The sequence below is a fragment of the Balaenoptera ricei genome, chromosome 1, assembly GCF_028023285.1.
Source record: "Balaenoptera ricei isolate mBalRic1 chromosome 1, mBalRic1.hap2, whole genome shotgun sequence".
NCBI classification, from domain to species: domain Eukaryota; kingdom Metazoa; phylum Chordata; class Mammalia; order Artiodactyla; family Balaenopteridae; genus Balaenoptera; species Balaenoptera ricei.
In genome coordinates, this window is record NC_082639.1 from 115,988,591 (window position 1) to 116,060,679 (window position 72,089).

Sequence of the window (72,089 nt, forward strand, 5' to 3'; positions counted from 1 at the left end):
ATCAGACAGGGCTAGAATTACTTCCAACATACACTAGTGACTTCATGCAAATCATCAGAAGCTGCCTTATTTGGTACACAAATTACCCAATTATGGCCCCTCCAGGAGATCAATTCTGAAAGGATATCATTGTTTTGGACTAAAGCAACTCCACCCTAGGATAGGGGTTGGCAATTGAAGCACAGACTGGATTTCAGCTGCTCTGCCTTCTTCTTGGGTTTCTTTGAGCAGGGCACAGCTTGTTCAACCTGTTCATTCTTGACCAGAGTTATAGTCTGTAAAGATCACAACCAAAGTATAAATCCAAATATTGCTTGGGTCTTAAGTGTCCCTATCTGATTTGCAGCCCACAGACGATTTGCTTTCAAGCAATGAACTAGACTCCTACGAAGGCATGTCTTTAGGAAAAATCATGTTTATTATGTTTTCCAAATTATAAAAGTTATAGATGCAAAATTAGGCATTGAGATGGTACAGAAAAGTATTAAAAAAATGAAAAACACCCCATTCCTAAGAATTAATGGCTACTATATATATTGTGGTATTTCAACCATATGTATACATATATACTTTTTTTTCTGTACTTAGATCTTAGCTCCATAAACATCAATATTAATGATATCCAGGTTTTTAGAAGAACAGCTCTAATCAGGTTTCCAAATATGATTCAGGATTGAATGGTTGTTCCTTGCTTTTCCTGGCCTTGGTGACCTTGAAGAAGAAAGAGATAAGATAAACAATGAGATGACCCTGATTATACATTTCTCCCTTCACTCACACTGTGTCACATTGCTATGGGCTGCATCCTTTTTTCTCTTCCCGTCTGAGGGGCTCTTCTCCCACTCTCACCTATATTCTTTAGTGAATTCTTGTCTTTTGAGTCACCACCCCCAATTCTTTGTTGGGACCCTGAAATGAGATATGCATTCACACCCAGCGTGAGTGCATGTGGACAGGCAGGAGTTGTTGGAGAACAAGAGAGAGGAAGGAGCAGGTGTACTCAATGCCAAGAGTTGAAGGGAAAGTTCTTACTGGAAAGAAAGGTGGAAGGAAGGGGCAAAAGTTATTCCTGGCTCCATGTTGTGAATGAAGGATTGGGATATCTCATTGAGAGACTGAATAATGGCAAGATCAAAGAGCATGTGCATGTTGGTGGGAATGTAAATTGGTACACTATGGAGAACAGTATGGAGGTTCCTTAAAAAACTAAAAATAGAACTACCATACGGCCCAGCAATCCCACTACTGGGCATATACCCTGAGAAAACCATAATTCAAAAAGAGACATGTACCACAATGTTCATTGCAGCTCTGTTTACAATAGCCAGGACATGGAAGCAACCTAAGTGTCCATCAACAGATGAATGGATAAAGAAGATGTGGCACATATATACAATGGAATATTACTCAGCCATTAAAAGAAATGAAACTGAGTCATTTGTAGTGAGATGGATGGACCTGGAGACTGTCATACAGAGTGAAGTAAGTCAGAAAGAGAAAAACAAATACCGTATGCTAACACATATATATGGAATCTTAAAAAAAAAAAAAAAAAAAGGTTCTGAAGAACCTAGGGGCAGGACAGGAATAAAGACGCAGACATAGAGAATGGACTTGAGGACATGGGGAGGGGGAAGAGTAAGCTGGGAAGAAGTGAGAGAATGGCATGGACTTATATATACTACCAAATGTAAAATAGATAGCTAGTGGGAAGAAGCCGCATAGCACAGGGAGATCAGCTCGGTGCTTTGTGACCACCTAGAAGGGTGGGATAGGGATGGTGGGAGGGAGACACAAGAGGGAGGAGATATGGGGTCATATGTATATGTATAGCTGATTCACTTTGTTATAAAGCAGAAACTAACACACCGTTGTAAAGCAATTATACTCCAATAAAGATGTTTTAAAAAAAGGGGGGATCATCAGAGTAGCTACTTCATAGGGTTATTCTGAAAATTAAATGAGAAGATCTATGTAAGATATTTAGCACATGTCCAAAATTATCCATATCATCCACTCAAGCAAGCTCTGTTCCACATTGACTATCTTCAGTAATAAGCAAATTTGACATTAGCTGATTCCACATGTTTTGTGCAATGATTGGGTCCTATGGGATTAACTGCAATTAATTACTCCAAGTTTGATGTCCTTTTTCCTACATAGGCATCTATACACAGACTAGAAATCCAGAGAGCGCTAAAAGCACCATCATGATGAACGGCAGGGAGTAAAATTATAGTTTGAGAGTTTTTTACAACCTCAGTCACAAAAGAGATTTTGGGGAGAACACTCAATCGTAAAGACATTTTTTATATCTACTATTTCACTTAAATGTCAGATTAGAGAATAGGCTTTAATTAAAGTTTGTAATAAGTAAAAAAAAAAAAAAAAGAGCATGTGCATTTCTGAGTGCCTGATATGTCAGCCTTTGTATTTGATCTGTTTGCATTCCAGTGCAGGCATACCTTGAAGATATTGTGGGTTCAGTTCCAGACCACTGTGATAAAGCGAATATTGCAATAAAATGGCACACAATTTATTTGTTTCCTCAGTGCATAGAAAACTTATGTTTATACTATATTATAGTCTATTACTGCAATAGCATTAATTAATGTATTAATTAATGTATTAATGTACATACCTGAATCAAAAATACTTTATTGCTAAAAAGACATTAACCATCATCTGAATCTTCAGTGAGTCTTAATCTTTTTTTTATGGAGGAGGATCTTGCCTGGATATGGATGGCTGCCGACTGATGAAGGTGATGGTTGCTGAAGGTTGGCATGGTGGTAGCAATTTCTTAAATAAGACAATGATGAAGTCTGCTGGATTGATTGACTCTTCCTTTCATGGAAAATCTCTCTATAGCATGCATTGCTGTTTGATAGTGTAGGGGAACAAAGTTTGCCACCCCAAAATATGTCTTTCTGGCATGAGGATTAGTTTATGTTGATTATTTTTAAGAAACAGAAGAGTCTGTAAGTCTTTCTTTTCACCTCCCTTTTAGCTGCATAAAGAATTTAGATAAAGGGGCTGTTCCCAGAATAAAGGCCTCATCAGAGGTATCTGCAAAGAATATGAGCTAGGTGTAGTGGAGGAAAACTTGGCAGGGCCCAGAGATCAGAGTCCATTCTGTGTCCCATCCTCTCTGCATGCCCAGAAAACATTTGTTTACCAAAATATTTGTTTTTCCATCTTCATGTGAATTGTCTTTCTCCCCAGTGGAAGTCCCAAACAACTACCCCCAACATCCTCTTTTGTCATTAACTGAAGATGGTATTTAAGGTAAGGGTTTCAGCCATCTTGGTGAGTTACTCACTTTTTCTGGGTCTCTCCCATGTATACATGCTATTAAACTTTTGTTTGCTTTACTTCTGTTAATCTGTCTCCTGTCAATTTAATTCTTAGACCAGCTGAAGAATCCAGGAGGGTAGAAGAATTTTTTTTCCTCACCGACAATAGCATTTTACACACAGTAGAACTTCTTTCAGTATTGGAACCAAACTTCTCAAACCCTGCCACAGCTATATCAACTAAGTTTGTGTAATATTCTAAATCCTTTGTTGTCATTTCAACAGTATTCACAGCAGCATCATCAGGAGCAGATTCCATCTTAAGAAGCCATTTTTTTTTGCTCACCCATAAGAAGCAACACATTATACGTTGAAGTTTCATCATGAGATTGCAGCAATTCAGTAACATCTTCAGGCTCCACTTCTAATTCTAGTTCATTTGCTATATCTACCATATCTACAGTTACTTCCTCCACTGAAGTCATGAACCTTTCAAAATCATCCATGAGGGTTGGAATCAAACTTCCTTCAAATTTCCTTCAAACTCTCATTCATGTTGGTATGTTGACCTCTTCCCATGAAATAGGAATGTTCTTAATGACATCTAGAATGGTGAATCCTTTCCAGAAGGTTTTTATTTGACTTTGCCCTGATCCATCAGAAGAATCATATCTATTGCAGCTATAGCCTTGTGAAATGTATTTCTTAAATAATAATCCCTGGGCTGCAGAATGGATCTTGTGTTAGCATGATAACAACATTAATCTCGTTGTACGTCTCCATCAGTGCTCTTAGGTGATCAGGTGCATTGTCAATGAGCAGTAATATTTTAAAAGGAATCTTTTTTTTTTTTTTTTTTTTTCTGAGCAGTAGGTCTCAACAGTGGGCTTAAAATATTCAGTAAACCATGTTGTAAACAGATGCACTGTCATCCAGGCTTTATTGTGCCATTTACAAGAGCAGAGGCAGAGTAGATTTAGCAATCTTAAAGGCCCTCAGATTTTCAGAGTGGTCAGTGAACACTGATTTCAACTTAGTCACCAGCTGCATTAGCCTATAACAGGAGATTCAGTCCATCCTTTAAAGCTTTAAAGCCGTGCACTGACTTCTCCTCTCTAGCTATGGAAGTCCTAGATGGCATCTTCTTCCAATATAAGGCTGTTTCATCTTCAGTGAAAATCTGTTGTTGAGTGTAGCAACATTTATCAGTCGTCTCTGCTAGATCTTCTGTATAACTTAGCTGCAGCTTCTACATCAGCAGCACTCGCTGCTTCACCTTGTATTTTATGTTATAGAGATGGCTTCTTAAACCTCATGAACCAACTTCTGCTAACTTCAAACTTTTCTTCCGCAGATTTCTCATGTCTCTCAGCCTTCACAGAATTGAAAAGTGTTAGGGCCTTACTCTGGGACTATTGTAGCTGGTTTGACCTTCTATCCAGACCACTAAAACTTTTTCCATATCAAAAATAAGGCTGTTTTGCTTTGTTATTCATAGGTTCACTGGTGTAACATTTTAAAATTCCTTTAAAATGCTTTTCTGTGCATTCACAACTTGATCAAAGAAATTCGCCATTTTATATGGGTGTGCGGTTCATGGCACTCCAAATGATTTCAATAGTAACATCACTTATCACAGATCACCATGACAAATATAAGAATAATGAAAAAGCCTGAAATATCATGAGACTTGCCAAACATGACACAGAGACTCAAAGTGACAAATGTTTTGGAAAAATGGCACCAGGAGACTTGCTCTACACAGGATTGCTACAAACCCTCAATTTCTCATTTTGTAAAAAAAAAAAAAAGCAATATCTGGAAAGCACAAGAAAGTGAAAGTGAAGTGTGCAATAAAACAAGGTATGGCTGTATTAACTTTTGTTAGTGTTCCAGGAATCCATCCCACATGAATGTGTATATGTGAGTTTGACAAAGACCATGGAATTTGCCCTGTAGGACCAAACACCTCTGTTGTAGACAAGTATGTGTATCTCATTAAAGGCAGGTAACTTTGTGTTCTGAAATGCTCAGGGGCATCCTTGATCATTTAGATCAAAATGAGTTCTGTTAACTATCCTCTGGGATAAAAGGTATTTCTTCCATTCTATAGATGATGAATCAGAGGTTCCTAGTATTTAAGTTATTAGTCACCTAGCAAATGACAGAGCCAGTATTTGAAACAAATCTGCCTTAAGGAAGTCCAAATTTACTAAATAATCTACCTGGTCTGAAAATTCAAACAATTCTACAATATTTAGCTTAGATATCATATCCTTTGATAGCCTCTCTGAAGTTTCTCTCTTCAATATGATTAAAAATACCCTTAAATGAAAACTATAAGATGCTGATGAAAGAAATTGAAGATGACACAAACAGATGGAAAGGTATATCATGTTCTTGGATTGGAAGAATCAATATTGTTAAAATGACCATACTACCTAAGGCAATCAACAGATTCAATGCAATCCCTATCAAATTACCAATAGCATTTTTCAAAGAACTGGAAAAATTTTTTTTTAATTTGTATAGAAACACAAAAGACTCCAAATAGCCAAAACAATCTTGAGAAAGAAGAATGGAGCTGGAGGAATCACGCTCCCTGACTTCAGACTACTACAAAGCTACAATAATCAAAACAGTATGGTGCTGCCATAGAAACAGACATATAGATCAATGGAACAGGATAGAAAGCCCAGAAATAAACCCACACACTTATGGTCAATTAATCGATGACAAAGGAGGCAAGAATATACAATGGAGAAAAGACAGTCTGTTCAATAAGTGGTGCTGGGAAAACTGGACAGCTACATCTAAAAGAATCAAATTAGAACATTCTCTAACACCATATACAAAAATAAACTCAGAATGGATTAAGGACCTAAATGTAAAACTGGATACTATAAAACACCTATCACAAACATAGGCAGAACACTCTTTGAAATAAATTGCAGCAATATTTTTTTTGGATCAGTCTCCTAGAGTAATGGAAATGAAAACAAAAATAACCAAATGGGACCTAAATAAACTTAAAGTTTTGCATAGCAAAGGAAACCATAAACAAAACGAAAAGACAACCTATGGCCTCAGAGAAAATATTTGCAAATGATGCTACCAGCAAGGGATTAATTTCCAAAATACACAAACAGCTCATACAGCTTAATATCAAAATAACAAACCCAATCAAAAAATGGGCAGAGAATCTAAATATACATTTCTCTAAAGAAGACATATAGATGGCCAACAAACTCATAAAAAGATGCTCAATATTGCTAAGTATTAGAGAAATGCAAATCAAAACTACAATGAAGTGTAACCTCACACCAGTCAGAATGGCAATCATTAAAAAGACTACAAGGGGGCGGAGTCAAGATGGCAGTATGGGAAGACACCAAGTTACCATCTCCCCACAACTAGGGAGCCTGCCTGCTGCTGGTGGAGGACCCTGATGCCCAAAGAGACGGAGGAACCCTGAAATGAATGGGTAGGATGTGGGGGGACTGAAGGGGGTGGCCAGACAGGATCGGCACCCCTGAGGCTAGGGAGATCAGGAGAGGCAGGTGGGAGGGGTCCTCTGGGAGGAGGAGCTGGAGAGGAATGGAGGGCGATTGCCCCACCCACTCAGGCCCAGGGAGCCTGCTGAGCTCCCAGGCCAATGCCCTGCCCTCCAAAGGCCCCTCCAGGCCACGTGGGTCCTTGGGGGCATAGGAGGGAGGTCAGGGAGATCAGGAGAGGCAGGCAGGAGGGGCCCTCTGGGAGGGAGGAGCAGGAGAGGAGAGGAGGGCGTTTGCCCCGCCCACTCGAGCCCAGGAAGCCCGCTGGGCTCCCAGGTGAGGTCCCCTGTGCTCTGAGACCTCTGTTCCATTGAGCCTAGTCCCCACCCCCCACTGCCCCCAGAGCCTTTTCCAGCACTGTGGGTCCTAAGCATAGGCCCTGCCCACTGCCCAAACCTTGCCCTTGCTTAGGCCCCACCCTCCACAGTCAAGACCTTTTCCACCTTTTTTTTTTTCTTTTTTTTCCTTTTTTTTTTTTCCCTCTTCCTCTTTTTTACTATTGTGGTACTGTTGTACCTTCCAGTTGATAATTCATTTATATTTTTATTTTTATGTTCTTTCTAACATATCTGTTAGTTTCCTAGTCCAATTTTATTTTTTACCTTGTTATTGTTCTCTCTCTCTTTTTTTTTTTTTTTGCCACCCCACACGGCTTGCAGGACCTTGGTTTATGAGCCAGGGGTCGGGCAGAAGCTCCTGCAGTGGGACTTCCAAGTCCAAACCACTGGACTAACAGAGAATCTCAGACCCCAGGGGATATTCATCAAACTGAGGTCTCACAGAGGTCCTCAACTCAGCACCAAGACCCAGTTCTACCCAATAGCCTACAAACTCCAGCTTTGGAAGCCTCAGGCCAAATAGCAAGTAAGACAGGAACACCACCCAACTAATTAATAAAAAAAAAAAAAAAAGTGAGATGGCAAAAAAATATGTCACAGATGAAGAAGCAAGGTAAAAAACCTACAACACCAAATAAATGAAGAGAAAACATGCAATTTACCTGAAAAAGAATTCAGAGTAATGATAGCAAAGATGATGCAGAATCTTGGAAATAGAATGGAGGCACGGATTGGGAAAATACAAGAAATGTTTAACAAAGATCTAGAAGAAATAAAGAACAAACAAAGAGAGATGAACAACACAATAACTGAAATGAAAAATTCACTAGAAGGAATCAATAACAGAATAACTGAGGCAGAAGAACGAATAAGTGAGCTGGAAGACAAAATGGTGGAAATAACTGCTGAGGAGCATAATAAAGAAAAAAAAAATGAAAAGAATTGAAGACTATCTCAGAGACCTCTGGGACAACACTAAATGGACCAACATTTGCATTATAGGGGTCCCAGAAGAAGAAGAGAAAAAGAAAGGGTCTGAGAAAATATTTGGAGAGATTATAGTCAAAAACTTCCCTAACATGTGAAAGGAAATAGTCATCCAAGTCCAGGAAGCACAGAGAGTCCCATACAGGATAAACCCAAGGAGAAACATGGCAAGACTCATATTAATCAAACTAACAAAAATTAAATTCAAAGAAAAAATATTAAAAGCAGAAAGGGAAAAGCAAAGATAATATACAAAGGAATACCCATAAGCAGATTTTTCAGCAGAAACTCTGCTGGCCAGAAGGGAGTGGCAGGATATACTTAAAGTGATGAAAGAGAAAAACCTACAACCAGTATTACTCTACCCAGCAAGGATCTCATTCAGATTTAATGAGAAATCAAAAGTTTTTCAGACAAGCAAAAGCTAAGAGAATTCAGCACCACCAAACCAGCTTTACAACAAATGCTAAAGAAACTTCTCTAGGTGGGAAAAACAAGAGAAGAAAAAGACCCACGAAAACAAAGCCAAAACAATTTTTAAAAATGGTAATAGGAGCATATATATCAATAATAACTTTCAATGTAAATGTATTAAATGTCCCAACCAAAAGACACACACTGGCTGAATGGATACAAAAATAAGACCCATATATATGCTGTCTACAAGAGACCCACTTAAGACCTAGGGACACATACATACTGAAAGTGAAGGGATGGAAAAAGATATTCCATGAAAATGGAAATCAAAAGAAAGCTGGAGTAGCAATACTCTATCAAATAAAATAGACTTTAAAATAAAGACTGTTACATGAGATAAGGAAGGACACTACATAATGATCAAAGGGTCAATCCAAGAAGAACATATAACAATTATAAATGTTTATGAACCCAACATAGGAGCACCTCAATATATAAGGCAAATGCTAACAACCATGAAAGGAGAAATCGACCGTAACACAATAATAGTAGGGGACTTTAACACCACACTTACACCAATGTACATATCATCCAAACAAAAAATAAATAAGGAAACACAAGCTTTAAATGACACAATAGACCAGATAGATTTAATTGATATTTACAGACCATTCCACCCAAAAGTGGCAGAATACACTTTCTTCTCAAGTGCACACGAAACATTCTCCAGGATACATCACATCTTTGGACACAAATCAAACCTCGGAAAATTTAAGAAAATTGAAATTGTATCAAGCATCTTTTCTGACTACAACACTATGAGATTGGAAATCAATTACAGGAAAAAAAAACTGAAAAAACACAAATACATGGAGGCTAAACAGTGCACTACTAAATAACCAAGAGACCACTGAAGAAATCAAAGAAGAAATTTAAAAATACATAGAAACAAATGACAATGAAAACACATCAACCCAAAACCTATGGGACGCAGCAAAAGCAGTTCTAAGAGGGAAGTTTATAGCAATTCAATATCACCTCAATAAACAAGAAAAATCTCAAATACACAATCTAACCATACACTTAAAACAACTACAGAAAGAACAAAGAAAACCCAAAGTCAGTAGAAGGAAAGAAATCATAAAGATCAGAGCAGAAATAATGAAATAGAAATGAAGAAAACAATAGCAAGGATCAATAAAACTAAAAGTTGGTTCTTTGAGAAGACAGACAAAATTGATAAACCCTTAGCCAGACTCATCAAGAAAAAAACGGGAGAGTATGCAAATCAATAAAATTAGAAATGAAAAAGGAGAAATCACAACTGACACTGCAGAAATACAAAGGAATATAAGAGACTACTACAAACAACTTTATGCCAATAAAATGGACAACCACAAAGAAATGGACAAATTCTTGGAAAGGTACAATTTTCCAAGACTGAACCAGGAAGAATTAGAAAATATACCTATCACAAGTAATGAAATTGAAACCGTAATTAAAAATCTTCCAACAAACAAAAGTCCAGGACCAGATGGTTTCACAGGTGAATTCTATCACACATTTAGAGAAGAGCTAACACTGATCCTTCTCAAACTCTTCTAAAAATTGTAGAGGGAGAAACACTCCCAAATTCATTCTAGAAAGCCACCATCACCCTGATACCAAAACCAGAAAAAGATATCCCCAGAAAAGAAAATTACAGGCCAATATCACTGATGAACATAGATGCAAAAATCCTGAACAAAATACTAGCAAACAGAATATAGCAACACATTAAAAGGATCATACACCACAGTCAAGTGGGATTCATCCCAGGGATGCAAGGATTCTTTAATATACACAAATCAATCAATGTGATACACTACATTAACAAATTAAGGAATAAAAACCATATGAACATCTCAATAGATGCAGAAAAAGCTTTTGACAAAACTCAACACCTATTTATGACAAAAACCCTCCAGAAAATGGGTATAGAGGGAACCTACCTCAATATAATAAAGGCCGTATGTGACAAACCCACAGCAAGCACCATACTCAATGGTGAAAAACTGAAAGCATTTCCACTAAGATCAGGAACAAGACAAGGATGTCCACTCTTGCCACTCTTATTCAACATATTTTTGGAAGTCCTAGCCATGGCAATCAGAGAAGAAAAAGAAAGAAAAAGAATACAAATTGGAAAAGAAGAAGTAAAACTGTCACTGTTTGCAGATAACATGATGCTATACATAGAAAATCCTAAAGATGTCACCAGAAAACTAATAGAACTAATCAATGAATTTGGTAAGGTTGCAGGATACGAAATTACTGCACAGAAATCTCTGGCATTCCTATACACCAACAATGAAAAATCAGAAAGAGAAATTAAGGAAACACTATCATTTACAATTGCAACAGAAAGAATAAAGTACCTAGGAATAAACCTGCATAAGGAGGTGAAAGGCTTGTACTCAGGAAACTATAAAACACTGATGAGGGCTTCCCTGGTGGCGCAGTGGTTGAGAGTCCGCCTGCCAATGCAGGGGACACGGGTTCGAGCCCTGGTCTGGGAGGATCCCACATGCCGCGGAGCAACTGGGCCCGTGAGCCACAACTACTGAGCCTGCGCGTCTGGAGCCTGTGCTCCGCAGCAAGAGAGGCCGCGACAGTGAGGGGCCCGCGCACCGCGATGAAGAGTGGCCCCCGCTCGCCGCAACTGGAGAGAGCCCTCGCACAGAAACGAGGACCCAACACAGCCAAAAATAAATAAATAAATAGAATACCATGGCCAAAAATCAGTAAAAATAAAAATTAAAAAAAAAAAAAAAAAAAAAACACTGATGAAAGAAATCAAAGATGACATAAACAGATGGAGAAATATACCATGTCCTTGGATTGGAAGAATCAAAAGCAATCCACAGATTCAATGCAATCCCTATCAAACTACAATGGCATTCTTCACAGAATTAGAACAAAAAGTTTTACAAGTTGTAAGGAAACACAAAAGACCCTGAATTGCCAAAGCAATCTTGAGAAAGAAAAATGGGGTTGGAGGAATCAGACTCCCTGACTTCAAACTATACCACAAAGCTACAGTAATCAAGACAGTATGGTACTGGCACAAAAACAGAAATATAGATCAATCGTACAGGATAGAATGCCCAGAGATAAACTCACGCACATATGGTCACCTAAGTTACAACAAAGGAAACAAGAACATACAATGGAGAAAAGACAGCCTCTTCAATAAGTGGTGCTGGGAAAACTGGACAACTACATGTAAAAGAATGAAATTAGAGCACTACCTAACACCATACACAAAAATAAACTCCAAATGGATTAAAGACATAAATGTAAGACCAGACACTATAAATCTCTTAGAGGAAAACATAGGAAAAACACTCTTTGACAAAAACCACAGCAAGATCTTTTTTGTCCCACCTCCTAGAGTAATAGAAAAAAACCAAAAATAAACAAATGGGACTTAATTAAACTTAAAAGCTTATGCACAGCAAAGGAAACCATAAACAAGACAAAAAGACAACCCTCAGAATGGGAGAAAATATTTGCAAATGAAACAACAGACAAAGGGTTAATCTCCAAAATATGCAAACAGCTCATGGAGATCAATATAAAAAAAAACAAACAATCCAATTAAAAAATGGGCAGAAGACCTAAATTGACATTTCACCAAGGAAGACATACAGATGGCCAAGAGGCACATGAAAAGATGCTCAACATCACTAATTATTAGAGAAATGCAAATCAAAACTACAATGAGGTATCACCTCACACCGGTCAGAATGGCCATTATCAAAAAATCTAGAAACAATAAATGCTGGAAAGGGTGTGGGGAAAAGGAAATCCTGCTGCACTGTTGGTGAGAATGTAAATTGATACAACCACTATGGAAAAGAGGATGATGACCTAGAGGGGTGGGATAGGGTGGATGGGAGGGAGGCTCAAGAGGGAAGGACATATATGCATATGGCTGATTCACTATGGTGTACAATAGAAACTAACACAGTATTGTAAAGCAATTATACTCCAATAAAAATATATTTAAAAAAAAGATACTATGTGGATTAAATGAGATAATGTAAAGAAAAAAAAGTTACAAGTAACAAATGTTGGAGAGGGTGTGGAGAAAAAGAAACCTTCCTTACACTCTTGTTGGGAATGTAAATTGGTGCAGCCACTATGCAGAACAGCATGGAGGTTCCTTAAAAAGCTAAAAATAGAGTTACCATATGACCCAGCAATCCCACTACTGGGTGTATGCCCTGAGAAAACCATAATTCAAAAAGAGACATGGGGGGTCTGGGCAAGATGGCAGAAGAGTAAGACACGGAGATCACCTTTCTTCCCACAGATACATTAGAAATACATCTACACGTGGAACTGCTCCTACAGAACACCCACTGAATGCTGGCAGAAGATGTCAGACCTCCCAAAAGGCAAGAAACTCCCCACGTACTTGGGTAGGGGAAAAGAAAAAAGAAATAACAGACAAAAGAATAGGGACGGGACCTGCACCAGTGGGAGGGAGCTGTGAAGCAGGAAAGGTTTCCACACACTAGGAAGCCCCTTTGCGGGTGGAGACTGCAGGTGGCAGAGGGGGGAAGCTTCAGAGCCACGGAGGAGAGCACAGCCACAGGGGTGCAGAGGGCAAAGCGGAGAGATTCCTGCACAGAGGCTCGGCGCCGAGCAGCACTCACCAGCCCAAGAGGCTTCTCTGCTCACCCACAAGGGTGGGCGGGGGTTGGGAGCTGAGGCTCGGGCTTCGGTCGGATTGCAGGGAGAGGACTGGGGTTGGCTGCTTGAACACAGCCTGAAGGGGTTAGCGCAACACAGCTAGCCGGGAGGGAGCCCGAGAAAAAGTCTGCAGCCGCCGAAGAGGCAAGAGACTTTTTCTTGCCTCTTTGTTTCGCGGTGCGTGAGGAGAGGGGATTCAGAGCGCCACCTAAACGAGCTCCAGAGACGGGCGTGAGCCGCAGCTATCAGCACGGATCCGAGAGACGGGCATGAGATGTTAAGGCTGCTGCTGCCCCCACCAAGAAGCCTGTGTGCGAGCACAGGTCACTATCCACACCACCCCTCCCAGGAGCCTGTGCAACCCACCACGGCCAGGCTCCCGTGATCCGGGGACAACTTCCCCAGGAGAACGCACGGCGCGCCTCAGGCTGCTGCAACGTCATGCCGGCCTCTGTCCCCGGAGGCTCGCCCCGCATCTGTACCCTTCCCTCCCCCCATGCCTGAGTGAGCCAGAGCCCCCAAAGCAGCTGCTCCTTTAACCCCGTCCTGTGTGAGCGAAGAACAGACGCCCTCAGGCGACCTACACGCAGAGGCGGGTCCAAACTCAAAGCTGAACCCCGGGAGCTGTGCGAACAAAGAAGAGAAAGGGAAATTTCTCCCAGCAGCCTCAGAAGCAGTGGATTAAAGCTCCACAAACAACTTGATGTATCTGCATCTGTTGAATAACTAAATAGACAACGAATCATCCCAAATTCAGGAGGAGGACTTTGGGAGCAGGATATATTAATTTTTCCCCTTTTCCTTTTTTTGTGAGTGTATATGTGTATTTTTCTGGGTGAGATTTTGTCTGTATAGCTTTGCTTTCACCATTTGTCCTAGGGATCAGTCTGTCCGTTTTTTTTTTTTTTTTTTACTTAAAAAATTTTTTTTCTTAATAATTTTTTCCTTATTTTCTATTTTTAAAAATTAAAAAAAATTTTTTCTTAATAAGTTTTTTCATATTATTTATTTTAAAAAATTAAAAAAAAATTTTTCTTAATTTTTTTTTCTTATTTTTTATTATAAAAAATTAATAAATTTATTTTAAAAAATTTTAAAAAAATTTTCTTAATAAATTTTTTCTTAATAATTTTTTTCTTATTTTTTATTATAATAGCTTTACTTTATTTTATTTTATTTTATCTTATCCTCTTTCTTTCTATTTTTTCTCCCTTTTATTCTGAGCCGTGTGGATGAAAGGATCTTGGTGCTCCAGCCAGGCATCAGGGCTGTGCTTCTGAGGTGGGAGAGCCAACTTCAGGACACTGGTCCACAAGAGACCTCTCAGCTCCACATAATACCAAATGGCAAAAATCTCTCAGAGATCTCCATCTCAACATCAAGACCCAGCTTCACTCAATGACCAGCAAGCTACAGTGCTGGACACCATATGCCAAACAACTAGCAAGACAGGAACACAGCCCCATCCATTAGCAGAGAGGCTGCCTAAAATCATAATAAGGCGACAGACACCCCAAAACACACCACCAGACGTGGACCTGCCCACCAGAAAGACAAGATCCAGTCTCATCCACCAGAACACAGGTATTAGTCCCCTCCACCAGGAAGCCTACACAACCCACTGAACCAACCTTAGCCACTGGGGACAGATACCAAAAACAATGGGAACTACGAACCTGCAGCCTGTGAAAAGGAGACTCCAAACACAGTAAGACAAGCAAAATGAGAAGACAGAAAAACACACAGCAGATGAAGGAGCAGGGTCAAAACACACCAGACCTAACAAATGAAGAGGAAATAGGCAGTCTACCTGAAAAAGAATTCAGAATAATGATAGTAAAGATGATCCAAAATCTTGGAAATAGAATGAAGAAAATATAAGAAACGTTTAACAAGGACCTAGAAGAACTAAAGAGGAACCAAGCAACAATGAAAAACACAATAAATGAAATTAAAAGTACTCTAGACGGGATCAATAGCAGAATAACTGAGGCAGAAGAACAGATAAGTGACCTGGAAGATAAAATAGTGGAAATAACTACTGTAGAGCAGAATAAAGAAAAAAGAATGAAAAGAACTGAGGACAGTCTCAGAGACCTCTGGGACAATATTAAACACACCAACATTCGAATTATAGGGGTCCCAGAAGAAGAAGAGAAAAAGAAAGGGACTGAGAAAATATTTGAAGAGATTTTAGTTGAAAACTTCCCTAATATGGGAAAGGAAATAGTTAATCAAGTCCTGGAAGCACAGAGAGACTCCATACAGGATAAATCCAAGGAGAAACATGCCAAGACACATATTAATCAAACTATCAAAAATTAAATATAAAGAAAACATATTAAAAGCAGCAAGGGAAAAACAACAAATAACACACAAGGGAATCCCCATAAGGTTAACAGCTGATCTTTCAGCAGAAACTCTGCAAGCCAGAAGGGAGTGGCAGGATATACTTAAAGTGATGAAGGAGAAAAACCTACAACCAAGATTACTCTACCCAGCAAGGATCTCATTCAGATGTGATGGAGAAATTAAAACCTTTACAGACAAGCAAAAGCTGAGAGAGTTCAGCACCACCAAACCAGCTTTACAACAAATGCTAAAGGAACTTCTCTAGGCAAGAAACACAAGAGAAGGAAAACACCTACAATAACAAACCCAAAACATTTAAGAAAATGGGAATAGGAACATACATATCGATAATTACCTTAAATGTAAATGGATTAAATGCTCCCACCAAAAGACACAGACTGGCTGAATGGATACAAAAACAAGACCCATATATATGCTGTCTGCAAGAGACCCACTTCAGACCTAGAGACACATACAGACTGAAAGTGAGGGGATGGAAAAAGATATTCCATTCAAATGGAAATCAAAAGAAAGCTGGAGTAGCAATTCTCATATCAGACAAAATAGACTTTAAAATAAAGACTATTACAAGAGATAAAAAAGGACACTATATAATGATCAAGGGATCAATCCAAGAGGAAGGTATAACAATTGTAAATATTTATGCACCCAACATAGGAGCACCTCAATACATAAGGCAAATACTAACAGCCGTAAAAGGGGAAATCAACAGTAACACAATCATAGTAGGGGACTTTAACACCCCACTTTCACCAATGGACAGATCATCCAAAATGAAAATAAATAAGGAAACACAAGCTTTAAATGATACATTAAACAAGATGGACTTAATTGATATTTATAGGACATTCCACCCAAAAACAACAGAATACACATTTTTCTCAGGTGCTCATGGAACATTCTCCAGGATAGATCATATCTTGGGTCACAAATCAAGCCTTGGTAAATTTAAGAAAATTGAAATCGTATCAAGTATCTTTTCCGACCACAACGCTATGAGACTAGATATCAATTACAGAAAAAGATCTGTAAAAAATACAAACACATGGGCTTCCCTGGTGGCGCAGTGGTTGGGAGTCTGCCTGCTAATGCAGGGGACACGGGTTCACGCCCTGGTCTGGGAGGATCCCACATGCCGCGGAGCAGCTGGGCCCGTGAGCCACAACTACTGAGCCTGCACGTCTGGAGCCTGTGCTCAGCAACAGGAGAGGCCACGATAGTGAGAGGCCCACGCACCGCAATGAAGAGTGGCCCCCGCTTACCGCAACTAGAGAAAGCCCTGGCACAGAAACGAAGACCCAACATAGCAATCAATCAATCAATAAATAAATCTTAAAAAAAAAAAATACAAACACATGGAGGCTACACAATACACTACTTAATAACGAAGTGATCACTGAAGAAATCAAAGGGGAAATCAAAAAATACCTAGAAACAAATGACAATGGAGACACGACGACCCAAAACCTATGGGATGCAGCAAAAGCAGTTCTAAGAGGGAAGTTTATAGCAATACAAGCCTACCTCAAGAAACAGGAAACATCTCGAATAAACAACCAAACTTTGCACCTAAAGCAATTAGAGAAAGAAGAACAAAAAAACACCAAAGCTGGCAGAAGGAAAGAAATCATAAAGATCAGATCAGAAATAAATGAAAAAGAAATGAAGGAGACAATAGCAAATATCAATAAAACTAAAAGCTGGTTCTTTGAGAAGATAAACAAAATTGATAAACTATTAGCCAGACTCATCAAGAGAAAAAGGGAGAAGACTCAAATCAATAGAATTAGAAATGAAAAAAGAGAAGTAACCACTGACACTGCAGAAATACAAACGATCATGAGAGATTACTACAAGCAACTCTATGCCAATAAAATGGACAACCTGGAAGAAATGGACAGATTCTTAGAAATGCACAACCTGCCGAGACTGAACCAGGAAGAAATAGAAAATATGAACAGACCAATCACAAGCACTGAAATTGAAACTGTGATTAAAAATCTTCCAACAAACAAAAGCCCAGGGCCAGATGGCTTCACAGGAGAATTCTATAAAACATTCAGAGGAGAGCTAACACCTATCCTTCTCAAACTCTTCCAAAATATTGCAGAGGGAGGAACACTCCCAAACTCATTCTACGAGGCCACCATCACCCTGATACCAAAACCAGACAAACATGTCACAAAGAAAGAAAACTACAGGCCAATATCACTGATGAACACAGATGCAAAAATCCTCAACAAAATACTAGCAAACAGAATCCAACAGCACATTAAAAGGATCATACACCATGAATAAGTGGGGTTAATTCCAGGAATGCAAGGATTCTTCAATCCTAATCAATCAACGTGATACATCATATTAACAAATTGAAGGGGAAAAACCATATGATCATCTCAATAGATGCAGAGAAAGCTTTCGACAAAATTCAACACCCATTTATGATAAAAGCCCTGCAGAAAGTAGGCATAGAGGGAACTTTCCTCAACATAATAAAGGCCATATATGACAAACCCACAGCCAACATCATCCTCAATGGTGAAAAACTGAAACCATTTCCACTAATATCAGGAACAAGACAAGGTTGCCCACTCTCACCACTATTATTCAACATAGTTTTGGAAGTGTTAGCCACAGCAATCAGAGAAGAAAAAGAAATAAAACGAATCCAAATTGGAAAAGAAAAAGTAAAGCTGTCACTCTTTGCAGATGACATGATACTATACATAGAGAACCCTAAAGATGCCACTAGAAAACTACTAGAGCTAATGAATGAATTTGGTAAAGTTGAAGGATACAAAATTAATGCACAGAAATCTCTTGCATTCCTATACACTAATGATGAAAAATCTGAAAGTGAAATTAAGAAAACACTCCCGTTTACCATTGCAACAAAAAATAAAATATCTAGGAATAAACCTACCTAAGGAGACAAAAGACCTGTATGCAGAAAATTATAAGACACTGATGAAAGAAATTAAAGATGATACAAATAGATGGAGAGATATACCATGTTCCTGGATTGGAAGAATCAACATTGTGAAAATGACTCTACTACCCAAAGCAATCTACAGATTCAATGCAATCCCTATCAAACTACCACTGGCATTTTTCACAGACTAGAACAAAAAATTTCACAATTTATATGGAAACACAAAAGACCCCTAATAACCAAAGCAATCTTGTGAACGAAAAATGGAGCTGGAGGAATCAGGCTCCCTGACTTCAGACTATATTACAAAGCTACAGTAATCAAGACAGTATGGTACTGGCACAAAAACAGAAACATAGATCAATGGAACAGGATAGAAAGCCCAGAGATAAACCAACGCACATATGGTCACCTTATCTTTGATAAAGGAGGCAAGCATATACAGTGGAGAAAAGACAGCCTCTTCAATAAGTGGTGCTGGGAAAACTGGACAGGTACATGTAAAAGCATGAAATTAGAACACTCCCTGACACCATACACAAAAATAAGCTCAAAATGGATTAAAGACCTAAGTGTAAGGCCAGATACTATCAAACTCTTAGAGGAAAACATAGGCAGAACACTCTATGACATAAATCACAGCAAGATCCTTTTTGACCCAGCTCCTAAAGAAATGGAAATAGAAACACAAATAAACAAATGAGACCTAATGAAACTTAAAAGCTTTTGCACAGCAAAGGAAACCATAAACAAGACCAAAAGACAACCCTCAGAATGGGAGAAAATATTTGCAAATGAAGCAACTGACCAAGGATTAATCTCCAAGATTTACAAGCAGCTCATGCAGCTCAATAACAAAAAAACGAACAACCCAATCCAAAAATGGGCAGAAGACCTAAATAGACATTTCTCCAAAGAAGATATACAGATTGCCAACAGACACATGAAAGAATGCTCAACATCATTAATCATTAGAGAAATGCAAATCAAAACTACAGTGAGGGCTTCCCTGGTGGCGCAGTGGTTGAGAGTCTGCCTGCCAATGCAGGGGACACGGGTTTGAGCCCTGGTCTGGGAGGATCCCACATGCCACGGAGCAACTGGGCCCGTGAGCCACAACTACTGAGCCTGCGCGTCTGGAGCCTGTGCTCCGCAACGAGAGGCCACGACAGTGAGAGGCCCGCGCACTGCGATGAAAAGTGGCCCCCGCTCGCCGCAAATGGAGAAAGCCCTCACACAGAAATGAAGACCCAACACAGCCAAAAATAAATGAATAAATTAAAAAAAAAAAAAAAACTACAATGAGATATCATCTCACACCAGCCAGAATGGCCATCATCAAAAAATCTAGAAACAATAAATGCTGGAGAGGGTGTGGAGAAAAGGGAACACTCTTGCACTTTTGGTGGGAATGTAAGTTGATACAGCCACTATGGAGAACAGTATGGAGTTTCCTTAGAAAACTAAAAATAGAACTACCATATGACCCAGCAATCCCACTACTGGGCATATACCCTGAAGAAACCATAATTCAAAAAGAGTCATGTACCAAAATGTTCATTGCAGCTCTATTTACAATAGCCAGGACATGGAAGCAACCTAAGTGTCCATCGAGAGATGAATGGATAAAGAAGATGTGGCACATATATACAATGGAATATTACTCAGCCATAAAGAGAAATGAAATGGAGGTATTTGTCATGAAGTGGATGGAGTTAGAGTCTGTCATACAGAGTGAAGTAAGTCAGAAAGAGAAAAACGAATACCGTATGCTAACACATATATATGGAATCTAAGGGAAAGAAAAAAAAAAAAAAAATGTCATGAAGAACCTAGTGGCAAGATGGAAATAAAGACACAGACCTACTAGAGAATGGACTTGAGGATATGGGAAGGGGGAGGGGTAAGATGTGACAGGGTGAGGGAGTAGCATGTACATATATACACTACCACATGTAAAATAGCTAGCTAGTGGGAAGCAGCCTCATAGCACAGGGAGATCAGCTCGGTGCTTTGTGACCACCTACAGGGGTGGGATAGGGAGGGTGGGAGGGAGGGAGATGCAAGAGATATGGGACCATATGTATATGTATAACTGATTCACTTTGTTATAAAGGAGAAATTAACACACCATTGTAAAGCAATTATACTCCAATAAAGATGTTTAAAAAAATAAAAAATAAAAAAAATAAATAAATAAAAACGAACTGGTAAACAAAAAAAAAAAAAAAGGGGAGACATGTACCACAATGTTCATTGCAGTACTATTTACAATAGCCAGTACACGGAACCAACCTAAATGTCCATCGACAAATGAATGGATAAAGAAGATTTGGTACATATATACACTGGAATACTACTCAGCCATAAAAAGAATGAAATAATGCCATTTGCAGCAACATGGCCGGACCTTGAGATTATCATACTAAGTGAAGTAGTCAGAGAAAGACAACTATCATGTTATTATTTATATGTGGAATCTAAAAAGATGATACAAATGAACTTATTTACAAAACAGGAATAGATTGATAGACATAGAAAACAAACTTATGGTTACCAAAGAGGATAGCAGTGGGAGAAGCGGAAGTAAATTGGAGTTTGGGATTAACATATGCACATTATTATCTATAAAATAGGTAAACGAGGACCTACTGTATAGCACAGAGAGCTATACTCAATATCTTGTAATAACCTATAATGGAAAAGAATCTGAAAATGAATATATATATGTGTGTGTGTGTGTAACTGATTCCCTTTCTTGTACACTTGAAACTAAGAAAACATTGTAAATTAACTATACTTCAATACAGAAAATTAAATTTAAAAATATCCTTAAAAAAAAGAATAATGAAAAGGAACTTTACACCCACTAAATGGCAAAAATTAGTTCTCGTTCTACCTGCTGGACTCTCCGTAGTAACAGCAGTCAAGTTTTCTTAAAGACTTCTACTTTGGAAAAATGATCACCCCCCAGAAGATCTCACCTTGATGAAACTGTGAATTATGGATCTCAGCTGCCTCTTATCCCCACTTAATGCCAATTCAAAGCAGATGAGTGTAAGTTTATCGCCTGTCTCACAGTTGATTCTGGTCAGTCGTTGTCCATAAACCAGCACTTCCATCACTCCTGTATCATCTCGTATTTCATAATATATGCATTCATTAGATACCAATTTCTGCAAAAGAAAATTAGCATTCACCTTCTGAGAACTGGATCAGGAATTTCCACAACTTTGAAAAATATATGGCGTTAGTGGAAACTGTTGTCTCAGACCAGTTAATATGAGCTGGAGGTCCAGAATTACAGGTACCAAATAGTGTAAGATATCTTGTTCAGTTTATCCTCCCATTTAAATTCTCTTTCTATCTTTCCTTCCTTTAAGTCTTTGTGTGCTGGGTTCTTCTAGAAAACTGGATTACTTTCCTAATTTTTCCTGCTCCCATCTCAGAATAGCTGAGATTTCTTAAGAAACTTGGATATAGTGTGGTCTGATAAGCTGCACAGGTTTCTTTGGATCTCCCTGAGAACAAAGGCCATTCATGTCTTATCATGAGTCTCAAAAAGATGGTTGCAAGTTCTCCTTAAGCAGATTATTATTTCAATATGTAATTCTTTCCTCTGTCTTCTCTATTTATTCATTCTTCCCTAATCTGCCCAATCTTGAATCTAGATCATCTACTTCCATTGTTCTAATTTCTATATCACTTACTTTACTCATTAATTCTACAAATGCACATGCGTGCACAGTCACTTAAACAGAGTGTATGGAAAACAACAGGGGGATAGGTAAAGAGCCACCCTAGAAGACATATATAATGGAATATGAAACAATACTTCACATAACGGTTAGGTCAGCTAACCTTAGTATTTCTATGATGTGTTGGGACTGAAATACCTACCCTAATTCTAAGAATTCAGCAAACTTCTGCATTTTATTGCCCATATTAATATATTGTGGAATGAAACGACTTGATTTTCTAGTGTTTTCAACATCCATATTTCTCTTATTAGTTAATGCCAAGGTTTTTTGCTCAACAATTTTTTGATGAATGAATGTGAAGAAGTGAGAGCACTTTAGAGGTCAGATGATCAGAATCTTAGCTAACTGTGGATAAGAGCTGACTCTAGGGCAAAGTAGTCTATTGATTTCTGACTCTGGTTGTCACAGTTGAAATCCAAGCTTGGAAGGGCAATTCTTTATTCACAATTAAGTTAAGCTGTCACTGAAACAGGTGAGGCAGAACTCAAAGAAACAAAACCAGAAGGAGAGCTCTCTCTCTTTCCCCCCAACCTCTCTCTCTATATCTATATATATAAACATATATAGATGGATATAGATTTGTATGTATCTATATATAGAGAGATATAACCTCTGCCCTTTACTGGCTCAGGGTGGCTATGAATGGATTAGCACAGCTGTTAAAATGCCATGATTTCTGAAGGACTTGCATGCTGTTACCTTGGGAAGAAGAATGTTAAGAGATTGTCTATCTTATATTCTGAAGTGGGAAGACGGCACCCAGCTATCCCTGGTCAGGGGGTCTTTGAGTTCCTGTGTTTATGAAGTTAACCAAATTCATTCAGCAGCTAAGACTTTTACGTTCCGGGGTTGCAGAAGAAATATTGCAAAACAATGGTGTGGGCTTACCTTATGCACCAGAAACACCCCATTCACAAATGTTCCTAGAGCTTGCGAGTAAAGATGACTGATTTTAGGAGTTGCATTTGCCTTTTGAATCAGGCGTTTAGAGATCTCCATCTTTCGGTCAGGGTTAACATCAGACACAGATGAGGCATTGAACACCTCCAGGAACCCATTGCGGCCAAAATAATCTGATATGGCAATGATTTTCTTTGGGATGAACTTCTCCTTCAGGTCAACATGATAAACCTTCACTTGGAAGAACTGGCTCTCAGTAGCCACTGTGGCATGAAACATCTTCCTCTCGCCTTCTCTGACATCATATGTAAATGGTTCTGTTGCTTTCAGCACCATCACTTCTTTGGGCCCCCTCTGGAAGCCCTCCTCTCTGGAAGCTTCTTTAGGTACAGCCTTCAATCTTGGTTTCTACATAGAAGTATACACCAAAAACAGGCACAATTAAGAAAAGGATTCACTCTCTAATGAGAATCATCTATGGCTAAATGTTACCCTCAACAAAGAACATAATTAGGTGGAGTTGGGAAAAAAAAAAAAAAAAAAAAAAACCTAGACAAAGATCACTGACATGGTATATATAATCTAATGGAATGTATGGAGACGATTTAAACAGTGATTTTTCTTCTTTTTCTTTGTTTTATGAGTGTGGTAGGAAGAATACTTTTCTTTAAAAGGTATTAACTCAAGGGAAGAACTATTTCTCCCAGGAAGAGCTATGTAGAGTACAGAGGCAGTGGGCAATAGCAGTGCTGTTGTGTAGTGATTTCTAGTAGAGATGAGGATGAAAAAAATCACCTTAAATTATCCCATCAACTCATTTCAGTGCGCAAGATAAGATACAAATTTGGATGAAAATAAATTGCCCTTGATAGCACTGAGGGTAGGGAATGGCTCCAGTCAGAATCCATTGATCTCATCCCAGTAGATGTGGCAATTTAAAGACCCAAATTAGAAAGTCCCTTTTCAGGAAAGCAGTGTTATGTTGAAAAAGGGTTAGTAGAAAGTCACTGGAAAAATCCCATGAACTTCCTGAATTTGGAAATGTCCTGGATAAAGGATGTTTTGAAGAGTAGCAGAATCAGCCACCCCAAAATATGTTTCTTTGGCACAGGATTATCTTAAGCTGATTATTTTGAAAAACAACACACATAGAACCAGAAAGAAAGTTGCCCTTTTGTAAGGGAAATGTGTATTTATAAATTAAATCTCCATTTCTAAGGGTGTCTGCCCCTGTGTACTAGGAAGAGAAGGACTCTAAATCTCAAGAGAATACTATCACCAGAGGAGAAACTGACTTATATTTGCATAACAAACATCACCCTTATTTTTCCTGCTTTTCCTGGTAACCTCCACATAACTGGCCTCCCCACACTTTTCTTTCTTCTGTCTTCACTAAAGATGGTATTTAAGCTGGTGTCTTAGGCCACCTCAGGGAGTTACTCATTCTTCCTGGGTCTCTTCTATGTATAGATGAGGTATACCTGTTAATAAACTTCTGCTAGTTTTTTCTTGACAATCTTTGCTTTAATACAGGGGTCTCAGCCAAGAACTCAGAAGGGTAGAGGGGAAATTACTTTTCCTCCTCTACACACCCCTGTTAGAATAATGGCAGGACCCTTAGGAGAAGAATGCCAAAGGAGAACTCAGGTGTCAGGGGACTTTTCTATGGCCCCCTGTCTACCCAGTGCCTGAACCACTTCTGAGTTTCAGGAGAGCAGTTTGAATTGGAGGGGAGGCTACTGATCTGTAAGAAGAAGTGTGAAGGCAAGGGGGGGGGGCATGGGAGTTCTAGGGACCAGTTCATGGAGACAGGCCAGCTGCCTCCACAGACCAGCAGTGCTCCATGTGGTCTGACTTGTACCGTTATACAGGCCACAGCCTGGGGGTCATGGGGCTTAACTCTGATTTCTCATCACTGTGGCCAATTCTCCCTACATCCGAATGCTCATTCCCAGGCCAAGGTAATCAGTAACAACAAATCTCATACTGGTAACAACAGCAGCACCTTGACAAGAAGTGCACAGGACTTAAGGAAGAAATTATGTATCTATACTCAAGGTCATGAAAGAAGACCTGATGGACACATGTTCTTATTATGTTCATTGTGTGTATAGGGAATACTGGAAATAGCCTAAAGTCAAATAGTAAAGGATTATTTTTACATTTATAAAAATTTTAAAATGCAGTTATTCTCTTATATTAAAATAATAATTTAAATCTATACTTCTTGAATTAAGTAGCACTTCAAGATATAGCAGGTGAAAGAAAAAACCTGAATTATAGAAAAATATGTGTAATGTGATCAACCTGGGACAAATTGATATTCTTTGTATATACATAACAAAAGGTAAAATCAGAAAGACTGCCAAAATATGGCATTTGATAGAAGGGAGATTTCAGATAGTTAAAATTAATTATTTTTGTCTATGTATCTGCATTCCCTAAATTTCTTAGATGATATTACTTCCATAATTAAAAAATAGAGAAAGAATTGGTGATAGTGCTTTGTTTGTTTCTGTATTTCTCCACCTTATTGCACCCTAAGCTCTCTCACTCATGGTGTATTGAGAGAAACACAGAAATAAAATTAAACAAACAAATTACTAGTTATACCCATGACTGAAGAGGAATGATTTATGTGCACACTAGGTCATAGAATATCCTAATGCAAAGGGCAGCATAATAAGAGTCCGAATTTGAATGTAGGTAGGATCTCAAAATACACACTCAATAACAACACGTGTGATCTAATTAATAAAGAATTGTATGTCGTAGGGGATTGGTGAGAAGTTCCTTTATGGTTCTAGAGAACGCTGTCATTATGTTGTAGGGAGGGAAAATACTGAAAACAGGAATCTGGTACCTTGGTTGAGGAACTGCTGGGTGAGGTTGGTGGCAGCATCTGAGGAGTCTGAAGGCAGGCCTCATTTGGGATTATGCTGGGGTTTGCACATTGTGGAAGCTGACTCTGTTCCAGGCATAGTTCCCTTTTCTTGGATGTAAGTGTTTTATTGGTTGTGTCTTCTATTTTTTGAATCCAAAAATATGTATTTTCTTCTTCCTGGTTAATGGTTTTCAATATCAGATGAACCATAACATTTCTCTCTTACCCTCTATCTCTCTCTGTCTCTATCTGTCTGTCTCTCTCTCACACACACACACCACAGGATCTTCACTCTGCCAATTTGCTCTGGAATAATAGTACATCTTCAGATACCCTCAACACCTCCCCAGCTTGGAGTCCAACCAGGATTGCACACTTCTCTCTGCAAATGTTAAAAACTCAGGTGATCAAAATTTCATCGGTCTGTTTTGGAATTCTGGCTCTACCTCTGCTGCAAACTGGCCTGTATCAACTTCACCAAGACAACACTTGGAGTAATTTATTAGTAGAAAACTCTACCAGGTTATAATGGAAGCACATCTCTGAACAATGTTGGCTGTACTTATGGACATTTTATTAACTAAGTCTTCATTACCTTATATATTTACCAAATAAGCAAATCGGTTTCTATCATCTACTCCTCAAATCCAGGAAACCCAGGTCTGCATCCACTTGAATGCTTTGTTTATCAGCATACCAGAGACATTGTCTCAAATTCATAATTCCAGAGGCAGGATTCTGCTATCTACCTAGTCTCTATCAAGCAACCAAATCTTTTGTAGTTCTCAGCAATAAACAGACCCATTCGCAATTTCACCCAGGGCATTCTCAGTACATGGATTTTTATAATTGTTTAAGCCAGGGCAGGAAGTGTCTGTAAAATCATTTATTTTGACTATATTTGGTTTCACTGATGAAAGACCATTTCTAACATTCTGCAGTATAGAATTGCCACAGTTCTTACCACTTCTAGCACTCATTTAACCAATCCATAAAGTATCAGTTGTTGATAAACTTGTAGATGAGAGAGCTGCTTAAAATGCCTGTCTCTGGCATGCAGCTACTTGATTAGAATACCCTCTGACCTTCCTTGTCCTTTCATTCCCCATTAGAAGGCTTAAGAGCCTGGGCAATGGAAACAAATCTGAGATATAACACTATCTGACATAAATTTTTACAAATAAATTTCAGATATTGTAGCATCTATACTACAATATATGCAATTAAATGCTCAAGTTTTAGAATTAAATTAGGCTACATTTGAATCCTGGCTCTAACATTCACTTTCTGCATGACCTTGGAGAAGATTTCTAACCTCTAAGAACTTCAGTTTTCTCATATGTAAAATGGGATTAACAATAGCATCCTCGTGTGACGTTATAAAGAACAAATGAGATAATGTACACAAAGAACACAGGTCTTAGAGTCTAGCACCATTAAATACTCATTACCTAGAAATATCACTACATTATTATTTTACAGTAGACACAGGGCTTTCTATTTTTGCTCTGATTCACAGATGTTTCATGCTTAATGTTGGCCTTCTTGATGGAAACCCAATATAGAGGTGGTATGGGAAGCACTTTATTAAAGAAGCTTCTCTATTCACTTCTGCTACATTTAGTAATTTAATCTCATTGACAAGAGCATCTTGATCATTTTTTACAATCGGTTAAACCAAAAACTTCCATCATAACAGTAGGATTTAGGTCCCTAAAACATACTATATGGCTGGATTATATTTAAAAATAGTAAATGATTTTTTTCCCTTGGCTTATTTCCTTCACCACTCTACCCTGTTCTTGAATCATGCCAATGTGTGCTGTTTGCTACTGGGGAGACATAGCAGCAGGAATCAAAGAAACTATTGGTCTGCTTCTGTCTTTGAATCCCAAACAGAGCCTATATTACAAAGAAAATAGTTGGGAGACCCCATGATGAAGAAGAACAAGGCTCTCCTGCTCTTTCCCCTGATGAATCAAAGACAGAATGGGTCAGATCCTCTTTGTGCCAGGCCTCCTACAGAGGTGGCTGGACCCCAAAGAAGAAATGACTGAATGGTGTGTTTAGGTGTATGAGGCCAAAAGGACAGATGAGCCTCCCTGGGATTCCTGTGCTCCAAGGAGTTTTAGGGGTAGCAGAATGAGTCTTATGAAAGTAGAAATGACTATGTCACAAGTTTAGGCAGATGGGACCTTAGAAAGTGTCAATTCTAAGCCTGTATGCATAGAAAAATAGGGTTGTCTTGCAAAAGAGAGGGGATATGGGGATATATGTATACGTATAGCTGAGTCACTTTGTTACACAGCAGAAACTAACACACATTGTAAAGCAATTATACTTCAATAAAGATGTTAAAAAAAAAAAGAAAAATAGGGTTGTCTAGAGATGTCCACATAAGTCATTGTCATAGCAGAGAGACAGTGAGCCTGAGGTTTCAATGACTAGACCAAGGCCAGCTGGACCTAGAGGCAAACAGGCACAGATTACTAGCTCCATCCCATAAATAAAACAAAGAGAGACTATGTGAGGAATTATTAATTATTGGAGGTAACAGTAATAAAAACAATAACAAAACTTGAAAAATCTTGTCAGAAGAAATCTGTCTTCAACTGGTATGCATGGATTTGCGTAGGGGGCTTCAGCCTCAGCAGCTTGGAACTTGGGTTACAAACTATTTTAGAGAATAATGATTTAAATACTGCTTTTGCCTATTCCTCAGTCACTTGCTTATTTGCTGCAGAAATAGGCATTGTATCCCAGTGTGATGATAAGCACAGGGGTCATATCAGGGCGGAAACAAGGCAGGCTAGGATAGGAGCTGATATACACGTGTGTGTACTCACTTTTCCATTCTCATCTGGTCTTTGCTGGGAAAGGGCACTGTGAATGAAAACTATGGCCTGCCACATCAGTAAACTAAGGATGCTGCAGCCATCAAGCCATCACATTACAGCTGCCCCCATGGTAAGCCCTGAGGGAACTCGGGATAGAAACAGGATGCCCACCATCTAGCAGTCAACTGCTGCAGCCCACCCTGATGGTGCACCTTGAGGAAACTCAGCATGAGAAAGCAGAGGAGACTGGCCCCAGATATCTGAGGTTCATAGCAAAGGAATGATTTCAGTGAGTTCAGACTCTTCCATCTTCCTATACATAGAAAAGTACCAAATTCCTTAACTTGAGATATCTGGCTGTCTTTATTAACAGTAATCTTTTGATGTTCCAACTACCTGGTCTTTGTTGCAAAACCCCATATACATCCTGGCTCCCCCCCTTGTTTCTTCAGAGCAGTCTCTCAGAGCTATCTGAGATTCTGTGTCCCCCACTTAAGTCCTCATATTGTCTGCCGAATAAAACATAACTCTCAACTTTTAGGTTGTGCATTTTTCTTCAGTTGACAGGAACCTTATAACTGATGTTATAGTATGGTAACAAAGAAAAATGTACATTTATTACAGTTGCAATAAGTGCTAAAAAGGAAAAGGAAACGGATCTTTGAAAACAAACAAGAGGAATACCTAGGACTTCCCTGGTGGCACAGCCATTAAGAATCCACCTGCCAATGCAGGGGACATGGGTTCGAGCCCTGGTCCAGGAAGATCTCACATGCCACGGAGCAACTAAGTCCATGCACCACAACTACTGAGCCTGCGCTCTAGAGCCTACGAGCCACAACTACTGAGCCCATGAGCCACAACTACTGAAGTCTGCACGCCCAGAGCCCATGTTCTGCAACAAGAGAAGCCATTGCAATGAGAAGCTCACACACCACAATGAAGAGTAGCCCCCACTCACCGCAACAATGACCCAACGCAGCCAAAAATACAATGTAGATAAATAAATAAATTTATTAAAAAAAAAAAAAAAGAGGAATACCTAATGTATTCTGGGAGGGGGATATCAGTGAGGACTTGTATGAGGAAGAGATTCAGGTTTGCACCTGAAAGGTGAAGACACCTGAACCAGTGGTGAATCAGGACAAGTGATTCCAAACAAAGAAAGAAGTCCGTGTCAAAACATCTGACATAGGAAGGAGCACAGAACTTTGAAAATAAACCCTATCATGTGGTCAGTGAAAAAAGGGGAGTAGGGCCAAGGAAAGTGGAATGTAGGGGTGAACACACATTCATCTTGACTTGTCTGGTCACCTTCCCCTCCTCTTGCTAATCAACACAAGAATGTAACCCTCTCAAAATTAGAGATTATTTCATAAATACATGTGTTGTAAATAGCCAAGGAGTTAGAATAGAGTGGGATCACAAAACATACACGGAAAAATGAACGAGTGATTATATTAAATAAATGGTAAATTGTGGGAAATGAGATTATGATAATTCTTGTACTTATGTTGTAGGAGGTACAAGGAATGGGAACAGGGAGCAGGTACCTTGACTGAGAAACTGCTGGATGGTGTTGGTGGAGGTATAGATTTCACTGGACAGCTGCTCCCAGTTGGGCATGTGCTGGTTGCTGAAGTTCCTGGAAGCTGACTCTGTTTCTGAGATACGGTCTTCCTTTTTAAGTCATTAATTTTGGTGGCTATGTCATTTTTTTTCTCGAGAAAAAAAGATTTTTTTCTTTAGTTCTTGATAATGATTTTCAAAGTCACATAGAACACAACATCATTTCTTTTCTCTTTTTTAACGTAGAGTCTTAAGTTTTCAATTTTTTTCTGAAGTAATAGCACATATACAGATACCTGTATTACCTATCCTTCTCCTATCTCAACTAGGATTACAAATTTTACTCTCCAAATATTAAAAGCTCAGATGAAATTTCATTGGTGTGGGATGGAATCCAGGTCCTACATCTGATGCAAACTGGCCAAAGCAGGAAGGTAAACTTCCCTGGTTATAAGGGAAGCAAATCTCAGTCCAAAATTGGCTGCATTTAAGGATGTTTATTAACTATGACTTTCTGATCAAGAAAATACACAAGTGGGTTTCTGATATCTGCTCTTCAGGCTCCTAGAAACCTACTGATATTTTGGGAAAGATTACTGGACGAAATATGGACTCTTGGAACTAATAAGAAAAATGACAACAAGGAAACAACACTCCAAATAGAGAGTCCCTTTATATGGGAGGTCTGTCTTCAAGGGGCATGTGATGGGGGTGGGGGTGGGGGGGGATGCAGCCTGAGTCAGAGGGCAGCTTGGGTCTTAGGTGAGAAACTATGTTAGAGAATAGTGTTTTAAATCTTGCTCTTGCCTACCCTTCATGTTGTCTTGGGGCCATCTTTTAGTGCCCATTCATCTCAAATAAAGGCTCCATAGTCCTGGGTTTCGTATAACCACAGGGCAAAACAAAAAGCAGGTTGGAATAAGAGTCAATGTCTACAGGTGTGAAATCACTTTCCCACCCCTGTCTTGTCTTCCTCTGGGACAGGTTACCTATAATCTGAGCTCCTTGTCCAGAAGAAAAGAAAAATGTAGAGTTATCACAGTTGTGATAAGTACTATAAAGGAATAGTAAAGCGTCCTGTGAAGGCAAACAATGAGAGTATCTGATCCTTTCTTGAAAGGGGTTGTTTCAGTGAGAACTTGCCTGGGGAAGGAATTCAGGTTGGTACCTGAAGGTTGAATGCATTTGAGCCAGAGAAGAGACAGGGATAATGAATTCCCAATCAAGGAAAGAGCCTATGTGCAAACACCTGACATGGGAAAGAGCATAAAATTCTGAGAACTAGTCTAGACCTGTGGTTAAGGGGAAAGGGGTGAAAGGGAGAAACATACCCTTATAGTCATGTCTCATTGTCTGGCCACTCCCATTCCCTATTTCAGGACCAAACATAAGACAGTCACATTCTTGAGGTCAGGAATTATTTCATAAATGCATACCTTGCCAAAAGCCACAGGACTTAGAATACATTGAGGTCTCAATATCTGCATTTGATAAATTAATGGGTGATTTTATTATATAAGGAAATTTTATATAGTAAGGGATTACTGAGAAACTATTTCAAGGTCATGAGGATCCTTATAATATGATGTAGGGTGGTGAACGTATTAGGAACAGGGAAATGGTACCTTGGTTGAGGAACTGCTGGATGGCTTTGGTGGAAGCATTTGAGGAGTCTGGGGAAGGCTCTCAGTTGACTGTGTGCTGGTTACTAAAAATCCTGGAAGCTGACTCTGCTCCTTCTTTAGATTCATCCTCTTAGATTCATTAGTTTTTGTGGTTTTCTTTTCCTGAAAGTAGGGTTTTTTCCCCTGGTTAATACTTTTCAATAATAAAAGAAACACATCTTTACTACTGAGAAAATCAAACTTTTATTACTAGATTCTAATTATACTAAAATTTATGTCCTTGGGAACTCCAGGGAACTACATATAGTCCATCATCTGAAGAGATGGCCAGAAGGTAAGCAGTGCACATGTATGTTGGCTTCATACCAATAGTAAGGAAAATTTTATACATGTCATTCCTATACTCACTTCTGTGTTGATGAGAGGAGCAGTGGACTTGGATTTAGAAAATCTAAGTTTGAATTTAGTCTCTTTGAGTAGGCTTTGGCAAGCTGTTTTCCTAATCTGATTGCTATTTTAATATACATCTAAAAGAGGGGTAATGATTTCATATTTCCACCATAGGGAATTATATTACACAATTTAAAGTGCACAGTAGTTCGGAAACATAATGGGTGATCAGTACCTATTAATTCACTGGCTCTAAAATTAATTTTCACTCTGGCCCTGGATCCCCTTTTCTCTGATTCGTTTATTTGCATGTTGAGAAATGAATAAAGAACTAAGTGTTCATAAGAAGGTAATAAGTAGAAAAGCCACAGTAAAATCTCCTTTTGTGGGACCTTAGCCATCCTACCTTCACAGGTGTATCCTTGATTGATTCAGGTCCCAAAGCTTTATTAGTGGTGGATGTAGATTGGTCAGGACTGGATGTAGATTGGTCAGGACTGGGTTTATTCAGCTTGCTTTTTTTCACTGGAGTTGCTTCTTTTGCTCTGCTTCTCCTAATAACTGATGTGGTAAAAGAGAACATGATAAATCCAGAGGAGTTGGTCTAAGATACCTGAAGCACCTTCAATACTATTTCCTGTCACTTCCTGCTTGTGGATCTGGGTAAGCTGGTATCTGCCTCTACTGCATTAGCTTAGCTTGTCCATAGGTGGCCAGCAGTAGCAGCATAGGTATAGGTACTGGCTCAGACTTCCTCAGTGGTTTCCTTTCTTGTCCCCTGTACCACGAGCATATTCTTCCTGTCCTCTGGACTCCTATCTAGCTCAGTCGAACCCTTTTACAATCCACTTATTCTATATTTTCCTTTTAAGAATCTAAAGTTTTCATGATGCTAGTGGTGGGTCAATTTCTACAGAAGACTTATTTGAATTACTGAAACCAGAGAAAATGAATATAATCTAATTTGTGATGGGACAAAGTGGTGATACTGGACTTTGACTTTTTAAAATATGTTTTCCTAATCCAGTGGTTTTATAAGAGGCAAGTTCTTCACATCTCTCAGAGGCAGGTTTTTATTTAAGTACTGCCTCAGAGTTGTTTCTAGAAAGTATAAAAATGATGGAGTAAATATGATAATAGAGCATGCATATTTACTGATTTAAATATTTCAAGAACCTACATGTTCTAATTTTGTTTCATCATTGTCTAACCTTTCTAATGTATGGAAGCCTCAGCCTTTCTCATCAGCTCCTTCTAATATTTTCTTTGCCCACACCCCCAAAATACACCCTCTAAAACATATCAGATCTCTTTGTAGGAAAGGCATCCTCTAAGTTGTCAATTTGTTGGCATCTAAAGTACTACCATTGTCATGGCTACTGAGTCCTAAGTTGGAAAAGAGAGGTCTAAACTTTGACCAAATCAGGGTTCTATTTAAGGTTGAGGTCAGTACGGAGAGAGTGTGAAAGAGGTTCTTCCAAGTACCTTTTAACTTCTCATTTTTAAGAGTTTTAGCAAGGTCTTTAATTTCTTCTATATCTTTGACCAATTCTATTAATTTGTCAACACAGGCAGGCCCACGGAACTTTGCTTCCATCAAGTTAGCAATCTTAACTCTGTCATATTCATCTTGCATTTTACTAGTCAGTCTTAAATCCTTGGCCAGTAAACACTTAATCACGCTAAACTGATAATCACTGATGTACTGAAATCCTTTCAGCAGAATAATTCTCTTGAATTCATTCCCCATCTCTCAAGTTAGGTACGTGCCTGCAAGAGAAAAAAAACATACAGTGTTGCACCTTTTTACAGACAATTTAAAAGACTGGTTATGTCTATGTGAGTTAATGGCATATGTCAAAGTATTATCCATGGGTGTGTGTGACAAAAAGAGACTTAATTACCAGACGTGTTACTGCGGAAAGTGGGTTGAAAACTGCTGTATGAGAAACTTCTAAGAAATTCTCCCATTTTAATGATGATCTTGAGTTGGTTTAAGGGTGGGTATGGTGGAAGGAGGTCCAGAAATAAGCAATGGTTGCAGTGTGTCAAGTATGGACTACGCAGTGTCCAAGTCCCTGATTCCTCCTCCTATCCTTTATTGAAGCTGCAGCCTACTTCTTGAATGTCTGCCTTGTTGGTTCATGACTCTTTCCACCATGTCTGAAGTGGCCTATGAACAAAATGGGCTGCAACCTCTCACCTTATACAAATATCCTTCTGTCATAGCACTACAGTTCCACGCTGGGTATCAACCCTAGTCCATCCACTTGGCACTTCCCTAGTCAGTTCTCATTAGCATCATCTCTCCCTGGGGTGTGGACCATGTTCCCTGTGTCCTATGTGCCCATATCAGTGTCCATTTGTTGGACTTCTCCCTTCTCTCTAGGACAGGATCACAGCATTTATTGGCTGGAATTATTTCAATGGCTGCTTGATTTTTCTCCTTCCAGGCTTAATTTCTCTAATCAGTTCTTTTCATAGAGCCAGATATCTCTCTATAAAGCCACGGTTCTATCCCACTTGACATCCTTCAATAGTTCCCCATTTTCTCTTTGAAAAAGTTCTTGATCCATAGGCTGGCTTAAAATACCTTGAATAATCTGCCTCTTTCTTTACCTCTGTAATTTTTATGTCTCTTGCTCTAGAAATACACACCACACCTTACTTTTTCATATTTCATGACTTTGTTAATTCCCTTCCCAAGGCCTAGAAAGCCATTCCCATCTCTCTTCCTCTGAATACCTCCTTAGAGCATTCAAGACTCAACTGAGGCTTTGTCTTCTGAAAGCTACCAGGGGCCTGATTTGGGAGTGAGTGTCACTCTTCTGGGCCTCTTTAGAGCCCTGTGCACCTCCTTGATGGCACTCAATGTATGGTATGTATTCCAGTTTTCTGTTTCAAGTCAAGAATTCTTTTAGTTAAGAAACATGTGTTTGTGTACCTTTTTTTATAATTGGAATGTTCAAATTCCCAGGGTTGTGAATTATTCCTTCTTGAGAGATCATGAGCAACCTCAGTTAGATCAGGCCCATAGAGTGATGAGCCCACACCGGCCCAGGACCACCACAGTGCTGCAGCCTGCCTTATCAAAAACCAGCCAATCCACCAGCAGGCCTGAAACAGCCCCTGAATCTCCTGGGCCATTGCCCTGCCTGCCAGTAGGCCAAAACCAATTCTGGGACAACTTGGACCCCTTAGCCAGTGGCACTAGGCTTTGGCCCCAATGACCAACAGGCTTATACCAGCTTCAGGACCGCCAGGGTCCTGTAACCAGAGGCCCTGAGACCTGGCTTCACCCACCAGTGAGCCGGCCCTAGTCCCAGTAAGCCCTGGTCCCTGGTCCCGTCCTTTAGCAGGCTGACTCCAGCCCTGGGGCCACTGGGCCCCAGACCCAACCACCAACAGGCCAACACCAGTTCCGACACACACTGGACCCCTCAGCCAGCTGCCCCATGACCAAACCCCACTCACCAGTGGCCAGCACCAGTTTTGGGACACGCCAGAACCTGTAGCCTGCTGGCCTGCCTACCAGTGGGCCAGCACTGTCCCTGGGACACCCAAGGTTGCACAGCCAGTCACCTTGTGACCCAGCCTCACCAACCATTGTCCTTGGCACAAGGCAGGGCCTGGCAACCAACTGGGGCCAGCCACACTTACCAGACTATCCACGATAGTCAGCTGGCCACAAAAGAAGGACTTGCATAGCTCTCATAGGGGGAACCCCAAGAGAAGGGGCCCCCAAACCCTGGGCTACAGACTGGTACCAGTCCATGGCCTATTAGGAACAGGGCTGCACAGCAGGAGATAAGCAGCAGGCAAGCAAGCAAAGCTTCATCTGTATCTACAGCTGCTCCCCATTGCTCACATTATTGCCTGAGCTGCACCTCCTGTCAGATCAGCGGTGGCATTAGAGCCTCATAGGAGCGCAAACCCTACTGTGACTGCACATGCGAAGGATATAGGTTGTGCACTCCTTATGAGAATCTAATGCCTGATGATCTGAGGTGGAGCTGAGGCGGTGATGCTAGCACCGGGAAGCGGCTGCAAATACAGATTATCATTAGCAGAGAGGTTTGACTGCACAGAGACCATAATAAATCAATTGCTTGCAGACTCATATCAAAACCCTATCAGTGAGTGGCAAGTGACAATTAAGCTGCATCTGGTGGCAGGCTTTATAGTGGCAAGTGAGTTGATGCACTTCAATTGTACAGCTGCATCTGGTGGCAGAGCTTAAGTCAGAATCCGACACTAATTTTAGTCTGCACATGGCTGGCCCATTATTTTATTTACTACTGTCCATGCCTCTTTCCCGCACCATGCACTTGTCTCAGTCACAGTTTTGGCAAGCTAACCTTAGCCAAAATGAGTAAAAAACAAAAGTCACTGGAGAGCTTCTTTGAAAATGGGGAAAGACCCAATGATGAGACAGCAGAAGACTCTTAAGACTGCCAACAAAAAGAAAGCTGCATTTAAAAGAAAATACCAAGAGTCCTACTTAAATTACGGGTTCATTGCAACAGGTGATTAACATTCTCCAAGCCCACTTTGCATAGTATGTGGTGACCAGCTATCCAACGAAGCCATGAAAGCTTCAAAACTGTTTCACCACATGGAGACCAAGCACCCTGCATGAAAAGACAATCCTCTGGATTTTTTCAAAACAAAAACATGTGAACACGAAGAACAGAAGCAATTATCGAAGGCCACCACTTCATCACATGTGTCTGCACTGAGAGCAACATTCTTAGTGGCTAATTGCATTGCTAAAGCTAAGAAGCACTTTACTATTGGTGAACAGTTGATCCTGCCTGCTGCTAAGGACATTTGTTGTGAAATTTTAGGAGAGGCTGCAATTCAAAGGTGGCACGTGTTCCTCTTTCGGCTAGCACCATAACTAGACGAACTGATGAAATAGCAGAGGATACTGAGGCATAATTGTTAGAGAGGATTAATGAGTCACCGTGGTATGCAATCCAGGTTGATGAGTGTACCAATGTTGACAACAAAACAACAATGCTTGTTTTTGTGTAATATATTTTTCAGGAGGATGCGCATGAGGATATGTTATGTGCACTTTTGTTGCCAACCAACACCACAGCTGCAGAACTATTCAAGTCTTTGAATGATTACATATCAGGAAAACTGAACTGGTCATTTTGTGTTAGTATATGCACAGACAGAGCGGCTGCCATGACTGGACGGCTTTCTGGTTTCACTACTCAGGCCAAATAGGTCACTTCTGAATGTGAGTCTAAACACTGTGTCATCCATAGAGAAATGCTGATAAGCCGAAAAATGTCACCTGAACTTAACAACGTTTTGCAGGATGTGATTAAAATTATCAGTCACATTAAAGTACATGCCCTTAACTCACATTTGTTCATGTAGCTTTGTGAGGAGATGGACACAGAGCACACACGTCTTCTCTTATACACAGAAGTGAGATGGCTTTCTAAAGGTCGATCATTGGCCAGAGTTTTTGAGTTATGAGAGCTGCCTTAGAGATTTCTTTTAGAAAAACAGGCACCATTGGCAGCACATTTCAGTGACACAAAACGGGTCTCAAAACTTGCTTACTGGGCTTCCCTGGTGGCGCAGTGGTTGAGAATCTGCCTGCCAATGCAGGGGACACGGGTTCGAGCCGTGGTCTGGGAAGATCCCACATGCCGCGGAGCAACTGGGCCCATGAGCCACAACTACTGAGCCTGCGCGTCTGGAGCCTGTGCTCCGCAACAAGAGAGGCCACAACAGTGAGAGGCCCGCGCACCGCAATGAAGAGTGGCCCACGCTCGCGGCAACTAGAGAAAGCCCTCACACAGAAACGAAGACCCAACACAGCTAAAAATTAATTAATTAATTAATTAAAAAAAAAAAAAAAACTTGCTTACTTGTGTGACATATTCAACCTGCTCAACAAACTCGATCTGTCACTTAAGGGGAGAACTACAACTGTGTTCAAGTCAGTAGATAAAGTGACTTCATTCAAAGCCAAACTGGAATTAGGGGGGTGACGAGTGAACATTGGGATTTTTGATATGTTTCAAACATTAGCAAAGATTTTGAGAGAGTGAGCCAGGGCCTTCTTTCTCCCACCTGGTGCACGATCACCTATCTCAGCTTTCAAGAGAGTTTGAGCATTACTTCCCAACCACAAAAGACCCCGGAACTGGGAAGGAATGGATCTACAACTCATTTGTGAATAAGCCAGGTGAATCTACTTTGTCCATGCTAGAAGAGGATCAACTGCTTGAGACTGCAAATGACAGTGGCCTTAAAAGTATGTTTGAGACAACTTCAAATCTCCATACATTCTGGATTAAAGTCAAGGTGGAATATCCTTAAATTGCCACAAAAGCACTGAAAAGCCTGCTTCCATTTCCAACATCCTATCTTTGTGAAGCAGGGTTTTCTGCAGTGTCAGCAACCAAAACGAGATTACAGAGTAGACTGGACATGAGCAACACACTTCAGCTGTCACTGTCTCCCATCATCCCCAGATGGGACCATCTAGTTGCAGGAAAACTGCTCAGGGCTCCCACTGATTCTGCATTATGGTGAGTTGTATAAGTATTTCATTATATATCACATTGTAATAATAATAGAAATAAAGAGCATAATAAATGTAATGTGCTTGAATCATCCCGAAACCATTCCCCCCACCCTGGTCTGTGGAAAAATTGTCTTCCATGAAACTGGTCTCTGGTGCCAAAAAGTTGGGGACTGCAGCCCTAGAGCATATTGCTCTGGTGACCAGAAGGTAGTTAGTGCACTGCTGGGACAAATAGGACATCTACAAAAGACTACTTCTCCAAGGTCAGGAAACATAACCAATGTACCAAATACACAGAAATAAAACAAGAAATTAGGCAAAATGAAGCTAAAGAGGAATATGTTCCAAATGAAGGAACAAGATAAAACCTCAGAAGAACAACTAAGTGAAGTGGAGGTAGGCAACCTACCCAATAAATAGTTCACAGAGGTGACCATAAAGATGCTCAAAGAACTCGGGAGAAGATTGGATGAACAGAGTGAAAAGTTAGAAGTTTTTAACAAAAAATTAGAAAATATAAAGAAGAAACAAACAGAGAGGAAGAATAAAATAACTGAAATGAAAAATAAACCAGAAGGAATCAACAGTAGAGCTAATGATACAGTAGAACAGATCAGCGAGCTGGAAGACAGAATAATGAAAATCACTGAAGCTGAACAAAAAAAAAAAAAAAAAAGAAAGAAATGAGGACAGTTTAAGAGAACTCTGGGACAACATCAAACATGTTATCATTCATCATATCATAGGAGGGTCCCAGAAGGAGAAGAGAGAGAAAAAGGGGCAGAGAACATATTTGAAGACATAATAGCTGAAAACTTCCTTAGCCTGGGTAAGGAAACAGACAGGAAGCACAGTGAGTCCCTAACAGGATCAACCCAAAGAGGACCACACCAAGACACACTGTAATTAAGATGGCAAAAATTAAAGATAAGGAGAAAATATTAAAATCAGCAAGGGAAAAGCAACACGTTTCATACAAGGGAACTCCCATAAGGCTATCAGCTGACTTTTCAGCAGAAACTCTGCAGACCAGAAGGGAGTGGCATGATATGTTTAAAGTGATGAAAAAGAATAATCTACAACCAAGAATACTCTTGCCAGGAAGTCTTTCATTCAGATTTTATGGAGAGATTAAAAGCTTTACAGGCAAGCAAAAGCTAAAAGAGTTCAGCACCAGCAAACTGGCTTTAAAAGAAATGTTAAAGGGACTTTTCCAAGTAAAAAGAAAAGAAACATGAAACATAAAAGGAAAAAAATCTCATTGGTAAAGGCAAATATACAGTAAAGGTAATATATTAGCCATGTATAAAGCTAGTAGGAAGGTTAAAAGACAAAAGTTGTAAAATCATCTATATCTGCAATAAGTTGCTAAGGGATACACAAAACAAAAAGATGTGAATATGATGTCAAAATTTTAAACATGGAAAGGGGGGAGGAAATGCAGTGTTGTTAAAATGTGTTTAAATTTAAGAGGTCAGCAACTTAAAATAATCATATATATATGAACAAGACAAGGATGCCCACTCTCACCACTTTTATTTAACATAGTATTAGAAGTCCTAGTCACAGCAGCCAAACTAGAAACAAAGAAAAATAAAAGGAATCCAAATTTTAAAGGAAAAACTAAAACTTTTACTGTTTGCAGATGAAGTGATACTATACATAGAAAATCCTAAAGACACCACAAAAAAAACCTACTAAAACTCATCAATGAATTCACTTAAGTTGCAGGATATGAAGTTAATATATAGAAATCTGTTGCATTTCTATACACTAACAATGAACTATCAAAAACAGAAATTAAGAAAGCAATACCATTTATAATCACATCAAAAAGAACAAAATGCTTAGGAATAAATCTGACTAAGGAGGTAGAAGACCTGTATTTGGAAAACTATAAGACACTGATGAAAGAAATTGAAGACAACACAAAAAAATGGAAAGATATAATGTTCATGGATTGAACGAATTAATATTATTAAAATGACTAAACTACCCAAAGCACTCTACAGATACAATGCAATCCCTATCAAATTACCAATGGCATTTTTCACAGAACTAGAACAAAAAAAATCTAAAATTTGTATGGAAACACAAAAGACCTCAAAAAGCCAAAACAATTTTGAGAAAGAAGAACAAAGCTGGAGGTACCATGCTCCCTGATTTCAAACTATACTACAAAGCTACAGTAATCAAAACAGTATAGTAATGGAACAAAAACAGATATATAGATCAACAGAACAGAATAGATCCCAGAAATGAAGCCACACTTTATGGGCAATTAATCTGACAAAGGTGGGAAGAATATACAATGCATAAAAGACAGCCTCTTCAACAAATGGTGTTGGGAAAACTGGACAGCTACATGCAAAAGAATCAAACTGGTCTACTCTCTCACACCATACAAAAATAAATTCAAAACAAATTAAAGACTTAAATGTAAGACCTGAAACCATAAAACTTCTAGAAGAAAACATAGGCAGTACACACCTTGACATCAGTCTTCATTATATTTTTTTGGATATATCTTCTCAGGTAAGGGAAACAAAAGCAAAAATAAATAGATGGGACTACATCAAACTAAAAATCTTTTGCACAACAAAGGGAACTATCAACAAAACCAAAAGGCCACCTACTGAATGGGAGACTATATTTGTAAACAATATATCTGACAATGGGTTGATATCCAAAATATACAAAGAATTCATACAAGTCAACATCAAACAAACAAACAACCCAATTTAAAAATCAGCAGAGGATCTGAAGGGACATTTTTCCAAGGAAGACATACAGATGGCCAACAGGCTCATGAAAAGATGTTTAACATCACTAACCTGTCAGAATGGTTATTATATCAAAAAGATGACAAATAACAAGTGTTCGTGAGGATATGGAGAAAAGAGAACTCTCATGCTCTGTTGGTGGGAATGTAAACTGGTGCAGCCACTATGGAAAACAACATGGAGATTTGCAAAAAATTAGGAATAAAACTACCATATGATCCAGATACTCAAGATACACTCTTGAGTGTCTATCCAAAGAAAACAAAAACACTATTAGAAAAGATATATGCACTGCAATGTTCACGTCAGCACTATTTGCAATAACCAAGATATGAAAACAACTTAAATGCTCCTCAGTAGATGAATGGATAAAGAAGACGTGGTAAATATATATGATGGGTTATTACTCAGGCATAAAAAATAATAAAACCTTGCCATTTGCAACAACATGGATGGACCTAGAGGGTATTATGCTAAGTGAAATAAGTCAGACAGAGAAAGACAAACATTGTATGATTTCATTTATATGTGGAATCTAAAAACACAAAACAAATGAACAAACATATCAAAACATAAACAGAATTACAGGTACAGAGAACAAATGGGTGTTCTCCAGAGGGTGGGGGTGGGGGGCAAAGAAATGTTAGGGAGATTAAGAGGTACAAACTTCCAGCTGCAAAATAAATGAGTCATGTGTATGAAATGTACAGTGAGGAATATAGTTAATAAGTATGTAATATCTTTGTATAGTGACAATCATAACTAGACTTATTGTGGTGATTGATTTGAAATGTATAGAAATAGCGAATCATGAGACCTTCAAGAGAGCAGAATAGTAAGATGTGGAGATCACCTTCCTCCCCACAAATACATCAGAAATACATCTACATGTGGAACAACTCCTACAGAACACCTACTGAATGCTGGCAGAAGACCTCAAACCTCTCAAAAGGCAAGAAACTCCCCACGTACCTGGGTAGGGCAAAAGAAAAAAGAAAAAAACAGAGGCAAAAGAATAGGGACAGGACCTGCACCAGTGGGAGGGAGCTGTGAAGAAGGAAAAGTTTCCACACACTAGGAAGCCCCTTCACTGGCTGAGACAGGGCGTGGTGGGGGGAAGCTTCGGAGCCATGGAGGAGAGCGCAGCAACAGGGGTACAGAGGGCAAAGCAGAGAGATTCCTGAACAGAGAATCGGTGCCGACCAGCACTCACCAGACCGAGAGGCTTCTCTGCTCATCCGCCGGGACGGGTGGGGACTGGGAGCTGAGGCTCGGGCTTCAGAGGTCAGATCCCAGGGAGAGGACTGGGTTTGGCTGCATGAACACAGCCTGAAGGGAGCTAGTGAGCCACAGCTAGCTGAGAAGGAGTCTGGAAAAAAGTCTGGAGCTGCCTAAGAGGGAAGAGACCATTGTTTTGGGGTGCACGAGGAGAGGGGGTTCAGAGCACCACCTAAATGAGCTCCAGAGATGGGGTGCAAGCTGCAGCTACAGCACAGACGCCAAGAGACGGGCATGATATGCTAAAGCTGCTGCTGCAGCCACCAAGAAGGCTGTGTGCAAGCAGAGGTCACTATCCACACCTCCCCTCCCAGGAGCCTATGCAGCCCGCCACTGCCAGGGTCCCGTGATCTAGGCACAACTTCCCCAGGAGAACAAACGGTGTGCCTCAGACTGTTACAACATCATGCTGGCCTCTGCTGCTGAAGGCTCACCCTGCATTCCATACCCCTTCCTCTCCCCAGCCTCAGTGAGCCAGATCCCCCTAATCAGCTGCTACTTTAACCCCATCCTGTCTGGGTGAGAACAGACGTCCTCGGGAGATCTACACTCAGAGGCGGGGCCAAATCCAAAGCTGAACCCCAGGAGCTGTGAAAACAAAGAAGGGAAAAGGAAATTTCTCCCAGAAGCCTCAGGAGCAGCGGATTAAATCTCCACAAACAACCTGATGTACCCTGCATCTCTGGAATACCTGAAAAGAAAACGAATGATCCCAAAATTGAGGTGGTGGACTTTGGCAGCAGCAATATATATATATTTTTCCTTTTTCTCTTTTTTTGAGTGTGTATGTGCATGCTTCTGTGTGTGATTTTGTTTGTATAGCTTTGCTTTTACCATGTGTCCTAGGTTTCTGTCCATCCGTTTTTTGTTTTGTTTTGTTTTGTTTTTTAGTATAGTTTCTAGCACTTGTTATCATTGGTGGATTTGTTTTTTGGTTTGGTTGCTCTCCTCTTTCTTTCTTTCTTATTTTTCTTCTTTGTTCCCTTTTTTCTTACTTTTTAATTTTTTTATTTTTAATAATCATTTTTTATTTTAATAACTTGATTTATTTTCTTTCTTTTTTTCTCCCTTTTCTCCTGACCTGTGTGGCTGACAAGGTCTCGGTGCTCCAGCCAGGTGTCAGGCCTGTGCCTCTGAGTTGGGAGAGCTGAGTTCAAGACATTGGTCCACCAGAAACTTCCCAGCTCCATGTAATATCAAATGGCGAAAGTTCTCCCAGACATCTGCATCTCAACGCTAAGGCCCAGCTCCACTCAATGACCAGCAGGCTACAGTGCTGGACACCCTATGCCAAACAACTAGCAAGACAGGAACACAAACCCACCCATTAGCAGTGAGGCTGCCAAAAATCATAATAGGGTCACAGACACCCCCAAACACACCACCGGACATGGACCTGCCCACCAGAAAGATAAGATCCAGCCTCATCCACCAGAACACAGGCACTACTCCCCTCCACCAGGAAGCCTACACAACCCACTGAACCAACCTTAGCCACTGGGGGCAGACACCAAAAACAACAGGAACTACGAACCTGCAGCCTGTGAAAAGGAGACCCCAAACACAGTAAGGTTAAGCAAAATGAGAAGACAGAGAAACACACAGCAGACAAAGGAGTAAGGTAAAACCCCACAGGCCAAAAAAATGAAGAGGAAATAGGCAGTCTACCTAAAAAAGAATTCAGAGTAATGATAGTAAAGATGATCCAAAATCTTGGAAATAGACTAGAGAAAATACAAGAAACGTTTAACAAGGACCCAGAAGAACTAAAGAGCAAACAAACAATGATGAACAACACAATAAATGAAATTGAAAATTCTCTAGAAGGAATCAATGGCACCATAACTGAGGCAGAAGAATGGATAAGTGACCTGGAAGATAAAATAGTGGAAATAACAACAACAGAGCAGAATAAAGAAAAAAGAATGAAAAGAATTGAGGACAGTCTCAGAGACCTCTGAGACAACATTAAACACACCAACATTTGAATTATAGGGGTCTCAGAAGAAGAAGAGAAAAAGAAAGGGACTGAGAAAATATTTGAAGAGATTATAGTTGAAAACTTCCCTAATATGGAAAAGGAAATAGTCATTCAAGTCGAGAAAGTGCAGAGACTCCCATACAGGATAAATCGGAGGAGAAACACGTCAAGACACATATTAATCAAACTATCAAAAATTAAATACAAAGAAAAATATTAAAAGCATCAAGGGAAAAACAACAAATAACATACAAGGGAATCCCCATAAGGTGAACAGCTGATCTTTCAGCAGAAACTCTGCAAGCCAGGAGGGAGTGGCAGGACATAATTAAAGTGATGAAAGTGAAAAACCTAGAACCAAGATTACTTTACCCAGCAAGGATCTCATTCAGATTCGATGGAGAAATTAAAACTTTTACAGACAAGCAAAACCTAAGAGAATTCAGCACAAAAAAGCCAGCTTTACAACAAATGCTAAAGGAACTTCTCTTGGCAGTAAACACAAGAGAAGGAAAAGACCTACAATAACAAACCCAAAACAATTTTTAAAAGTGGTAATAGGAACATACATATCGACAACTACCTTAAATGTAAATGGATTAAATGCTCCAACCAAAAGATATAGACTGGCTGAATGGATATAACAGCAAGAACGTATATCTGTTGTCTACGAGAGACCAACTTCAGACCTAGGGACACATAAAGACTGAAAGTGAGGGGATGGAAAAAGATATTGCATGCAAATGAAAATCAAAAGAAAGCTGGAATAGCAATTCTCATATCAGACAAAATAGACTTTAACATAAAGACTATTACAAGAGACAAAGAAGGACACTACATAATGATCAAGGGATCAATCCAAGAAGAAGATATAACAATTGTAAATATTTATGCACCCAACATAGGAGCACCTCAATACATAAGACAAATGCTAACAGCCATAAAAGGGGAAATCGACAGTAACACAATCATAGTAGGGAACTTTAACACCACTTGCACCAATGGACAGATCATGCAAAATGAAAATAAATAAGAAATCACAAGCTTTAAATGATACATTAAAAAAGATGGACTTAATTGATATTTATAGGACATTCCATCCAAAAACAACAGAATACACTTTCTTCTCAAGTGCTTATGGAACATTCTCCAAGATAGATGATATCTTGGGTCCCAAATCAAGCCTTGATAAATTTAAGAAAATTGAAGTCATATCAAGTACCGTTTCTGACCACAATGCTATGAGACTAGATATCAATTACAGGAAAAAAAATCTGTAAAAAATACAAACACATGGAGGCTAAACAATACATACTTAATAACCAAGAGATCACTGAAGAAATCAAAGAGGAAATCGAAAATACCTAGAAACAAATGACAATGAAAACACAATGACGCAAAACCTATGGGATGCAGCAAAAGCAGTTCTAAGAGGGAAGTTTATAGCAATACAATCTTACCTCAAGAAACAAGAAACGTCTCAAATAAACAATCTAACCTTAAACCTAAAGCAATTAGAGAAAGAAGAACAAAAAAACACCAAAGTTAGCAGAAGGAAAGAAATCATAAAGATCAGAGAAGAAATAAATGAAATAGAAATGAAGGAACAATAGCAAAACTCAATAAAATTAAAAGCTTGTTCTTTGAGAAGATAAACAAAATTGATAAACAATTAGCCAGACTCATAAAGAAAAAGAAGGAGAAGACTCAAATCAATAGAATTACAAATGAAAAAAGAGAGGTAACAACTGACACTGCAGAAATACAAAGGATCATGACAGATTACTACAAGCAACTATATGCCAATAAAATGGACAACCTGGGACATGGACAAATTCTTAGAAAACCACAACCTTCTGAGACTGAACCAGGAAGAAATAGAGAATATAAACAGACCAATCACAAGCAATGAAATTGAGACTGTGATTAAAAATCTTCCAACAAACAAATGCCCAGGACCAGATGGCTTCACAGGCAAATTCTATCAAACATTTACAGAAAAGCTAACACTTACCCATCACAAACTCTTCCAAAATATAGCAGAGGGAGAAACACTCCCAAACTCATTCTACGAGACCACCATCACCCAGATACCAAAACCAGACAAAGATGTCACAAAGAAAGAAAACAACAGGCGAATAACACTAATGAACATAGATGCAAAAATCCTCAACAAAATACTAGCAAATAAAATCCAACAGCACATTAAAAGGATCCTACACCATGATCAAGTGGAGTTTATTCCAGGAATGCAAGGATTCTTCAATATATGCAAATCAATCAATGTGATACACCATATTAACACCATATTAACAAACTGAAGAATAAAAACCATATGATCATCTCAATAGATGCAGAAAAAGCTTTCGAGAAAATTCAACACCCATTTATGATAAAAACCCTCCAGAAAGTAGGCACAGAGGGAACTTACCTCAACATAATAAAGGCCATATATGACAAACTCACAGCCAACATCATTCTCAATGGTGAAAAACTGAAAACATTTCCACTAAGATCAGGAACAAGACAAGGTTTCCCACTCTCACCAGTATTATTCAACATAGTTTTCGAAGTTTTAGCCACAGCAATCAGAGAAGAAAAAGAAATAAAAGGAATCCAAATCGGAAAAGAAGAAGTAAAGCTGTTACTGATTGCAGATGACATGATACTATACATAGAGAATCCTAAAGATGCTACCAGAAAACTACTAGAGCTAATCAATGAATTTGGTAAAGTAGCAGGATACAAAATTAATGCACAGAAATCTCTTGCATTCCTATACACTAATGATGAAAAATCTGAAACAGAAATTAAGGAAACACTCCCATTTACCACTGCAACAAAAAGAATAAAATACCTAGGAATAAACCTACCTAAGGAGACAAAAGACCTGTATGCAGAAAACTATAAGACACTAATGAAAGAAATTAAAGATGATACAAACAGATGGAGAGATATACCATGCTCTTGGAATGGAAGAATCAACACTGTGAAAATGACTCTACTACCCAAAGCAATCTACAGATTCAATGCAATCCATATCAAACTACCAATGGCATTTTTCACAGAACTAGAACAAAAATTTTCACAATTTCTATGGAAACACAAAAGACCCCGAATAGCCAAAGCAATCTTGAGAAAGAAAAACAGAGCTGGAGGAATCAGGCTCCAGGATTTCAGACTATACTACAAAGCTTCAGTAATCAAGATAGCATGGTAGTGGCACAAAAACAGAAATATAGGTAAATGAAACTGGATAGAAAGCCCAGAGATAAACCCACACACATATGGTCAACTTATTTTTGATAAAGGTGCAAGAATATACAATGGAGAAAAGACAGCTTCCTCAATAAGTAGTGGTGGGAAAACTGGACAGCTACATGTAAAAGAATGAAATTAGAACACTACCTAACACCATACACAAAAATAAACTCAAAATGGATTAAAGACCTAAATGTAAGGCCAGACAGTATCAAATTCTTAGAGGAAAACATAGGCAGAACACTCTATGACACAGATCACAGCAAGATCCTTTTTGACCCACCTCCTAGAGAAATGGATATAAAAACAAAAATAAACAAATGGGACCTAATGAAACTTAAAAGCTTTTGCACAGCAAAGGAAACCATAAACAAGACCAAAAGACAACCCTCAGAATGGGAGAAAATATTTGCAAATGAAGCAACTGACAAAGGATTAATCTCCAAGATTTACAAGCAGCTCATGCAGCTCAATATCAAAAAAACAAACAACCCAATCCAAAAATGGGCAGAAGACCTAAATAGACATTTCTCCAAAGAAGATATACAGATTGCCAACAAACACATGAAAGAATGCTCAACATCATTAATCGTTAGAGAAATGCAAATCAAAACTACAATGAGGTATCACTTCACACCAGTCAGAATGGCCATCATCAAAAATCTACAAATAATAAATGCTGGAGAGGGTGTGGAGAAGAGGGAACCTCTTGCACTGTTGGTGGGAATGTAAGTTGATACAACCACTATGGAGCCCAGTGTGGAAGTTCCTTAAAAAACTAAAAATAGAACTACCATATGACTCAGCAATCCCAGTACTGGGCATATACCCTGAAAAAAACATAATTCAAAAAGAGTCATGTGGTGGCCCCCAAGCTGTAAGCTTATTCAGCTTTCTGCTTTCCGGAGAACTGCTTGTCTCTTTCTTGGTATGCACTCCTGACGCTGCGGTAATGAGCGTAAAAAAGGAAAATGGCTTGCGGCCAGTTTCGTTCCAGGTGCCTGCTCTGGATCTAAGAGCCCCTGGTTGTTCTCCAGAAGAAGGACATGCTGCCCTGAGGGGGAAGTCTGTATCTCCAAAGAATGGCCCATAAGGCATGCTGACGCATAGATAGTGGCGCATAGATAGTGGCGACAGAATTATGTGGAAATACAAGGTTTACTGATTTGTTGTCTAGTATTCGTTCCGTACTAAACCTATATATACATTCATGCTCTTTGAATAAACTTGCCTTGCAACCATCAGTTGTCTTGGCCCTTCTGACCCCATACTGGTGCTTTTCAGTTCCTTACCCCTCACCGCCAGGAACTTCTAGCTTTCTGCAGCTGGTCTGCGGCAGAGTCATGTACCACAATGTTCATTGAAGTTCTATTTACAATAGCCAGGACATGGAAGCAACCTAAGTGTCCATCATCAGATGAATGGATAAAGAAGATGTGGCACATATATACAATGGAATATTACTCAGTCATAAAAAGAAACGAAGTTGAGTTATTTGTTGTGATGTGGATGGAGCTAGAGACCGTCATACAGAGTGAAGTAAGTCAGAAAGAGAAAAATAAATACTGTATGCTAACACATATATACGGAATCTAAAAAAAAAAAAAAAAGGTTCTGATGAACCTAGGGGCAGGACAGGAATAAAGATGCAGACATAGAGAATGGACTTGAGGACACAGGGAGGGGTAAGGGTAAGCTGGGACGAACTGAGAGAGTGGCAAGGACATATATACACTACCAAATGTAAAATAGATAGCTAGTGGGAAGCAGCCACATAGCACAGGGAGATCAGCTCGGTGCTTTGTGACCGCTTAGAGGGGTGGGATAGGGAGGGTGGGAGGGAGATGCAAGAGGGAGGAGATATGGGGATATATGTATATGTATAACTGATTCACTCTGTTATAAAGCAGAAACTAACACACCGTTGTAAAGCAATTATACTCCAATAAAGATGTTTAAAAAAAGAAGAAAGAAAGAATGGAACACTATGTTGCATAACAGGAACTACCACAATGTTTTAGGTCAGTTATACTGCAAAAACAAACAAACAAACTCATAGAAAAGAAATTAGATTTGTAGTAACCCAAGAGGAGAAAGGGAATTGGATGAAGTCAGGAAAAAGGTGAAAACTTTCAGTTATAAGATAAATAGGTACTAGGGATGTAATGCACAACATGATAAATATAATTACCACTGCTGTATGTTATATATGAAAGTTATTATGAGAGTATATCCTAAGAGTTCTCTTCATAAGAAAAAGAAAATTTTTTTGTACTTCTGTAATTTTGTATCTATATAAGATGATGGATGTTCACTAAACTTATTATGCTTATCGCTTCATGATGGATATAAATCAAATCACTATGCTGCACACCTTAAATTCATACAGTGCCATATGTAAATTATGTCTCAATAAAACTGGAAGAAAAAAATATAAAATGCAGACCTTAGCTCCCTCTCCCCAGATAATAAATTAGATTCATTAAATAGCCTTTCTGAAGTTTCCAGATTGTGAATTTCACAACATATCTAGTCCCAGGGGTAAGAGAAGAGGTACTCCCCATCTATCTTGAGGGAAAAATAATTTTTAGAGTAGAATTTTTAATCTAGTCCAAATGATACTTAAATATGAGGGCCTCAAACACTATTGTATTCAAGGCATTGGTAGTTTTGGCAGACAAAGACCCATATGGAAACATCTATTGGAAGTAATAGTCAGTAAAAATTAATATATAAAGTCAAGAAAAACTGTAAGCTGAAAGGTAAGTAAGAGTGAAAACTTAACGTGATTAGGTGTGTCTATGCCTTAAAAAAAAAAATAAAGCCCTGACTGAAGAGAAGAGAAGCAGGAAGTATATCAACATGGTGGAGGGAGAGAGGGAGGACAAAGAATATGACAGTTCATTAATGTATTTGTCTTAAATGGTAAGTCAGATAGGGGTATAAGTAAAAAACAAAAACAAATCAAAAAAGGAGAATATAGAAGTATCATAAATTGAAATGAAGAAAGCAGATACAAGACAATATATGTTAATTATCAACATAAAGGGTCTAACCGGTTAAGCTTAAGTGACAAATTGGTCGACTTGGATTTAAGAAATCTGCCAATGTATTGTTAATAAAAGATCACTTAAAAGTGGAAAAATAAAAGAAAAATATTTATCATGCAAAGAGTAAGTAAAAGAAAACCAGTTTATCTATATTACTGTGGTTTTAAATAGGTCTGAAGATAAGTATCATCAGAGCACAACACAATGATAAAACGTCCAACTCCTAGGGAAATACAACAGTTTTAATTGTGTATTTGCCTACTGAAAGTAAATATAATAAGTGTAATTAATAGCATTTATCTAACATACATAAGATTCTGAAATGAATATTAAAAATCTTATATTCTAGTCAAGCACATATAAAATATTACTGTATCAGGCCATACAGAAAGTCTTTAAACAATTCTAAAAGTAGACAATAGAAATCTATTTGTAATTACCTCTCTCTGCCTCTCTCCTATGCCTTGCCACCAGAAAAAAAAAAGTATTAATTTTCAGGAAGGCAGAAAGTAATCCTAAGAGAAACTGAAATAACAACACTGGCAGCTGGTGTAAAATGGAGTCTAAAAGAAAAAGTAAACTGTCTTAAGAGAGGTAAAGAAGCCATGTTTTGTATAACTGTACTTGTGGAATTGAAACTTCTCTGCTCTCCTCTGTGTGTGTGTTTCTAAAATTAGGACAATGCCATACAATACACTTTTATAACCAGATGTATTTTTTTACTCAATATTATTTTATGATACTTTTATCATGCCCCTATCTTGACTTTCACCCAGGCCCCCACCACAGCCACCAAGTTTCCTGTGTATCTTCCAGGGAAGGAAACCAAACCTTTTCTCTAAATATAGCTCATGCCGATAGTTGCCTGGGAATACATTTTAATATCTTCTATAGTCAAAATGCATCTCCCTTTGTTCAGGCTTCAGTTGTAGTGGAATAAAATGTCTATTATTTGCCTAGGCAGTAAAGGATTAGAATCAAGCTACTGCTGTTTTCACTTTTCTGAATATAGTTGATATAAAACCTTTCCCCCCAAATTTTTCATGACTAAAGCTCCCCTTCTCATCTTGAGGCTACCAATCAGGTACCCACAGCTCTCTAGAGAAATCCCTACCAGCCTTACCTCAGTGAAAATGTCCTCCACAGTAGTCCAGACCTTGAGGTTTTCTTTAGAAATGCAAGAATCACTGCTTATTTTACTTACGTAGGACGATAAATCAGTAAAGCTCACAGAGACTGAACTGCAGAATTTTATAATCTCCTGAAGGGCAGAGGAAAAAGAAGTATTTTGAAAGACAACAAGGAAAAAGGGCACTGGCTAGACAAAAACTTGATTTAGTGCTGACTACCTCACACTGTGCTTTCCCAGAGAGAGGGAAGTTAGGAAACAGTATTGAGACTCCTCCCACCAATGTTCTTAGCTTTCAGTTTCATTAGTTAGAGAAAATAAACGGTTTATTTCCTGTAAATATCTTAATCAAAATGAATAATTATGGCAAAGTTACACTCAAAAATTTTTTTATTATAAATGTCAGTAGATGAAAAGAGTTCCAACATTAGAACTTTGTTATCCAGCAGACTTACATGAGGGTCATTAGAAAACTATATTCCCTTGAATGACTCTCAAATATACAAGAAGTAAGGTAAGCCATATGGCCACTTATCCCTTACTTCCTGTTCTCAGAGTTGCAGTGGCAAGAGGAGATCTTGGAAGAACCATCTATCTCTATTGTTTTTTGACTGAAACTCCTGGAAGGGGGTGAGTTTTCTATAAAATAGCTATTGGTTTAAATAGTACCTAAAACATTCACCCAGTTAATGACTGACACACCTGGAGCTTGACAGAAGTAGAAGGTCATTACAAATATGTGAATCCTTCCTCAGATATATAGAAAGGAATGTGACATTAGTGGCCCTCTTGACTATGACTAGCTACTTAACCTCACTGATTAACTTCATGTTTACTCATCATGCTTTCTGCATTAGTCATGGGTAAACACAAGTGGCTAGTGGGCTTATATCATGACAGCTTCGAAACCTTGCAAATTCTGGAAGAACACTGAACCTCTGGAATAAGAGGGGCCTGATAAACCTTTTGGTCTACGGTGTTACTTCTGTGGAGGACAGTGGATGCCTTCCGGAGTACCGTACGCCCTGAGATGTCAAATAAATGGCACCAGCCAGCAGACCTTATAGTGGTTACTCACCAGCTGATCTGCAAGTAGAGTGAGATCATGACTGCAAATGGGTCCTAAAACAGCTAAAGTTCGTAGATAATCCGAGGTCTTCTAAAGAGAAGAAAGCCAATTACTTTCATACAAACTAGAGTCATGGAAGGGATAGTTGAAGTCTGGATATGAAACCATTTGAACAACTTCACCAAAGTAGGAGTAAGTCAGGAGAAAGCAAAGAGGATCTGGAGTGAGGTCCAGAAACACCTGTGGGTGTTCACTGTTTCCTGTCACAGGTTTTAGGTTGCTGTTATGTGGATGCATGGAGCTGGTGTTAAGGTAATGCGTAAAGAGGAACTTTAGGGAGGTCAGGAGAGCCCATTCCAGAGATCAGAGGGCAGTGGACACAGGGGAGGAATGGCCATAATTCAGAACATTTTCCTGCCCCTTTTCTTATAATCAATTCATGTGGAGTAAGGTTCTCGGTTGAGACTCCAGTATACAACACACAGATTACTGTTATCAATAAACACAGTTCAGAGCAATGTTCCATAATTCATATTGTGCAGTTGGTATTTTAATAGATGAAGCAAAGGAATGTTAAAAAACCTTAACTTTGCCAACCTAGTTAAGGTTTACAGAATTTCACTCTCAGGAGGATGAAATGTATGGCATGGAAACAGAGGCAGACACTCAGTTGTGCAAACCAAGACAGTTCAGCTAGAGAGGAGAGATAGCAAGGGAGAAGGAAATGTCAGCACAGTTAGTATGTGTGTTACTGGTTCTATGGCAGCAAGACAAATTCTAGACTCCTCTGAGGAGTGAGCTAGTTACTTCATGCCACGGCCACGACTGGCTTGGAAATTCAGTGGGATTCAGCATTAGAGGAAATTACAATAACCAAGGGACTCGAGTGTGCAGATTAACATCAATCTCTGGCTTTGGCAATTCAGCTGAATAATATTCTTTTCAACCTTTAGGTTTAGCTTTTATTACCCAAACACACACACACACACATACATACATATATATACACATACATGTATGCACTCTCATACATGCGTGTACACACACACTCACAGACAGCCAATCATTCTCTTGTTTTTGCATGCTTGGAAGAAAGTTCGTCTATCTACTTTTTTTAATTCAACAAATATTTAACAATAAGTAAGATTTAAGGATCTAATGTACAGCATGGTGACTATAGCTAATAATACTGTATTGTATACTTGAAATTTGCTAAGAGAGTAAATCTTAAGCATTTTTACAAAAAAAGGTAACTTTTTAAGTTTGTGTATGTGTGCTCTTTTTACTCTTAAATATGAGTAAACAGACATGAATCACGTTCAGAAAAACCCCTAATGTGAAAAAGAACAAAACATGTAGAGAAAGGAACTTAAAAGAAACAAAGGATGAGGAAGAAGAAAACTACATATTTATATATATATATATATATATATATAGAGAGAGAGAGAGAGAGAGAGAGAGAGAGTCATCAGAGATAGAAGGCATTGTATCAATGAAACAAAAAGATCATGCTAACAAATGTGAAAAAACAAAGAAATTAACAGGAGAGTTTTTAGAGATGTCTTTTAAATGTGATAGCAGAAAAAATTTAAATTTAATAGAGTGGTAGAGGATAAATTTGAGGAGTTCCTTTTAAGTGTATACCTAGAAGACAATGAGATGGAGAAAAGGGAGAGAAAAGAAGAAATGTAGAGGTTTATGCTTGGATGAATATTAACCAGCTCAACGTGGTTATATATAATAGATGCCCAAGCAAGAATGAACCAAGAAAATAAAGGAAAGGAAGTTATCAAAGAACAAATATCTAGCTTGCTGAATGGGGGGGACAACATATATAAAAGCACATTATTTTAAAATCACAAAACACCAAGGAGAGAGCAAGTCTTAAAGCTTCCAGAAAAAAAAAAAAAACAACAAAAAAAACAGATCACATCCACGGATTAGGAATAAGAATGGCATGGCCTTTTTTTTTTTTTTTTTTTTAAACATCTTTTTTGGAGTATAATTGCTTTACAATGGTTAGTTTCTGCTTTATAACAAAGTGTATCAGCTATACATATGCATATATCATCTCCTCCCTTCTGCGTCTCCCTCCCACCCTCCCTATCCCACCCCTCTAGGTGGTCACAAAGCACTGAGCTGATCTCCCTGTGCTATGCGGCTGCTTCCCACTAGCTCTCTATTTTACATTTGGTAGTGTATATAAGTCCATGCCACTCTCTCACTTTGTCCCAGCTTACACTTCCCCCTCCCCATGTCCTCAAGTCCATTCTCTAGTAGGTCTGTGTCTTTATTCCCATCCTGCCCCTAGGCTCTTCATGACCTTTTTTTTTTTTTTTTTTCTTAGATTCCATATATATGTGTTAGCATACAGTATTTGTTTTTCTCTTTCTGACTTACTTCACTCTGTATGACGGTCTCTAGCTCCATCCACCTCACTACAAATAACTCAATTTCGTTTCTTTTTATGGCTGAGTAATATTGCATTGTATATAATGGCATGGCCTTCTTGACAGCAGCACCGGAAGCTAGAAGACACGGGGGGGGGGATGGGAGGGGGGCGCAATCGCTTTACCACTTGAAGGCAAACAATTTTTAGCCTGGTATTCTATACCCAGCTGATAATTAATTACACATAAGTGTAAGGAAGGAACAAAATTGTTCAGGGAATCCCCAGGGTGACGATGAACAGAAGTCCCTGAACCTTGACCCGTGCAGAGCCGGACAGCAGAGCAGCTTGTCCGGATGGAAGGGGAGGACACGGAACTCAAGGAGGACTCCTGACCAAAGAAAGAGTGGCAGGGGGGCGGGAAGGAGGGGTCTGCCTGTGCTGCAGGTGGTGAGTGGCTCTTATAAAGTAAGTGAGTTTGCTTTGAGGGGAATTTTACAATTTTGGCAGTTTAGAAAGACCTAGGGATCAGGGCATAAAAAGTTGAACAAACTATTAAAGAAATGTCATTGACTTCAGACAAAAATTAAAGACGCATAAGGAAGGAACACAATACAGTATATAACTTACCTGTGAGTTTTATTTACATAGCCATAGTAATATAAAATACCAAACATTGATTTGGCCAAAAATTTTGAAATGACTGTATTGGGGAAGTGGAAGGAAGGAATCACATGTATATGTGAGATGTGGGGCTCTCACAACGTACAAGAAGAAGGGTTTCATATAAAACAAACTTGTGATCACCAAGGGGGAATGGCGGGGAGGGATAATTTAGGAGTTTGGGATTAACATACACACACTGCTATGTACAAAATAGATAACCAGAAAGGATCTACTGTACAGAACAGGGAACTCTGCTCAATAATTTGTGATAACCTATAAGGGAAAAGGATCTGAAAAAGAATATATATATATATGTGTGTGTGTATATATATATATATATATATATGTGTGTGTGTATATATACATATACATATATATATATTCTGAATCACTGTGCTGTACACCTGAAACTAACACAACATTGTAAATCAACTATACTTCAATTAATAAATAATAAAAAATTGTTAAAAGATTAAATTAATACATAAGGGGCTCTACTAGATGCTGATTAAAGTATCAGCATCTTCCCACTTGCTTATCCTAAGGATCTATTAATTTTACACAAAATTTCAAACACAACCTACGTTAAGGTATAATAGTATTTTATAAGTAGAATTAACTACTTCCAGCTAAGAGAATTTGGGAAGTTTCCATTAGGGAAAAAGGGCATTTGGGCTGGTCCTATCAGAAAGAATCAGATTTCAATAAGTGGGAATACAAAAAATAGAATCCCAGGTCAGCAGAATGGAATAGTCCATTTCAAGGACTGTCCATGTAGAGTCAACAAGTCATCTATTCCCTGGGGTCCCTGATTGCCTCTGGTGCAGAGAGCTAAGGTTTATCACTAACCTTTAAGTGGTAGGGCCTTCCATAGGTTATCTCATGTAACCTCACAACACACTATGTGTAAATACATTAACCACACCTCATCGATGAGGGAACTGAAACTGAAAGGCGTTAAGCCTCTTGTTCAAGGGTACCCAGCTAGTCAGTGGTGGAGACAGAATTTAAACTCAGTTATTTTCTGTTAAATGCCCATTTCCTTTCTATCACTCTGTCCTGCCTTCTGGAATATCTGCACATAATTTATATACTTGACACACCAATATAAAGAAAGCCTTTTTTTAGGAGTACAGACAGATCAAATAAAGAAACCCTAGAGGGGCAGGCTCTGCACTCACCCACAACCACCCTTTCTAGGTCTTTCTCACCACATCCTTCCCCTCAGCTCTCACACAGCTCAATACACAGATAAATGTTCTACCAGAGAGGAAGCAACAACCTCAGACTGTTCAAGATTCTTACTGCAAATAACACAATCGACTATGGCTAGTTGTTCTTTGTTTTCAATTTGTTGTACAATGTGATGATTTAATGAATTGAAGGGGCTTTATTAAAGGATATTAACCTCTCAGATCATTGGGAAGGCTGAAGGAGCAAAATCAAGTCTAAACTCACACAAACAAAAAAATGCCGAATGCTTCGCACACCTCCTTACCCCGCCCACATTCACACACTCCAAGCCAGGCAGCAAAACTGTTCTGAATGAGCAAGCTCAGTGCTTCTGCCACTGCACACAAGATGTCAAGACCTGACTTCACCTTATTCACGAAATCTGCAGTACTAATGCCACTTCTATATCAGGAAGTTGACTTTGAGATTGCTGCATTCGCCTAAAACCCACACATCTTTGAAAACAGCTGTATCATCAAGAGGGAAGCCCCATGTGCATCCTGGTTCTCCTGCTGAGGACTTCCAAATCAAACCTCACTTGGAAGCAGGTGACAGGGCAAACCTATGCCACATGTATCCAACTGGGCTGCAAGAGAACTTGAGAGTCTGACTTCTGAGTTGTGAGGTGGGAATTGTTACATGTGAATTATTTAAAAGATGTTGGGCAACCACGAATATGACATGTCTGCTGTAAACCCATTCAAAAGACATAGGAGTCATTCATCACTCACGGATTTCTGGCTCAAGAACGTAGGTGAATGATGGGGTCATTACAGAGAATAAGAGCACTGGAGGAGGAGTACATCAGGACAGGTGAAGGGACGTGGCCTGAGTGCTAGAAGTGTTGAGTTTGAGGTTCCTGTGAGATGTAAATGGAGATGTTTAATTGAATATATGACCCTGGAGCTTAGATGAAAAGTCAGAACTCCAGATAATAAGATGGACAGTATCAGAATACAGACAGCAATTGATGCTGTAGAACAGGATGAGATCGTCAGGATATGCTGTGAAGACAGTGTGGGCCTTGGAGCCACAGAGAGCTCAGACAGGAAGTGGTTGGGCAGAAGAGGAAGAGTCGGCAAGGGAGACTTACAAAGAAAGGCCAGAGCAGGATGGAAAAGAAGCAACAGCTGGCACGGTTCTGGAAGGCAAGAGAGTGTTTCAAGAAGGGTGGGGTTCAGACCCAGGAAACCCTTCTAGAAACAGTCATTAGGTAATTTTTCATTTCCTCCATTTACCCCTCATTCCATAATTTTAGTCTGGTTTCCCCTGTTTACATTGAGTCACAATGACCTGAAACAGAGAGTAGGTAAAAATGTAGCACAAGTGAGGCAATAATAAAAGCCTGAGAGTCGATCCTAAGGCTCTTCCAGCTTCTAAATCATATTCTCCCCTACATTCTCAGTGCCTCCTCCTCTTCCTACCTTGTGAACACGGGCCCTTTGTTCGTGGTGTGTGGTCATCTTTCTGTTCTCTTCCTGGTCATCTTATCCATAATGTTCTGTGGCCAGGCCTTTCCCCACATCCCTCTGCCCCGATAGACTAAGCTCAGCCTACCTTGACCATACCCGCCCTCCATTTCACCCTCGTCCTTCATTTGGTTAATTCCTATTCACCTCCAGATCTCTCTTTATATTTCACTTTCTCCAAAATTATTTTCAAGTCCTCCCAGCCTAAATTTGGGTTAAGTACTCCAACTGTCCATCCTCATAAAACCCAGGACTTCCCATATATCGACATTGTGCAAAGAAGTGCCTGGGCTCTGGCTCTGCACAAAGTTAGAATTCCCGCTCCACCACCTGTGTGAGCTTGGGAAAGTCTCTTACCCCACTGGAGACCGACAGCGCCTAATCCATGCAGGTGCTGTGAAAATTTAAAAAGTTCACGTACTTAAGGCACTAAGCAAAGTAACTGAAAGAGAGAAAGCACTTGGCAAACACTGTGCATTATTATTAATATCATCAGTATTATCACTCTCATCATATTGTTTAAGGCCTAATATCTGCCTTCTTCCCTGAGATATAAACTCTGTAGGGGTAGAAACTGAATCTGTCTTGTTTAAAAACAAAAGAAAAATATCAACACTGGGACTGGAATATAGTAAGACTTCAATGCACATTCATTAAATATGGGATTCTCATGTACTTGTGTAAAAAATAATTCCAAACCCAAAGGACCCAGATCCCCCACAAACCTGCCACCCTAAAAGTCATTTCTATCCAAATGTATAATGAAAAACTCAAACTCAACATATCTTAAATCAGTGATTATCTTGGTACCTAGATGGTATCTAGGTACCATCTCTTTCTGATTCTGCTTTTACTGTTAATGGAACCACAATCCTCCCAGTGACCTAGGCTCCAAACCTCATAGTCATCTCCAATTCTTCCCTCTTCCTTGACCCCTACATCTAGTCAATTTCATTAATACTGACAATATTAAGGACAAGGCTGATTCGGGGTGATGGTAAGGATAATGGTAGTCAGGTGAGGTTGTGATAAAAAAATGAAAATGATTGCCATACCTGATAGTAAGTTAACCTTTCAATATCCATGGGAAGCCTGTCTAAAGGAACCGTCTTCGTGCTGAACTGCAGAAGGGCACCTGAAGACAAAAACAGGGGGATCAGGATGGTGATTTTGGTATTTATATTCCAACATTTATATTAATCATTTATTAATGAATTTTTAATGGTAATAACCTGTCAAACCATTTGTGTGTTATGAAAAGCAACGGCAGGCTTTCTCTTCATTCTCAAGAGTCTCTTTCTGAATTTACTAGTGACATATAGCACAGTTGGGTACATTTCTTCAGTGCTAAGTGGTCCTTTGATCCCTGAGGTTTTCTGCATAATCGGAAATGTTCCAATTTACTCTTGTTCCTTTCCTACTTCTCATTTACCACAGTGGATGATGGAAAATTACAAAATGATAGAAAAAGTTAATGCAACTGGTGATAAGCCAGGAGAGTGACCCTAATTGGGACATCAAGTAGGCAGGAAGAGGGGGAGGAGGGACAGAAAAAGCATAGGGTTATTTTGACATTATCAGGCATAGCTGAGGTTCTGGGGTGATTGAATTGGCTCTGGCAAATGGAATGATGTGTGTATATGTGGGACATAAAAGTTGTGTCTCTGACACCTGGATCCTACATCTTCCTGGCCAGGTGGCCATTGTACATGCCTTAGAATCATGGGATGAAGATGCACCAGGTACTAGGAGCCTCATAAGTCAGTTGGGCCTGATGTTTATTGTTTCATAATGTCAAGGAAATGACCTAAAGCTTCACACTGGTTTTCCCAATTATATCTCCAAACATATACTTCCAAAAAGGCAATGATGTCCTTCCACCAAGCCCCAACCTCAATGAAACTATAGTGTCCAAATATCAGCTGCAGCTTTTTTCCCTACGTATTGTTGGTTAAAAGTAGCTATTTTTAAGCTTATCTCCTTTCTCACACTTGATCTTAGTCCATCATCCAACTCACTACATCTTCCTTCCTTTGTCTTTTCTTGAAACATAACACAGTATCCTGGCTAAGGATTGTCATACATATGAGAAGGACAAGGTTTTCATAGAAACTCCTGGCCTGGGTGACGGGCTATCTCTGGGCCACTCACCGACCTGGGTACATACAAGTATTGTTTCAATTAATAATCCTAACTGTGCAAAGTAAGCATGATTATTACCCCCACTTTATAGATGAGAAAATAGAGGCTTAGAGGTGTTTTGTGACTGGCCCTAAATCATACAACTAATGAGTAGCAGTAATAGGGTTTGAACTTCAGCCTTGTGAAGCCGGAGCCAAAGCTCTTAAAGATTATAAAACACTGCCCCCTCGTGGCAACATGAAGAAGTACAGCTCAGTGACCAACAGGATAAAAACCACGGGGATCAACAGGAAGTAAATATAGAGCATATGTCTTGCTTAAAGATGTACCAATTTGGGGTTGTTTGTACAGCTGCACTACATGCAGGTATCCTTACTGAGTCTTGCTATCTGGCTCTTCCTTAATAAGTTCTTTTCCTAGTTCTATTCTTTTACTCTCAGCATAGCTGAATGCAAAACAAAACACAAGACACTCTGCTTAGTTCTTTAAATTATGTGCCAGCCTGGACAAAAAAAGACTACTCAGGGACATTTTCCTGGGCACCAGAATCACAATATCACAATAACAGAACTGGAGGCTGGAAAACACCACCCAGATCCCCAAACCCCACAAGGAAAGCATTTATTCCTCCAGGAGTATTGGCTGCTGACAGCTAAGTTTGTCTCCTGGGATTGCTCAATGCTGAAGGAAGCTGCCTTGCCCAAGGTTACACTCTCGTATGGACAGGTTCAAAGTTCCAGCCCTCCTGCCTCAGTTAGGGACCACTAGAAGCCATCCCAACTCTAAAGTAACAGGGGGATTGGCTGTATCCCCATTACAATTGCACTGCGGTTCAACTTCTTCCTCTGCCAAGCTGCTTCCCTCTCTCCTTTCAAGTGTTTCCAAGAGCATCCTCTAATAAACCTCTCACAGGCAAATCTTGGAGTCTGTTTCTCAGGCAACCAACCTAAGATAATACTCAACTCTTAACTTGAATCATATTCACACATACTGTCACTTTAAATAAGGTGCAGGAGTGCAGTGTAAAGATATATATCAGAAAAGCACATGGATATAAAGTTCAGAAACATACCAGAAGGTAAAAGTCATATATGAATTGGGGATCAATCAATCAGTCCTCATATGCTGCTAGAGTATGTGACCACTTCACATTTCATAACGCTGTAATTGCCATCATGCCACTTAAATTCCTTGTCCTTCAGTTTTTTAATCTCTAAATAAAAGGATGTAATTAAGTGTTTTCTATGGTCACTTCAGACCCAGTCCAAAACTTTACCTTAAAACTTCATAGTGAAAACTCTTACAATCTTTCCTACAAGGTTGTGTTTGAAGGTTATTTGTTTTTGTTTTGACCTTGAGCTCTTCATCTGCTGTTTTGATATGGTGATTAGGGATACAGGTCTTTTCCATCAGTATCAGCATCAAACATGTGTAAGGCATGGTTCAACTCTAGGAAACCTTGGGACAGTAATTGTTGATTCCTCTTTGGGGTAAAGTTCTCTTTTAAGTTGATGCTAAAATTTTTCACTAGGAAGAAACTCACTCTATCCACATAAGCATGAAGTGTCTCATTCTCAGACTCAAGCTCAAATCCCTCCTGGGATCCCTCTTATTCAGTAACTTCCTATTGACCTTCTTTCCCTTTTAGTTTCTTCTCTGAATGGAGACATGGGAATAAAGGTACAGACTGTCATCAGGAAAGATGAATGACTGTTAAATGAGAAAACTCAATCCCAATGTTAAACTTATAATACTTAGTTTGCATGGTCCTAAGGAAATGTTGAACTTAGGAAGACAGTACAAAATAATTAATACAAGATAAAGTAACTTAAATAGCACAGCTAGAGAAAAGAATGATGGGATAGAGGGTAAAGTTTCTATATTCAGACATTCTTGATCTCACAGGTGTAGAGGACGGAAAAGTTTTTCTTCAATCAAATTAATACCACGTGTTGTTATGACCCCTGAAAAAAGCAGGGCAGAATCAGTCCACAGTGACACTTTTGTCATGGTGTGCCTTGGCAGGTTCTGTCTTTCCTTTTTTATATTACAGGCTGGGTCCCTTTTCATTATTCCCATCAAGGAAGAAGAGGAGGAACTCCTGTGAGCCTTAAAGATTCACAAGTTACAAGACCGTCCTATATGCCTAAGGGTGGACACCATGAATAAAATTATATACTTATAAAACACAATCGTTACATCACTAATCATTAGAGAAATGCAAATCAAAACTACAGTGAGATATCAATATCACCTCACACCAGTCAGAATGGCCATCATCAAAAATCTACAAATAATAAATGCTGGAGAGGGTGTGGAGAAGAGGGAACCTCTTGCACTGTTGGTGGGAATGTAAGTTGATACAGCCACTATGGAGAACAGTATGGAGGTTCCTTAAAAAACTAAAAATAGAACTACCATACAACCCAGCAATCCCACTACTGGGCATATACCCTGAGAAAACCATAATTCAAAAAGAGTCATGTACCACAATGTTCATTGCAGCTCTATTTACAATAGCCAGGACATGGAAGCAACCTAAGTGTCCATCGAGAGATGAATGGATAAAGAAGATGTGGCACATATATACAATGGAATATTACTCAGCCATAAAAAGAAACAAAATTGAGTTATTTGTAGTGAGGTGGATGGACCTAGAGTCTATCATACAGAGTGAAGTAAGTCAGAAAGAGAAAAACATATACCGTATGCTAACACATATATATGGAATCTAAAAAAAAAAAAAAAAAAAAGGTTCTGAAGAACCTAGGGGCAGGATAGGAATAAAGACACAGACGTAGAGAATGGACTTGAGGGGACACGGGGAGGGGGAAGGGTAAGCTGGGACGAAGTAAGAGAGTGGCATGGACTTATATACACTACCAAATGTAAAATAGATAGCTAGTGGGAAGCAGTCGCATAGCACAGGGAGATCAACTCGGTGTTTTGTGACCACCTAGAGGGGTGGGATAGGGAGGGTGGGAGAGAGACGCAAGAGGGAGGGGATATGGGGATATATGTATATGTATAGCTGACTCACTTTGTTATACAGCAGAAACTAACACACCATTGTAAAGCAATTATACTCCAATAAAGCTGTTAAACAAACAACAACAACAAACACTATCGTTACATATATCCTCATTATCTCTGTTTTGGGAGCAATCTGGATGGCTTGAACCAAAGCAGCCAGCTCAAGGTTTTCCTCTCCAGATGCCCTTTTATTTGGAAAATAACTTAGGAGGCTGAAGTATAAGAGAGGTACCAATAAATGATGTGCAAGCGTGTGCATATCTGTGTGTGTGTGTTTGTGTATATGTTCATCAAATGCCAGTAATTGCCAAAGTAAAACTGGCTTTGTCCCTCTCCGTTGAAAAGGTCCTCTTTAAGAGGTGACCATTTAAACTGGTGTCACCTCTAAAAGTGTTCTGTCATGGAGGGGCTTCAAGGACACATAGAATTAAAAATGAATGGCATCCCTGAAGTTATGCAGTGTAACAGGAAGCAATGAGGGTGATTTGTCCACAGACACATACCCTAAAGATAGCTCTATTTCTTTCGTTCAAATTAAGGAAGGAAATGATTAAAAAGTGAAATCCTTAGGTCAGTCTGGATCTTATAGCGAATTAAAGATTCTTCACAAAAGAGAGCAAATAATTATCATCTAGCAATCCACCTCCTGGTGTTTACGTTAAGAAATAAAGATGTGAACTCAGATTTAAAGAAATGGCTATTCATCCTAACGCGATTTTAACAGTAAAATACGAAAATATTTTCTGAACAAAACTAAGAATGGTATTGAAGAATATGACGCAGGAAATGGTTCACCATGTTGCATTATCTGAAAACGGTAAGTTACCACATAATATATACAATAAGTCCCAAATTTCATGAATATATGTTCAGCTGGAGTTTGTGATGGCATATAACCGTTTTAGCCCTAATTAGGCAGAGCATAAGTTAAACCCCACCAAACATGCCCCATAATTATATGAATTAGAGACTGGCTCCCATTCTCTGCCCACCTTACATTATCAGACTGAAGCAGTCCAAAGCTCTAATCTTCTGGGGGAGGGGTAAAACATGGTGAAGCAGGAGGAGGGGTGGGAACACTGCCCCATGCAGGCAGCTGAGAGGGGGAGAATGTATCCTCATGTCCCTGTATTCTCCAGGCCCAACCACAACTTAAGGATAGGAGCAATCACAGTGTCTATGCTCAGAATGAGACACTAGGGCGTGAAGAGGTTAGGTTCCTTGCCGGAGGTTACAAAGGTATAAGTAGAGGGTAAGAATTTGATCCCAGGTAATTATTCTCTAGAGCCTAAAATTTTAACCAAATACCAATCTGCTTCTGCATAAATAAATTACTGGAAAGACATTAACACACACTCACACACACACACACACATATGCACACACACAGCTCCATGACATTTACAAATGGAAGGGGGTATTAGTGATGGCATATATAATTCTACAAGGTCTAGCATATTATTTCAATTTACCTCCCTGGCTATACAATATTAAAAGGCATCTGAATTTCCTGAGGGTCAGTGGAGGGATGTAGCCAGACACATTAGATTCTGGAGTGGCGGGGGGGGAGGGGGGAATGTATTTAATATTTGCTACAGATTACCTAGAAAAAATAAGTTGATGATATTGATTAGTGGATTTGTAGCTGCTTTAAAAGGTACATCTCTAGAGTTTTGATTTGTGAATAGAATTCAGCTTGGAAGAACAATCTGGAGAGGCATGCCACAGGATTCTGTTCTGATGGAGCTTTTTCATCATTCACTCAGAAGCAAAGAAAACACCAGATTTGTTGAAAACACAAAGATTCAAGGGAAAGCTTATATCTATTGGTTAACACAATAGATATCTCAAATAGCCTAAAAGGACCAGAAAAATATGCACAATAAATTTGCAAAATCAATTTTCATAAATTTAAGTTTTGGAATATAGAAAGAAAACATCAAATGTATAAATGTATAATTGACAGGAAAGAACTATAGTAATAGTCATTCTCATAGTGCCATATGAAATGAAAAAACATTACACATAAATCAGCTTCAAGTGGATCAAAAACTTAACTGAGGAAGAAAATACCATAACACTTTAAATTTATTTATTTATTTATTTATCGCTGTGTTGGGTCTTCGTTTCTGTGCGAGGGCTTTCTCTAGTTGTGGCAAGCGGGGTCCACTTTTCATCGCGGTGTGCGGGCCTCTCACTATTGCAGCCTCTCTTGTTGCGGAGTACAGGCTCCAGACGCGCAGGCTCAGTAGTTGTGGCTCACGGGCCCAGTTGCTTGGCAGCATGTGGGATCTTTCCAGACCAGGGCTCGAACCCGTGTCCCCTGCATTGGCAGGCAGATTCTCAACCACTGCACCACCAGGGAAGCCCCCATAACACTTTTAGAAGAACACAAATAACAATAAATTCATGACAGAGGAGTTGTAAAGGGTACAGAATGAAAATCATGAAGGAAAAGTTGATAAGATAAATTAGATTAAAATTGGGACCTTCTGTTGACTAAAACATCAGAGAAAGTGGAAAAACAATCTAAAAATTGGGAGAAGATATGTGAAGGCCCATACAACCGACAGAGGTTTAGTATCCAGAATATACAGAGAAGTCCCATAAATCTATAAGAAAAAGACAAACAACCCAATAGTTACACGAGCAGAAGATTAGAGCAGCACTTTACCTGTGAAGAAACACAACTGGCAAACTAATATGTGAAAAGGCACTTAAACTCATCAATGGTAACTAGGGAAATGAAAATTTAAACCACAGTGAGATGCCACTTAACCACCACCAGAAAAGCAAGTATTAAAATTTGACAAATCCAAATATTGGTGAGGACATGGATAATTGGAAATTAGTCTTTTTTTAATTAAAATTTTTTTTTAATTTTTTTTGCCATGCAGCACAGCATGTGGGCTCTTAGTCCCTGACCAGGGATCAAACCCATGCCCCCTGCATTGGAGGCACGAGTTTTAACCACTGGGCCGCCAGGAAATTCCCCCAGAAAGTAGTCTTATCCACTGCAGAAGTATAAGGAAGTATAAATTGTTTGGCTCATAATGTGGCATTATCAATTAATTTTGAACATACACATATCCTATGATACAGCACTCCCCATGCTAGAAAAACTTCTTAGCAGCCCTGTTTGTTAAAGAAAAAAAAAAAAAAAAAGAAATAAAGAAATAAAAAGTGACCAACCAGGGGCTTCCCTGGTGGCTCAGTGGTTAAGAATCTGCCTGCCAATTCAGGGGACACGGGTTCGAGCCCTGGTCCAGGAAGATCCCACATTGCCGTGGAGCAACTAAGCCCATGCGCCACAGCTACTGAGCCTGTGCTCTAGAGTCTGCGAGCTACAACTACTGAGCCCATGTGCCACAACTACTGAAGCCCACACGCCTAGAGCCCATGTTCTGCAACAAGAGAAGCCACTGCAATGAGAAGTCCGTGTACCACAACGAAGAGTAACCCCCGCTCGCTGCAACTAGAGAAAGCACGCGTGCAGCAACAAAGACCCAATGCTGCCAAAAATAAATAAATAAATTTATTAAAAAAATAATAAAGTGACCAACCATAAAATGGACAAATAAATTGTGGTATATTCATGTAGTGGAAAATTACATAACTGCAAAAGTGAACTACAGTTAAAATAACAAGGTGAATGAATCTTAGCAAGTTGCAGAATATACATAATATGATTTCATGTATTTAAGGTATAAAATGTACAGATTAAACAATATATTGTTTACTGATACAAAACTTAAAAGAAAAGCAAAGGGATAAAACCTCCAAATTCAGAAAAGTAGTTACTTCAGGGGAGTGGGAAGTGAATGGGACTGGAGAGGCACATGGGGCTTTGGAGCTAATGATCATATTCTATTTCATAAATTAATTGGGTGGTGGGTACACAGGTATTTGTTGTGCTTTTATAAGTCTGCATCTTAAACATGTGCTTATAAATATTATTTTGTGTATCTATGCAGTAGTTAACAATTTTAAGACATCAAATATTCTCAGTGAGGTTTTTTTTTTTCTTTTTTTAGTATGGGTAACTTGGCACACCATGAAGCTCTTTTACAATTATTTATGATGGTTTACATTTTTTAAATAATTTTTCCAAAATTGAGGATTTTGTTCTACTTTTTCATTTTGTGTGTCTAATGTATTTTCAGTGTTATTCTCGCTCTAGGTTGCTTGTGCTAGCAAAAAAGGTAAAACAACCTGACTATCAAAAAATATACATTTTACTATTTCTTTCATTAAGCTCAGGTTTTTTTTTCTTTTTGTTGCTGTGACAGAACAATGTAAATCATTACTGACTGAAAATCAGAAAATGTAGCCAAACAAAAGTAGACAAAAAAAACAATACTCATAACCCCATAGAGGCGAGCACTCCTGACACTTCTGGGAAAATACTTTCAGATCAATTTCCTTGCTGGCTATGAGTTAATAAAAAAATGGAAAGAGTAGTACTTTGTTATACATGTTTTATAATCAACCATCATTTAGTCAATCTACATCAGAGAGCAGAAAACTCTGAATCTGCCCTCTCTCTTTTCCTCTGTATCCTAAGGGATTTATAAAATAATTCAATCCTTCCCTCAAGGCAGGACAAAACAAAGAGGTTGGATGGAGAATAGTGTTCATTATGAATGTCAACTCCGATCAGTTGGTGGCAGTTGCGTGAGCTCTGTTTTGAGACACTTTCTGAGAATGCAGCTGAGCAGTGAACTCTGCCTGTGCCAAGAGCTTGGGAAGAGAGAGGGAAGAAGCACCCATGCCCTGTGTCTGCCATCGCAGCCTACAGGGCTTCTTTGTTTACATGACAGCTTCCTTGGTGATCTCTATTTTCCCAACTAAGTTCTCTAGAATACTCTCTACTATATTCTGCACCTTTCTTTGTCTTCCTCCTTTACAGGCTATGTTGAAAGGTACCTAGTTTACTCTGTCTAATATCGAAAGTGTATGTAACTTGAGATCTTTAAGGTACCACGCTTGCTTTGAAGTGGAAAGAGCTACACCTAAAATATCATAATGGATGCCTGGAAATCTATAATGGCTAGAAGCATTTAAAGTTTAAGTAACTTAATTGGCATGTTGCACATTGTATACTACCAAGAATTCCCTGCGAAGGAGGTAGGAACACTGAAAAGGAAAACATTACAGCTTCAATTTGTACTTTATACTGATGATTGACCATAGGTGTTCATGTTCAAGTCAAAGCTATTATGATGATAGGAGGGGACTAAATTGAGAAGAATTTGCAGAGCATATGGAATTGGACCAGCATCTCATTTATTAAATCTCAATAAAATTGAGCCATCATATCACACCAGCCCACTTTTATAAAATCTCCCCCGTTACAATAAACTAGATTGTAATGTGTCTTGGTAGAGTAGGTCTGGGCTCTAAGAAGGCTCTTCTACCAAAGGAAAGGGGCTAGTTCCTGATACAACATAAGCTTTCTTTTGAAACTAATGTACAACTGTGATGATATTCATCCACAGTGTTACTACTCGCTGAAAAGGTCCTCCTTTAACTAGTTTTTAACTTTAGCCCCCACCCACACCTTCTCATCTGAGATTTAAGAGAGGCAACTTGGTGTAGTGGAAAGGGCAGGAACTTTAAAATTTTTTCACGTCTTCATTTCTTGGTTTCTCTCATTCACTAGCCAATGACCTTGGGCATGTTACTTAGCCTCTCTGAGTCCTATCTGCCAAATAAAGATATAATGTCTTCCTTGCAGGGATGTTGTGAAGAGAAATAGGATAATATGTCAGTATGACCTATTGCAACGGCTAGTTCATGGTATGAGCTTAATCAGTGTCAGTTGTGCCATCTATATCAGGGAAATAATAATCTAGGATCTAATAAATAAATTGCCATTTATTTTTAATTTCAAAAATTTTTAATGGCTTTTGATGCTACTTATCCACAGTCTCCTTTTCCAGCTTTAAGAGACATTTTAAAACTATGGCTTCCTAAGGCAACCTCTCTAAACTTTTCCTGACTTCTATGGCCTAGTAGTGCCTCCTTGAAGTATGATCACAACCAGAACCGCAAGTGGTAATCTCAGGCAGACAGACCGTGGCGACAGAGCGCTACTCACTAAAGAGTCGGAGCTGGAACCAGCCAAGAATGCATGTAACTCTTTGTGGGTGTTAGTAGCCACGAGAGCAGAGGTATATATAAATGGGCTGCTTGAAGATTTTGTCTCCTGGAGGGGCTACAAGGGGACTGCATTGGCTTTTAGTCATACATACACACACACACACACACACACACCACCACCACCACCACCACCACCACCACCACCACCACTTCCCTTCATCCTTTAACCCCTTTCCTGCTTGTGATCTGGGTGATTTCCAAGACATTAGGTTGTTCTGGGATTGAAGCAACTCTAAGACACAGAAAATCCAAAATTGCAAGAAAGCCCTCAGGCCTCTCTTTCACCCTCCAAGAGGATGAACCCTTCAACTGCATGATATAGAAAAGTGAGAATTCTCCCCAAATCTTAGGCAAACCACTGAGTCCTGTAGCTGTATTATCTTTGATATCTGGCATTACTTAAAGGTCACTGTGCCAATGTTTTATATTCTTAGGCACCCACCCTGACGGAGCCTTTTACACTTTATAAAGCCCTTTCAAATACATAGTACATGTAATTTTAATAACCAAATGAGGTGAGTAACATTTCCCAAAACTCCATAAGTGAGAACACAGTGGCTTCTAATCCCAAGGTGAATTCTTTTCCACTGGCCCATGGTTACATCACCCCAGGCCTTGTGCATTCCAGTCCCCACACGTCCCAGGCTGCAACACAGAACTACCTTCTTCAGGAAATACTCACCACACATGCACACACAAATTTCACAGCCATAGCAAACCTGTTTAGAGTTATGAGAAGTATAGAGAGACACAAGTGATTATACAAGAGGCAATACCAGTGAAAGTGGATTTTGAACCAGAGCACCTGGGTTCAAATCCTCCTTTCCCCACTGAACTGAGTAACACTGGGTAAGTCACTAATCCTATGCTTAATTTTCTTATCTCTAAAGTGGAGATAATAGTAGTACTTAAGAATCACATAAATTAATGCATAGAAAACACTTAGATTAGTGCTTGTTATGTGGCACAAACTAAGTGTTAGCTCACATCACTAAACTGGCAAATCAATTCTCTTAACTCAAGAATCGCAGGTGCTACAACCACACATCCATAAAACAGAAATAAAAGAAATACTCACTTCATCCTGAGGTAGTATTTCATTCCCAGGAGGGGTCCCCTTCATTTTCCTGATTTTGTAGATCTTCAGACAACTTATGAAAATACATTTTTAAAAATTTCTATGACATAGTCGAGAGCTGAGACAGAAGAAGCATTTCTATCACAAATTCAGCTACCTGAAGCCTAGCCATTGTCGCTAGCTTACATTTGAAGACCTTTCACACAC

At 39.2% G+C, this 72,089-nt stretch overlaps 1 protein-coding gene across 2 annotated transcripts; it reads right to left on the reverse strand.

Annotated features, from left to right (window-relative positions):
- Window positions 1–397: 397 nt before the first annotated feature.
- On the reverse strand, window positions 398–52,884 carry LOC132372176 (gamma-interferon-inducible protein 16-like). Of its 2 annotated transcripts, XM_059934365.1 has the most exons (9): window positions 52,636–52,884; window positions 34,089–34,373; window positions 33,010–33,164; window positions 32,214–32,375; window positions 30,573–30,740; window positions 26,162–26,359; window positions 23,287–23,706; window positions 21,622–21,813; window positions 398–711 (listed from the first exon to the last, which is right to left on the reverse strand). In XM_059934365.1, the coding sequence occupies exons 2-9, from the start codon at window positions 34,351–34,353 to the stop codon at window positions 649–651; spliced, it is 1,623 nt and encodes a 540-aa protein (XP_059790348.1). In that variant the 5' UTR covers window positions 34,354–34,373; window positions 52,636–52,884; the 3' UTR covers window positions 398–648. The 2 variants fall into 2 exon arrangements, with proteins under 2 accessions (XP_059790348.1, XP_059790350.1); XM_059934367.1 differs by lacking the exon at window positions 26,162–26,359.
- Window positions 52,885–72,089: the final 19,205 nt, after the last annotated feature.

Coding starts and splice junctions, on each gene's coding strand:
- LOC132372176 (XM_059934365.1), bottom strand. CDS start 34,353: ATGGGGAATGAATTCAAGAGAATTATTCTGCTGAAAGGATTTCAGTAC. Junction 32,376..33,009: donor TCAAGGATACACCTGTGAAG/GTAGGATGGCTA, acceptor CCCTACTTTCAG/GAAAAGAAAACCACAAAAAC. Junction 712..21,621: donor TAATTCACAGTTTCATCAAG/GTGAGATCTTCT, acceptor TTCTTCTTCAAG/GTCACCAAGGCCAGGAAAAG.